The sequence below is a fragment of the Cricetulus griseus genome, chromosome 3 (assembly GCF_003668045.3).
Source record: "Cricetulus griseus strain 17A/GY chromosome 3, alternate assembly CriGri-PICRH-1.0, whole genome shotgun sequence".
NCBI classification, from domain to species: domain Eukaryota; kingdom Metazoa; phylum Chordata; class Mammalia; order Rodentia; family Cricetidae; genus Cricetulus; species Cricetulus griseus.
Genome location: NC_048596.1, coordinates 168,945,800 through 169,006,747, shown reverse-complemented (window position 1 = coordinate 169,006,747; position 60,948 = coordinate 168,945,800). Strand labels below are relative to the sequence as shown.

Here is a 60,948-nt window from a genome sequence, read left to right as displayed (position 1 = left end):
AATGTTAGGGTACCAACACAGTACAGTAATGTTAGGAGCTCTAGCACAAGAATGCTGTGTGATTTCAATACCCTCCTCTTACCAACAGGGAAACCATGAAAATAAAAATGTCAACAAATAGTATAATTAAATTACCCAATACATAATATGGACTTCATCTAAAAATTTAGAGAGTATTCTATCTAACAGATGCAAATCCATGGTCATTTCATCATCTTATGGAATGTTTTCCAAACAGGTCACATTTTAGTGAAGTAAGTCTTTGCAAATACAAAGAATTTAGAAATATGAATATAAACATTACAATAATTTTCTTTCATTGTGTCAGATCATAAAAGGATGAAACCATCAAAACAAGTCAGAAAAAGTATGAATAATGGAGATTGACAATATAATTTGCAAAGAACAATGATTCATTAAAGAAATATGGGGAGGGGATTACAAAATTCCTTAAATGAGATGAAAATGGAAATACAACAACTAGGACTCAGAACAAAAGTAATTATATCATGACTATATACATCTTAAAAGACACAAATACGCATCAAGTGGACTTCAATTCACAGAATAGTGCCTTGCAAAACTGTAGAATGTTTATGATTTTATCAGTTCATGGAACTTTTTCCAAAATGAACCAGTTGAAATTTCCTAATTTTTAAGAACTTAAAGATTCTTAGAATCAAATGAAAATGGAAACACAAATAACCTAGTGATGCATCTTGAAGACTTAAAAATAAATGGCTAAGTAAAACGAACCAAATGCATGGATGAAAAGAGGTACCCAGACACAAAAGCATGAAGAGGCAAAAGAATGAAGAGGCTAGGGCCAGCAATTCTAGAGATGCACCACCTACTGCCACCTGCTGTTCTAAGTTCCCATGAGAAGAGGCCATACAGCTTGGTAAATGTTTAAGAATCCTGGCTTGCTTGGACGCTTAGAGACAAGGATTGTGATCTGTGGAGTTCATTTATTCTAAGAACATTGTGTTCAAAAGGCCTTGCTCTGAAAGGCATATTTCCTTGACCCTGAAGGAGGCACGTTGTGAGCCAGGTCACTTAGCAGCAATACAGCAAAGATAATTTTCAATCCATCTGAAGGTTGCTGGAGAGTGAGATTCGTTCCAAACTTGAGAGCATGGATTCTCAGAAATGGCAGTGCAGGGAGGCTGAGAAATGTGTCTTCACTTCCCAGCTGAGCAGTGTGAGGATGTAAGTAGTGTGAGGATGTGCAGTACTCTTAACAATTTCCCACTTCCTGTAAGGACCCCAGACCAAAACTTCCCTCTACCTGCAGGCACCCGTCTGCCGCTGCCTGCTCTTGAGAGTCCAAGGTGCATTGAGGTGACAGTGCTGCAGGGAGAGTGCTTACATAAGAAGCGGTTGGATGGGTTTCTGGCCATTTGTAATCTGAGTATTGGGTACTGACTGTTCAGACAAAAGTGGGTGAACTCTTGGTGGGCGTGGCTTGGAGGTTCCAACTGACACCCAGGGAGCTCTTTGGAAGAGGAGAGCTTTTTTTTTTGTCACATTAGATTATATAACTGAGCTGGTTGAGCAAGACTTAAGGAGGCTGGTCCCTGGGTCTACGGTAGAAGCATTGCTAAAGAGCAGCAGATACCCCACAGACCCACGGAGTCCTTGTCCACCCACAATGTGGCTCTACTCTCTGTTCTGGCTTTCTCTTGTTGCTTGCACAGCTTGGGGTAAGTTCTTTCAGATTGCAAATATCTGGGTATACGTTTTCAGTCTTTGTTCTGGGCACAAGTGGATGGTGACATTTTCAGGGCAAGGACAAAATAGTCCTGGTCTCTTGGTGCCTTTTGCTTTCTTGAAGCAGTGAAATGAAGTTCAAAGAACCTTAATCTCTCAGAGACACAAAGGAGGACAGATACCTAGATACCCACCTGTAGGCAGGTGGCACAGGATGGCTGGAGAAAGCTTAGTCTATTTCCCTGGGATTCTTAGTCAATCTGCAAGCAGGTCATAGAGAGAACTGAGAAAAATGATGAAAATGCAAACTCAGGAACCATATACAAGGCTTACTCCCAGTCAATAATTCCAAGTCTATATCCTTAACTTTGCAGTGCCTAGGTGATGCAGTGCCTAGGTGACCCCATCTCTACAGCAGAGATGACAGGAGCTCCTCTTTAACTGAGGAAAAAAATGAGTGGTTGTTTCTATAGCACTTAGGATGGCCCTAGGTCTAGAGAATAGGTTAGGTTAAGAGATAGGCAAAAGGTTTGGCTGAAAACTTAATCCATTAATAGAAATTTTGACATGGTTAAATCAGACCAGTGAAATGATGGTTTTGTACTCAAGCTCCCACTAGACAGGGACAGATCACAGGGATGGTGTAGAAGAGGAAAAAGTGGGGTCAGTCAGGAGTCCAGGGCAGTGGAGGGATAGGGACAAGGGCCATCACTGTAGTTTCATCTGGAAAGAAGAGGGGAGAAGTGGGGTAGCATGGGGATGGAGCTTCTCAGGGGGTCTAGGACTGTCTTCAGGTTTTTGGTGTTTAGATCTTGGAGATCAGAACAGGTGGGGTAGACCAGCAAGAAATTCAGATAAAGTAGGAAGCTAGGGGTGGGGTGGGTTGGGGCCTATATTGGTTAGGCCCTGGGGATCACAGTTCCCTCAGGAAATGCAGAGTTTTATGCACCAGAGCGACAGATAACAGAAAGCAAAACTCACTGTCCGCACTGAGGTGAAATGAGGGGTCTTGGTATATGGTATATGTCTGTGCCACTACATGGAGGAAAAACTGAGGCAACCTGGGAATGCTGTCCTCCAATGTCAATGATGCCCAGGTTGTCTCTGACTCTGGTGTCTAGCCCAGTGTTCAGCCAATAGAACACTGAAAGATCTGTCTGGATTTTTATCTTCTTTATGTAACACTTCTCTATGCAAGCTTGGAACAAACTATAAGGCAGAGTACAGACAGAAATTCAGAGCGAATGTTCCTCCATTGATGGCTACCCTGCAATGCCATCCTATTTTCACCTTTAGGTAGTGGATACATGGTGCCTTGAAATCGTGCCTGCTCACCTGTTGAGTAAGCACCTGGTAAGTTTTCTTTGAGGAGCTGTGTAAAAAGACTGAATGTACTTGGGCACACAGCAAGTGTTCAGTAATGCGTGTCATGTATTACATAATTTGAAATACATAATTGCATAATATCTGTGCCATTTTGTGTCCTGTTTGCCAAGAGATATTTAATCCTGGGTAAGCTGTTTCTACCCACTTCAGGGTAGAAGGTCATAGCTGAACTATTACAGGTCCCCAGGCTACTTCTGCTCAGACTTTACTTTCCTTCACCTGTTTGAACTACTGGATATATTTGTCTGCTTCTCACCCCATTCTCCATGTCCTTCCAAAATATCCTAAAGTAGAGACTATGTGTACCTATCTACTAGAAAGTTCCTCTAGGTATTTTTTGTATTAACTAGTAAACAACAACATGGATATTCACAATCTGCAACTGGCTGTTGGTAGCCTGAGACACAGTAACTGGATTCCCTCCCAAGAGGAGTCTCCAGTTCTATTGGCCATTTTTCATTAAATTTGGAATTTCCCTTTCTTTTCTGGCCACATTCTTTGAGGAAGACAGGTGACAATTTGCTTGGACTCAAAGGAAAACCAATGAAGAATGAGAGAATAGGCCCTGCCCAATGAGGGATGCTCTGACTGAGACCCCTGAGATCAGACAAGAGAAGACACCAGGGTTGCCATGACCAAGTGTCTGTAAGTCCACCAGCCATGTAAAGAGAGACCAACTTGGTTTGAGCACACTTCACAAAGAGTAGAAACAGGACAGGTGAGGAAACTGTGAAGACTATAGGGCAGATGGGTTTGATGGACAGTGTCTCCTCCCTGGAAGGCTGTGCTCATCCCCTAACCATAAAAGAGCATTCTATAACCTTCTTGTCTGTTCTACCATAGACATACTCCTGGTATTTATTTGTCCACTAAGTAAAACCTCTTTTCCAGTCACTCAGGACCTTTTCTGTGTACTTTCTCATCCAGGATTATCTTTCCTCTCATAGATGCCCCCCCAATAGTAATCAAAGGACACTCACTATTCCCAGTCAGGGGCTGTGATGTCCGTGAGCCACAGCACTTTATCCTTCCTGTTCTGTCAGCCCCAGCCCTATCACTTTCCCATTTTCCCTCATCCCCATGCTGCTCTAGGTCACAGCTCTTCTGTGACCATTCAGGAGGCCTGAATCCTTCTTCCAATGTGGCATCACCTTCCAGTCTCCACCTCGGGACACAACCTCATGCATCTCAACATTAAGTGGAGTGTATCTGTTGCCCTCCCTGCAAGGTAACCACCCATCGAAGACAGAGAGCACCTCTTGCCCTTTGTCTCACCCAGTTTGTAGTTTGGCACCAGGATCCTATGGATGAATATTTCCAGTGAAAACCAAAGCTCATACCATGCCCAGTACTTCAGCTGGATGCTTTTTTGCTGGGGGTATTGTGATAGTGTTTTTCTGTGTAACCCTGGAACTCTCTCTGTAGACGAATGTAGCCTTGAACTCAAGGAGATCCATCTGCCTCTGCCTCTGGAGTCCTGGGATTAAAAGCATGTTCCAGAAGGGTTCAGATGATTTTAACAATGCCATTAGTCCTAAAATGACAAACCCACCAAGAATGCAGGTCTGCCTTTTCCTTATGGATGTGTCCTCATTTTCTCTTGTCTAACAGGGCACCCATCTTCACCACCAGTGGTGAACACTGTTCATGGAAAAGTCATGGGGAAGTACACCAAGTTAGCAGGGTTTGCACAGCCTGTGGCCGTCTTCCTGGGAGTCCCCTTTGCCAGGCCTCCTCTTGGATCCCTGAGGTTTGCTCCACCACAGCCTCCAGAGCCCTGGCACTTTGTGAAGAATACCACCTCCTACCCTCCTATGTAAGCCACTGGGGTGGGCTTCTTTCAAAGTAAAGCACATGAAGTAAGATGCCTTGTTCTGCTGCCTTGAACCTTGGTGTTGCTTGAGAGTGTGTGGGTGGGGCTATGTTGAGTAAAGAGAACAATGGGAGTGACTGCAAGTTCTCACACCCCTGGTCACAGCTGAACAGTAGTTGGTGTCCCTCAGTCCACCTTAGAACCAGTGGAAAAGTCCAGATAGCTTCCTAAAAATGTCAGTGCTGACAGTATTTGTGCTCTCAGACTTTTGGGCATGTCTAAGATTCCCAGTCCTGGCTTTTTCTTCACCATCTCATTTATTTCTTCTAAAATATTATTTGCTATATTCTTCCGAGAATATTATCTCTTTTATAATATATATTATCTTCTTAAAATATTATTTTCCATTCTGATTGCAAATATAAGACACAAATCTTGAAAACTGAAGCCAGGGAAAACAAAAAGCAATGGTAAACAAAGTTAAAAACTATGTACAATTCAACTACACAAAATTACTGCTAGCATTTGAGGTTGTATTCCAGTCTTTTGTTTGTGTTTGTCCTCCTTTAATGCAGGTTTATGAATATAGAAAATTTGGATAACTCCTTGTGCATTTATAACATCAACATTATTTTACACTATAAATGTAGCAACCAGTGTTTAGCAGTTATATTAATTAGATATACAATAGGCTTTATGTATCCAATGTTTATTTGGGTTCTTTCAATGTCCTTGACAGTATAACAACAATGTGATGGACTTGCTGTAACCAAATCATTGCATGCAATCATGGCAATTTTGAGTAAGCTCAAGAAGTGACATTTCTGAGTCAAAGAGAAGGAATTTGATTGAGTTTGTCTCCAGAAATATCTAAACTGCATACACTTATCCCATGAAACATCAAAACCTTCATTCAGTGGAACTTTCCCCCAGATTTTTGCCTTGCTCACAAAAAATGTGTATATTGGATAAGCAACATGACATTGTAAGAATAAAAAAAATGCAATGTTGATCTTTATTTGAAAGTTCTAAACACTAAAGAAGTTGAACTCTCCTTCCCTCATTTGACACTCATTTTCCATTTCTGTGAATTGTGTTCCTTTCTCCCACTGAGTAGGAAAATTACCTAGGCTAGAGACTTGAAGCCACCATTGCTTTCCATTTCTGCCATGGGACAGATATGGAAGCGTGGCATCTGAGCACCCCCAGTTTTTCTTTGACATGCTGGAAGTCATCTGCCATCTGTGAAAGAGCATAATGGACACTTGGGGCTGATGCGAGTCTTAGATGACTTGCTTCTCAAGGAGAAGCTTATCAGTGCCTGGAACTCCAAAGAACTCAATTATTGTTACCAATTCCACTCTACACTGCACTTGTGGGACCCTTAATCAGGGCAGCCCACAAGGATTATTGGCAGGATAGGAAGATGAAAGATCCCTTAGCAGACCAGATGACAAGGCTCTTAGAGACATCACTCACCTCACCTGGCCATGGCAGGCTAAAGTCAGAGCAAGCAAGAAATTCAGCTAAGATTGCCCAGTATGTCAGAGGTGAGGCCAGTATCAGAAGGTTGTCTTCCTGTGGTGTCCCTCAAAGGCAACACCCCTGTCCTGTAACAGGGTGCCTGCCATTGTAGGTCACTTCCCTGTTTGATGGAAGACTCCCAAAGATGAGAGTTTATTTACCTTCAGAAGCATTGTCATCCCACAAACCACTGAGCCTACTTAGCAGGGTGCAGGGCCTTGTCCAGACAGTGCAGGGAACACCACTGTCTAAGGCAGTCAGCATCTGAATGCCTCTCTTTATGGTCCATGGTACCTCAAAAGCTCCAGAATGGGAGAGATGCCAAGTCCTTCCTCTGCAGTCTTGGGAGAATCTAGTATCTCAGAAGTCCCATGAGGAATCTAAAGACTCTTATCTTTGACCAGGGATTCCAGTCCCATGAGAATAACTTCAGTTCTGTTCTCAAAACTCCAAGTACAGGTTTTGGATGATAAGTCCAAATTTCAATAAAGTGGAACCTTAATCTCTTTCCCCTCCCAGGTGCTCCCAGGATGCAGTTGGAGGACAGGTGCTCTCAGAACTTATCACCAACAGAAAGGAGAACATCCCTCTACAGTTTTCTGAAGACTGTCTCTACCTGAATATATACACCCCTGCTGACTTGTCAAAGAACAGCCGGCTGCCGGTAAGCATGGGGACCACTGTTCCAGAGATCTAAGTTCCAGTTTCCATCTCTTCCAGGCAACCAGAAAGGGATGAAGGCAGCTAGTAGCAGTGGCTCACAGGCCAGGGCTGATTCCAGAACTAAAGCTTTGTTTCACAATGTGACCTCAGATTTTTCCAGTGACATCTGATTTCAGTGGAGATCATGGTACATTTGGAATGTACATCTTAAGTGTCTAACTTTTCTCACACAAACAGAATGAAAAGTATGGTTAATTTTCATTATTAGGTAGACTCTGATCCCCAGAAAGACTAAGAGATCATGCTTTAAAAGTTAGAATTGACAAGGACTCTCAGAAGAAATTAGTAACCTGTGTCTCTGTGCAGTTAGAGAAACCAATGCTGCAGTAGAGAAGGGAAAGGGTGTTCACAAGACTCAGGTCTTCTGGTCATCATATCTGTGCTTTCAGACAGTGTCTGGGAGGGAGGGTATGTGTTGCCTTTATTCTCCAGTCATGTGTGGCAAATGTGAAAACTTTCATTGCCACGTGAAGGCTTTCCCTGTCCCATGGGGGAACAATGAGTAAGAACACAGATAATTTCATCAGCACTTTCCCTGCCTTGCACAGCTCCCTGGAATTTTACTGTAGCTCATTTCCCTTCTAGCTGTCTTTGGCAGGGTCTGTTGGCCAAGTGAGTCATTTCACATGGAAACACGGTACCAGAAATGGGACAGGCTGTGGTGTACAGATCACAGGGTTGAAAAGAAGGTTGTCCCTGTGTTGTAAAAAGCCAACACCCAACAAATTTCCCAGAAGCCCTTTGGTGTGAGCCCTCGTGTGGGAGATATTTGTAGATTTGTGTGCTAAAATTAAGTGTACTACATGTGCTTAGCAGTCACAGAGAGGTGAGGATAAACCTTAGTCACACACATCATCATCTTCTATAGTGCCCCGAGTAACCCCAAACACATGGCCTTCAGACTTAGGTTAGAGAACAGTGAAACCTAAGCCCTGCTTTCAAGGACCTTGCCATCCGGTCTGCACAATTCCTTATATCCTGGCCAACACATCACTGTCCACCATCCTTGGGCTCAGCCTTCACTCTTAGATGACTTTGACTCAGTCTCTTCTAAAGGTTGCAGGGATGCCCAAGGGAGGAAACATGCTTGAGGACACCATGACAAGAGACATCCTAGGAGACCCTGCAGCTGTGGACATGGGTTTTAGAGCCATAGGGTCTGCTTTTGAGAAGATGAGAGAGCAGGGTCATTTCTTAAACTCTCTGCCTGTTACCTCACATGGAAATTATCATGTGAAAGTGTAATGACTAGCAAGGCATATCACAGCTCTGCCTGAGTGTGCACAGCAGTGCTGACACCCTAGGGAGAGCTTTAGGACAGTTCAAGTTCTGGCCTAACAGTGGGCTCACTGCACTGCAGCCACAAGCAGGGATTGGTCAGCTCAGGATCTGGATACCACTTGTTTTCTGTGGTATCTCAGCAAAGGGCTACATTTCTTATCTGTCACATAGGAACTTTCCCTACCTCGTGGGTTGGTTATTTCTATTGCTTAGAAAAGTTCTGTGTACTGATTTTAATTCTCATTAGTAAGATTATCTTGATATTATTTTCACACTCATTTTAATCCCTTGTTGATGTGCTCTTTAAATGAAAACTAAACACAAAGTATACCTCCTCTCAAGCTCAAGTCTATTAGAGCGCTGGTACATAGTAGGTTTGGAAATAATGCTAGCAAAAACCTGAAGACTTTCTGGAGAAAGCAAGTATGCGATGAGATTAGCAGGGTAGAGGGGTTGGAGTGTGCATAGGAGCCTCATTGGGAAGGTGTACCATCAGGAGAGTATTCGTCCCACCAGATAATCATCTACCTGGGGGAAAGTCTAGTTCACCACTGAGGAGTTACCTGGGATCACATGAAGCAGAAATACAAGAGCTGACCCTTTCATGTTCACCCAGGCATAGTGTGATAAGACTGGATGCAAAAGGGGTCAATATCTTTGACCTCTGAGCTGTACCCATGATTCTGTTCTCGATTTGAGAATCTTGGGAGCACATGAAAAATGAGAAACACAGGGAGTACTGATTTATGTTACATTCTGGGCAGGAGCTGGGAGAGTTTGAAAGACACAGATACATGTTACAGCCTTGCTGGCCATTGGTGTTAAGTTTGAGTGATGACCATAATGACCAGAGCTTTGAGATTGATGGCCAAACCAAACAACCTTTGCTGTGTTCCCAAGTTTGCTATCTATGACCTGACTCCCTGGCAGCACAGAAAGCTGGCTCCCCACACTAAATTTATGGGCTGCAAGGTTGGTTATGCTCTTGTCCAGGTGATGGTGTGGATCCATGGAGGAGGACTGGTAGTGGGTGGTGCATCCACCTATGATGGACTGGCCCTCTCTGCCCACGAAAATGTGGTAGTGGTGACCATCCAGTATCGCCTTGGCATTTGGGGATTCTTCAGGTAAGAAACTCTATTTGCCTCTCTCCACATTAGCCATTACGTTGGTCTGTTTTCTGTTAATAAGACAAAATACCTGAAGCTAGTTAATTACAAAGAAGTTTTAACACAAGGTTTGAGAGACTGAAAGTGCAAGATTGGCTAATTTCATTAATTAGGCTATTATTGAGGGCCCTTGGAGGGAAAAAAGAACATTATAGAAGAACAGAATGGACATGAAAAGACCACATGATGAGGTAGAAAGCTAGGGATAGGGGAGACCTTGCTATTTAAAATTTTCAAAAGAAATATATTTATTTTCATTTTATGTGTATGAGTGTTTTACCTACATATTTCTATGAATCAAGTAACAGATGCCTGCCAAGGCCAGAAGAGGGTTTGAGATCTCCTGGAACTGGAGTTATGTTGATAGCAAGATGCCACTGGGTGCTGGGATTCGAACGTGGATACTTGATAAGATTAGTAAGTGCTGTATGCACTGAGCCTTTCCTCCAGCCCAGATATTGGTATTTTTATTAAAACAGTTCCTTCTTATGAACTAAATCGCATGAGTTCTATATAGAGCCCTCTTAAAGCTGTGCACTCAGTCACACAATCACCTTTTCTTTGGCCTCACCAGCCATGTGTTCTTTCACAGATAATACCACACCACAATAAAGACCAGAATCCTAGCAATGAACTACTGGGGAACAGCCCTTATCCATGTCATAGCAGCCACTGTGACCCTCTGCTACCACTCTAATTATAGCTCTGAGTCTGTCAAAGGGATAATTATTAGAATAATTTATTATTACAACCCTGTCATTTAAAAACAATGGTTGGTTCACTCAGAGTGTTCTCTGAGAAAGGAAGTCCTGTAATATCTCTGCACAACGTCTCCATGTCATTTATAATGACACAGAAACACTTTTCAAGGTCCCAGCAGCTTTGTTCACACTATTGTCCCACATCCTGGAGTCTTGCTCCTGCTGCTTCTTCTAAGTGTAAATTCCACAAAACCTTTGTCCTCGTTGTATTCAGGTCTCCACCCAATCCAGTGTCTCAAAGAAACCTTTCCCAGTGAAAAGAAACAGAGAATCACCCACAGGCCCACACCTGCCATGGTGTTTGCCTGATTTTCTTTTTCTCCTATCTGGAATTGTTCTCTTTTCGGCTGCCAGTTCATGGTATGCAGTGTGAACTGAATGTAGTCAGAGATTTGAGATTTCTTCTCAGCTGTGCTCTAGCTCAGAGCAGTGCTAGATGTGTGCTGGCCCCTTGGTACATATCTCCTGCAACATGAGCATAGAGTCCCCCAAAGAAAAATGCTGTAAAAGGAGATTCAGTTAGACTTCTGTGTCAGGGATTCAGTTCACAGCCTGATTCTGGGGTGTTTGTTGAGGAACCCCAGCCCACTTGAGGTACTGTATCCTTGCAAGCTTTGCCAAGAAGTCTCTGCCTCAACTCTAACCTGTTCTCTTATAGCACAGGTGATGAACACAGCCGGGGGAATTGGGGTCATCTGGACCAGGTGGCTGCACTACGCTGGGTCCAGGACAACATTGCCAACTTTGGGGGCAACCCAGGCTCTGTGACGATCTTTGGAGAGTCAGCGGGAGGTTTCAGTGTCTCTGTTCTCGTAAGTGTTCCTGGGTTTATATGTCTGCACCTCCTAAAAACCATCCATTATCCAATCCATCCATGAGCATCTTTGCTTAAAGACCTTACTCACAACACTTCATCAGACAGCACAGAACTAAGGACCAAAGGCCCTTATGCCCTTGGGGAACTCAAACTTAGTTTTATATACAGGAACTCAATAACTTTCAGTTTCTACACACACACACACACACACACACACACACACACACACACACACACACACAATTTTCCTGAGATGTAGGAATGGCAAAAAAGTACAAATAGGAGTGTGAATTTCAGCATGAGTTAGATCAGGTGTTCTTGTTCGGGTTCAAGCCAGATTTACTCATGGAGAGAAGTTAAGGTCCAAAGACAGAATGGAGCTTCCTCTTAGGTCTGACAGCTTTGCATGCCCAAGAGGGAGGGTTGGCAACTGTAAAGAACCTGGATGTCTTGGGCCAGTAGGTGTGAGAGCAGAGGGATAGGTAGAATGGTGGAGGATGGAGCACAGACATGGGTCACAGATGCAGATGGAAAATGTGAAGTGTCTTGGTGTGAGACAGAGCCAGAATGATACTCAGAGAATATACAGAAGGTTTGTGAACTGTAAGAAACTGCCTTGGAGCTGAGAGGAAAACTAATATTAATGTATTTTCTGATATATATTATATATATATATATATATATATATATATATGTAATTTAAATTAGAAATAATCTTATTTTGCATGTCAATCCCAGTTCCCTCTCCCTCCTATCCTCCCAATACCCCACAACGACCCCCCCATCCATCCACCATCTACTCCCCAGGGAGGGTGAGGCCTTCCATGAAGGATCATTAAAATCTGTCAAGTCATTTGAGGTAGCAAGTGAACCACAGACCACTCTTGTAAGCATATACCCCCCTTCTTTCCTCTCGCCTGCCAGGTGTTGTCTCCTCTGGCCAAGAACCTCTTCCACAGGGCCATTTCTGAGAGTGGTGTGTCCCTCACTGCTGCTTTGTTTACAAAAGATGTCAAGCCCATTGCTGAAGTAAGTACCACTGTGAACATCATCTGTATCCTTTGCTTTCCTGTGATCCTTGGGGATTGTTCTTTCCATGGGGTTCTGCTTAAATGCTCAATGGATGTCTGAAGTGAGAATGGCTGAGTGGGAAGGACTGCTATGACTCCATCTAAACCACACTATGCAGATTGCAAAGTCCATTTGTGTGAATAGTATTGTGTAGATGTCCTGAGATCCTGCACATGTTTTAATGTGGAAAGCCACATCAGATGCACCAGTTTTCCTTAAGAATAGGCACAATCATCATGCTCACCTAACTGAGGCAAAAAGAGATTCTATGGCTTACCTTCAGTCAACTATCTGGGAAGAGAATGAAGTGATACCTGAAACCAGACAAACCTCCATAACAAATGACCTCCTTAGAAGCAGTGAAATCCAAGAGCATTGTGCACATGTTGAGGTGCTAGCAATAAGCATATTAATAGGGATAATTGACAATAATGGCATACTGATTGTGTATCCAACTCATTTAACTATTCCAGTTAGTAGCAGAAGCAACACTCTGTAGGATCAGCACCCAGACTTACTGGACTAGAGTACTGTCTTAGGTAGGATTTTTACTGCTATGAATAGACATCATGACCACAGCGATTCTTATAAAGGAAAGCATTTAACTGGAGCTGGTTTACAGTTCAGAGGTTTAGTGCATTATCTTCATGGTGGGAATCATGGTGGCATGCAGACAGATATGGATTTGGAAAGGTAGCTGAGGGTTCTACATCTTGATCCACAGGCAGCAGGAAGAGACTTTCACAGTGGGTATGGCTTGAGCATCTGGGACCTCAAAGTGACACACTTCCTCTGACAAGGACACACCTACTCCAATAAGACCACACCTCTTAATAGTGCCATTCCCTATTGGCCTATGGGAGCCACTTTCATTTAAACCACCACAACCACATTTTTCAAACTTATCTTTGTTAGTATTCAGGCATCTGTTCTGGCATGTCCTTGGGGTTCTGACAGGATATGCCCTCAGCTGAAGCCACTAAGAGCACCACCTGTGCATATTCACTATGTTCCCTTTTAAAAGGACTCTCCCACCTCCCATCCATCTCTCTCTTTCTCTCCCTCTCTCTATTCCTCTCTCTCTCTCCCTCTCTCTCTCTCTCTCTCCCCCTCTTTCCTCTCTCCTGTCTCCTGCTGCTCTTGTCTCTAGAGGCCAGTCTCCCCCCTCCCCTTACCCCTTTTTATGATCCCTTTCCCTCTGCTTGAACCCTGTTACATGGCATCTTTCTCTTTCGCACAACTTTTCTTAAATTACAACACTCTTGTCTTTAGACTTTGGTTGTGTGACCTGAGCATAGGACAGATGCCTATAATAATAGTACTTTGACAAGCAGAGGCAGAAGGATTTTTGTCAATTTCAGATAAGCCTGGTCTATATAGCAAGTTCAAGACCAGCCAGAACTGCATCAGAACCACATGATATGATAGATAGAAGATAGATAGATAGATAGATAGATAGATAGATAGATAGATAGATAGATAGAAAGATACGAAGACAGAGAGAGAACTGGATACAAGATAGAATCCATTGTGTATGTTAGTGGAAAGTGTAGTCATTGCTCTTGACGCCTGCTGTTGCCTTTGATCTCTGGCAGCTGGTTGCTACTCTTTCTGGGTGTAAAACTACCACATCGGCTGTTATGGTTCATTGCCTGCGCCAGAAGACAGAGGAAGAACTCATGGAAACTTCGCAAAAAATGGTAAGTATATGCATTATACATTCTCTTGGTCACCTCTCTATGTGCTTAACTCCAATCTTCATCTGCTCAGCTGTCCTCTGGTCCTGGACAGACTGCATGGGAAAGTTTCCCACCTTTCAAATCCATTGTTCTCAGATCCTAATTGTGAGTTTCATTTTCCTTTTCTTACTATGAAATAACTTATATGATAAAAGTATTCCAATAATAACACGATGAAAAATTTTATGATAGCCCTCCAAACTTATGAAGCTTATCTTTTGAACATTCTTGTTTTTGGCCCTAGGGGACTGGCAAATAAACGTCATGCTAAGTTTGTGGGGTTGATGGTATTCAGCATGTTTTTTTTTTTTTGGAAAAATGTCACAATATTATTTGATTTAGAAACTAAGTTGTAACATAATTTTCTTATGCTGCCTCAATAGGATATTCATTCATCTATTATCAATTATTTTATCCTTTTGCTCATTCTATATGTTAACATCCTTTCATCAAAAGTTAGCAATATATTCCTAACTTTCATTCACCTATTTATCAATGTGTTCATAATTCATGAACCATCCGGCCAAATTATATGTACATTTTTCCTAGTCTTTACCAATTCTACTTGTATTGACCAACCTCACCCATCCTTCTATTTGATTACCTATTATCTGCCAATCCATCATCTATCCATTCATCTAAAGTATGTGGAAGTAATACAGACAAAAATTGAACATTGTTTCACCTTACAAAGAACTGTTCATAGAGAGACAAAGACATGTACTGACCGAGGTAAAAGTGGCAGTACAGAGATAGAACACATTCTATATAGTTACAGGGAATAGTTCTTGGAGAAGTGACATTTGAAGAATGATGAACAGTCACGGGAATTTTCCATTATCAGAAAACATAGCATAACAAACATGCAGAGAGAAGAGAATGCATGGTCATAAGAACTACCACCTCTGTGGGCCCTGGGCGTTTATAAATAAGCTCAAGAATCACCCAAATTCTTGGCCTGTCTATCTGGACAATGTACACTCCAGTAAACTCCTAGGCACCCCTTGACAGGCTTCTTCCTGTTTGCCTATGAGTTGAATCAATATGGCCTTGGTGCTTTGGTCATTAAGTTCATAAAAGGATTAGGAGATGTTCAAATTTTTTTTAGATAGCTATATTCTAATACTAGAAGAAACAAATATTTCAAGCATTCTCTGTGTGACACAAGAGAACCAGACTATTCATAAATAGCTGGTGACTTATGAAAACCCAGGGGACCTAAGAGTCTAGGACACCTTGAGATTAGCTAAGATCTTAAGGAAGTGCTCCCATGATTATCCATTGCTAAAGCATGTATGCACACATGCTCACACACATACACAGACAGTGTACCCCTCACTGGTAGGAGCATGTCATACAATGGAGCAGTCTTACCAGTTACTTCTCCTTAGAGGTGATACATAATAGCTATAGTGTAGTATTATTACCAGTTGTTGGGATCTGTATGGGGGTATCCAAGGTATTATCCTCTTATTCAAAGAATTAAAATACAGGCCTTCACATATTTCATAGTAGCAAAGAAACTTTATTAAAACATGAAATGGAAACACAGATTAGAAAGGAATACATTGCCAAGAGTAAAAATGGACCACATTAGTGAGAGTGCTTAAGGGTTCCACAGGATGTTTGGGGCTTCCTTTCATAAGGACCAAAAGAAAGAGTTCAGTTGCTGAGTGATATTGTGGGTGCTTCCTTTTTTTGATTGGCAGGCTTGGATCATGTAAGCCATTTCTAACAGTGCATGCCCCACCCCATGATGCATTTAATTTTTATATGCATGCCAAAATATGTTTAAGCATACCATGACACAAAGTTTCTTCTAAAAGTTCAGTCAAGGGACACAGTTTGTCTTACTTCATATGCACCAAAAACTAGTTCAGGTCAGATCAACCCCTACTTTAAATACCTAGATATGTTCTGAAAGGTACTTGAATAGAAGTTGCTCACAAAATGTCAGATGTTATGGTAGTTAAGGATAGAAAAAGATGTATTTCCTAGTTTTGAGTGGTATATATCTAAAGTTCAATGCAGGTGGGGGTTCCTAGGTTGCCAATGAATTGTAGGTGAATTATTAGATAAGGGGTGTATGCACAAAGTAGCTGTAGGTAAGAGTCCTAGGTTACCAAGTGCATGTAGTTAGAAGAGACATGTAGCCATAGCCCAAGTCAAGCAGTGTCAAATGTTGTTAAACTATTGCCTATACTTGTCTGCCTTGGCATCATAGCCACAGCAATCTTGGTGAACACAGAAAAGAAAAGGGTGGGCTGGAGGAGTGCCATCAACTTGTGGGCATCAGGATTTTCGGATGCAAAGTAAAAGCATTCATTTCAAGAATTCTAGATCAGAAAAAAAAATGAATAGTTGTAACAGAATCTTCAGGTAACTGAGATGTTCTGGATTGAGAATTCAAGACATGACTGGATCCAGATGTTACAAAGGTATCATTGAAAATCTGCCTATCTCTATGTATCAGCTCTCCTTTCTTTGTTGTCATCTATCCAGATAATTATATCTCTTAAGGAAGGAAAAGATAATAGGGCTCTCATCTAATATTCTGTTTGCTTAGAAATAATGTCTTCCCCAAACATCAGCAATGGATTTTCAGGACTCTTGATGAACACCATCCTATATCTATTCTTGAATAGCTATCTACATTCAGTGACATGATCTTACACACAAATATCCAAACTCTTGAGTTGACAAATGAGGGAAAGGAAACATCCTGTCCTTCTGGTCCATCCCACATCCAACCACAGCTCCCCTTGATATTACCCAGTCTGGGCCACGACTTTCACATCATTCCACTGTTTTCTTGAGGAAACATAGCCTTGTTATCAGACAGAACAAATAGGGAGGGAGAATGAAGAGGAGCATAGACACTGTCAGCAGCATCCTCCCAAGGGCTCCACCAATCCTAACTCTGGGTCCGATGGCCTCTCCCCTTGCTTCTGATGCCCCTCCTTCACCATACTCCACACCATGCTCATTACCAAATAACACAGGCAGGGAAGAGCTTGGGGAGGGGGGTATCCTGGTACCTTGGAGACTCAGTTCAAATGGTCAACTTTTGTACAAGGAAGGCTTTTAACACATCTTCTGCCTTTATCTTCATAGAATCTTTTTAAACTGGATCTACTTGGAAACCCAAAAGAGGTAAGAACCTCCCCACCCCAATTACAAAAGTTAGTATTAAAAAGGTTTGGCTCCAATTAACTATGAACACAAAATATCCATGGTGATATTATAGCAATTTCCTGTGTTCCCTAAAAGGGGAAGTTTCCTGTTGTAATAACACAGGCAGGAAGACCAGAGATGTGGCTGTCCTGACTCCCAGTCCAGTGCTCCTGACAACCCCAACTTCCTCGTAGTACCCAGGAAACTCCAGAAGTGTGCTCCATCTCAGCATTGGTTGGCATTTGGTAACATAAGCTGTGCAATCTCTATGATCCTGTCCTAGGTTTTCTCCCTGGGGATCCCAGTTATTCCCTGAAAACCCTGTGAGGATGAAATGAGACTTAGCCACCTATATAACTTTTAGCATTTGGCAAGAGATGATTTACTAATTGGGACATAGCAGTAACACAGATATGTTGTGCCTTTTTTGGAGTCTTCCACTCAAAGATCTGGGAGAGTATAACAGAAGGTCAAATAAAATATGGGGTATTTCTGATTGTAGTCAGACAAACAGAGGATAAATTGGGAGATGGGGACAGAATTGGCTAGTAGTTTGATATACCCAGCCAACAGACAGGAGATGGCGTGATTAGGAAGAAAGCCACATGTTTGGAAATTTGGAGGCAGTATTACAGGCAGAGGGAGGATCAGTTACAAAAGCCTAATGCAGGAAGCCAGAGTGCTTGAAGGGGAGATGATGAGGAAAATATGGGCTTTGGGCTTAGGAAATGGGGAAAGCACAGTAGCATTTGAAAGGCCTGGATTTTGATTCAGCAAGAGATAAGTGTTCAGTGGGCTTCAAAAAGTAATCTTAGACATTTATAGTATTGTTTGAGTTAGGGTTTATATTGCTGTAAGAGATACTATGACCATGGCAACTCTTATAAAGGAAAACATTTAATTGGGGCTGGTTTACAGTCCAATTATTGTCATGACAAGAGGCATGGTGGTATGCAGGCAGACATGACACTGGAGAAGGACCTGAGAGTTTTACATCTTGATCTGCAGGCAGCAAGAAGAGACAATGAGACACTAGGCTTGCCTTGAGCTTCTGAGACTTCAAAGCAGCCCCCCCCCGTAACACTTCCCCCAACAAAGCCACACCTACTCCATCAAGGCCACAACTCCTAATAGTGGCACTCCCTATGAGCCTATAAGGGTCATTTTTATTCAAACCACCATAATTATCTTATTTTTATTTATTTGATTTGAGACATAGCCCTACTATAAAGTCTAGGCTGTCCTTGAACTTGTGATCCTCCTATCTCACTTCTCAAGTCCTGATTGCCAGTATAGGACATCATATCTAGCTTTGGAGTCCATTTGGGCAACAGTGTAGAAATTCACTGTATTAGCCGGGGGTAGAACAGGTTCAGGAAGACCAGGTAGGAAGACTTTAACTGCATTGGAGGGGTTAGATGTATTGTAGTTAAAATATTTTTGAAGGAATTTTTGAGTGGATTGCTGACCATAAGTAAGATAATGAAAACAGGGAAAGATGCCACTGCCCTCTAACTCAGGCAGGCAATACACATGGCCTCTGAGAGAAGGCTTTGGTATTTAGGAGTGGTTTAGCAATTACTAAGTATCTTGTGGTTGGTCTGGCTTTTGCAGTTTTACTATTTTCTACCTTCATGTTCTCTATTCACAATGATTCCTCATGGAGTTACCAGGCATGTCCATGGGAACACAAATTAGAATATGTCATTTTCCTTCTGATAAAATCTTGACTTTGCTTGGAGACCCAAAAGAGGTAAGGATCTCAGCTTTCTGGATTACAGATGTTGAGTAAAGACAAACTCCTTTCCTTCATGGAACTAGTACTTGAACACATCTCTGAGTGCCAGAGATGGGCCATATATTAGAGAGAAAAAGTTCTCTGCCCTCTAACTCTCTCTTAACCTGCCCCAGATCAGGCCTCCAAGCTCAGGCCTCTTTGAGCATCATGGCGTAGCTCTGCACACTTACTCTGCTCTCTTGGTGTCAGCCCTTTCCCCTGTTTGGAAATACCTGCCTGTATCCTTACTTGTATACAGTACAGTGTTCTTGTCCAGATCCTGCTTCAGATGGCAAAACAACGGGCTTTGTGGCCCCAGTGCATGTACCTTTTTTCAGATTAGCAGCTTTCCATGGAGCCCTTCTGTACCTCCCAGCTTTTCTTAAGGCAGCAGTAATTATGCCTGGGATGCATTCTATTTTGTCAGCCTATTTGATTATGACTTGATACAAATGATTATGACTTGATATAAATGAAGTCTCAGTTTAGACACCTTGAGAAAAGAGCTCATAAGAACTTTGTATCCCAAAGCACTCTGGTTTCTAGATACACACATACAATATGCCTTCATTAGTCCTAGATTCTCTACTTGTGAAATCACTTACTAAAATATATTGCAACCCCAATTCAACACTTACAATACAATTGGGGTCTTTTGCGACATATGCACTGGGCAGCAAGTAGCTCAAGTCAGGTCATACCCAGCCATGTTCCCATCTGAAGTCAAATCTTGATTCCTCTCCCACATTCAGAAGTAACTACTTCATGATCTGTGCAATGATACATCTTGACAATTATTTAGTGTTTCAATTAATTTCTCTGTTTAAGCTGCTCTACAGCATAGTGATGAAGAGCTGTCCAGTGTCCACAAGAACAGGTCAATGTGAGGAACATTTCAAAGAAAACACATATGATGGATGAATTTCCTTCAGCTTTAGTTGTGATGCTTTTGGTCTTCAATTCAGTATTGATGAAGCAACATCACAATGCATCCAAAAGAGAGAACAGAGACTTGTATCGGTCAGGAGATGAGGGAAAGGAGGGAGTCATTCTGGAGAGTGGCCATGTGTGTCATTAAGTTTGGAAGGGATGGAAAATGAAAAGAAGGGCATAGTAGAAAGTAGGATTGTGAGAAATAAATCAAATCTATACTTATGTGAACTGGGACCAGAAACATGTTTAGCCTTTCCCAAAAGGTGCTCTGTCAGAGAGCTGAATTCAATTTTAACTAATAACTTGTAGGAAAAGTATGTTACACAATGTGTGATTAAATAGAAACTTATAACCAAGCAGTTTTGATGCACTTCTTTAATCCTAGCACTTGGGAGGGGGAGGCAGAGGCAGGATGATTTCTGTGAGTTCTAGGCCAACCTGGTCTACAAAGCAAGTATTATGATAGGCTTCAAAGCTACAGAGAAACCTTGAAAAAGAAGAAAAGAAAGAAAGAAACTAACTCATAAAAGGACAATGATTAAAAAAAATTGTGACCAGTGACTTCCAGGAACTAACTTTCAAATTGCCCTTGGAGAAATGGCTCAACATTTGCTAGTTCAGTATTTTCAGCAAGTTTACAGACTTACCTAAATTAATTAACACAAGTTAACATATAAATTGATATTTTAAATTCAAAATATACTCTGAACTTTGAAACACATTTTTATATGGTGTATATAAAAATTGGATGAAAATTGGCCTCCTTACTTCCCTACCACCAACTTGTCATTGCTGACTCCTTAGAGAATCCTAGAATTAGTCACTCCTCAGGCACTGAGTTTCTGTGGCCATAACCACAAGGGCCTTTGTGCTGGCCAAGCCCTCAGACAGCTGAAGAAGGCATGGATGTAACAGGGAAGAATAGTTAATAAAGTCTACATTTCTGTCTTCCCTAGATCTATCCCTTCCTCCCTGCCATGATTGATGGAGTGTTTCTGTCAAAGACTCCAGAAGAGATCCTGGCTGAGAAGAGCTTCAACACTGTGCCCTACATGGTGGGCATCAACAAGCAAGAGTTTGGCTGGATCATTCCAACGGTGAGAATGTACAGATCTCTTAGATACACTTCACAGAGGCTCAACCAGCATCCTCCCTGCTCTGACCATGAGTTATGTACCCAGATAAACTACTTTTCAAAGAAGCATAAAACTTTCCAAGTAAATTTGCTCTGGGAGTCCCTGATGAAGCCAATCAGAGTGTCAATTTATAGCTCATGGGGCAGAGGAGTAAGTAATTGGAAGCTTTCTGAATTAACTACTAAACAGGGGCTCAGGGACATGTCTGCCCAGCACCAAGATTTCCATTGGCAATGCTGAGCTCCCCAAGCAGGCATCTTAGGGCCCTGGTATCAGCCTGGGATGTGGCTTTCAGTACCAGGAGACATGCTGATACCAGACCTCAAAGACATCCTGAAACCAAACCTCAAAGTCATGCTAAAACCAGGCCAGGGTTTGAATGCAAACTTGGACAGGTCAGCATATCCCAGAGTCCTACAGCTCTCACACAGAAGGACTTCAGGGGACATCACAGGGAGGCAGAAATACAGACATAATGCTTGGTTTTGTTTCCCCTGTCACCTGAACCTGACAGTGTGTGGCCTATGTCCGCTGTCCCTGACCCTTGGCTTCTAAATGACTGTGGCCTGAATGTTCTCTCGCTGCCTAAAGCTGCACCGTGTTCTTCATGTGATCAAATCTTTAAGTGTCTTCTCTGTGTTGCTTGTATTCATCCATATATGTCCATTGGTTTTGTTGATTTTCTTACTCGAAAACTTAAACTCCCACATCTGTCAAGGCCCCCCAAACTCTTCCTTATTCCATTTTGGTTTGCTTAGTTGTTGGCTGTTTTTTTCTTTTGTTACTTCTTCATGATTCACAGTGCTTAATCATCTGTTTAACAGCTTATGGGCTATCCACTCTCTGAAGGCAAACTGGACCAGAAGACAGCTAACTCCCTCTTGTGGCAGTCCTACCCAACACTTGTAAGGCTCTGGGGAATCATGGGAATTGGTTGAGGAATAAAGAAGGTTGGTGGTTTTATCTAATCCCAGACCAAGTTGATGATGGGAATCCCAAGTTTAAGCCCCTATGTTTTTGATTTTTCCACTTTGCCATCCCAGTGTGTTGAACCCATACTTGTGACTCCCCATCAAAATCCCATCACCTTCAAGATAAGTTTTAGAGGAAAAAACTTATTTTTTTAAAGCTAACAAAACCAAGACCATGGAGACTATCAGAAACAAAGACCAGAGTGTCTAGGGACTGGAGACACAAGACTTCCTTATGGAGTAATTTGGATGCAAATAAGATAGGTGAACACCAGGTTACAAATTTTTGGTTTGAGGGCAAGATGTGGTGCCTTTAATCCCAGCACTCAGGGGGCAGATCTCTATGGGTTTAAGAGCAGCCTGGTCTACAAAGCGAGTTCCAGGAAACCCAGGGCTGTTACATAGAGTAAACCTGTCTTAAAAAAAATAAAGCCAATTCTTTGGATTTTGTTTTATGTCACATGGGATGCTGTTATTTATAGGTTAACAGATATTGTAGGCTCTATTTATTTAAAGAAAAATTACTATCAAATCATATGACACATATCTTTTTTCATTCCATTTTTTTCAAGAAATGTTAATTCTGAACTTTGTTGTGAGGATATAAATGGTGTCTTTTCCCCCAGAGAACAGGGGAAAATACCGAGAAATTACTTTTTTCTAGAGGACCAGGGGTGAGATAAAGAGCCACTTTCTTCTGTAGGAACAGCTGAAGAGAAACATCTACTGGAGAACAATTTTTAATCTATGAGGTCTCTTTATGCATGTGGGTCTCTTCCACCAGAACCAGTGGGACAGTAATAATACATGCCTTGGATACCTGAACCCTGATAGTAATTAATTAAAATCAGTTAAAAGAAAGATAATAAAGATTTTAAAAGAGAAGTAGAATCTAGAGAGTTTATTCCAGACTTCCATGGGCAACATCAGGAGGGTTCAATGAGCACCAAAGTAGTTTTGAATCCATGATGCCTTCTTAACTGACTGCAGAAGCCTCTTTATTCACTCAGTCAAGTGGTCATTTTCTGATCCATTTCAGAAAATCCCTGAGAATCTGATTCCAATGGCCACAGATAAGTATTTAGGAGGGACAGATGACCCTACCAAAAAGAAAACCCTGTTCATGGACTTGATTGCAGATGTGGTATTTGGCGTCCCATCAGTGATGGTATCTCGTGGCCACAGAGGTGAGTCTCCAGTGTTGGATGGGAGATAGACACAAGTTCATCTGCTAGGTCTCTGGCCTGCCCACCTCTTGGTATGGATAGATTTGAAATCTGTTGAGATCAGGCCTCAAAAGTTGAGTCCATATGACCTACAGTGCTTTCTTGTTTTTCCTGTTAGTAAAGATCTATGAGAAAAAGGTCTGCATTCAGTCTAGTTTAGAAAACAATCCCAGAAAACACAATTGGAAGATAAGAAAGTGATATAGAGAAAAGACAGACTGCAAGACACATGCTTGGCACATTCCATCTTAGCTGAAACTGGAAGGCTCTAGGAAAAAGGAGTAGCATCTTTGGGGTTTGCTTTCTGAAAGGCAATGGGAGCTGCGCATTAACTCACCAGGAGCCACATCTCATCGACTGAATGCTTCTCTAAAAGGTTGTTCATTTTGTGGCACCTTTATCTAATGTGTGTTACAAATCTTCTAGGCATATCTTAGTCTAACACAGTTTTGACAGTTGAGATTAACCTTGAAAAGGCATGAAAAGAGTCTGTTGAAGATGCTGTCTTGCTGAAGCTATGGTGGTAAGTAGGACTAGAATGCCACTATTGGTAGAGGGGTAATTGGGGAATCTTTGAAGGTTGACAATATCAGAACAACTACTAAGGACCAACATGTAATGAGCTGGGACTTAGTAGTGTGGGTGTAGGTACATGGTTGCCATGATGTAGTGTGGTTGTAGGTACGCAGGTCCCATGAGGTGCTTATATAAGTCACAGAACAAAGAGTTGGTTCTCTCCTTCCACCTTTGTATGGGTTCTGGAGATTGAACTAAGGTCATCAAGTGTGTGCAGCAAGAGCCTCTACCTGCTGAGCTGTCATGACAGCCCCACTCTGATTTTTTTAATGTAGGCATATAGAGCTAAAGAACTTTTCTCTTAGGACTGTCTTCATTTTATCTGGTAGGCATTGGTTATTGTTGTCTCATTCTTTCCAGTTCTAGAAATTTTTAATTCTCCCTGGAGTTCTTCAACAATCCATCCATCATTAATTAGTGTTCTGTTTAATATTTATGAGTCTGTGCATTCTCTATAGTTTTTCTTCATGTTGACTCAGATTTATTCCATAGTTAGAAGAAATACAATGAGTTATTTCAGGTTTCTTACATTTATAGATATTGATTTGTATCCAAATCTATAAAGTATTTAATAAAAACATGGGCGTTGGTGGCACACGCCTTTAATCCCAGCACTCCGGAGACAGAGGCAGACAGATCTCTGTGAGTTCGAGGCCAGTCTGGTCTCCAGAGTGAGTGCCAGGATAGGCTCCAAAGCTACATAGAGAAACCCTGTCTCGAAAAAACAACAACAAAAATTCCACAAACTGCCAAGAATGTTATTTGCTGAAGTGTTTGGGTAGAATTCCTCTGGGTGTCTCATTGGTCTATTTCTGATTTCATTTGACTCTAATGTGTCTCTGTCTTATTTCCCTTTGTTCAAATGACCTGTGTCCATGGGTGAGAGTGGGATATGGAAGTTGTCTACTGTGTTGACATTAGTATGTTACTTGTATCTAATATAATTTATTTTAGATATTGGGTGCACTTGTTTTGTACAGAAATGTTTACCACGGAAATGTCTTCCTGGTACATCATTCCCTAATTAGAATGAAGTGTTTTTTTGTTTTGTTTTTTTTTTAAATCTCTTCTGACTCACTTTTGTTTGAAGTCTATTTTGTCTAATATCAGATTACCCTGAGGTGGTGTCTACCTTGATGAAAGGTATGTTTTCCTAGAGGCAGCAAAAAGATGGGTGCTGTTTTCTTATACCATCTGTTAGTGCATGTCCTTTTGTTTGAATAATAAGGAGCAATAATGTTATTATTAAAAGGTGTATATTAATGCCTCTCAATTCTGGATCTGCAGTGGTATTCTGTTCCACATTTGCTGACTGTACTACTCTTACTTTGTTCCAGTGGCCTCTTCAATGTGTTTATTCTTCCTTTCAGTCTTAAGTACTCCTTCAAGTATCCTTTGCAGAAGTAGTTCAATGCTCATCAATTCCTTTAGCCTGCTTTTGTAATAGACAGTTTCCCTTCAACTATAACTGATAGTTTGTTGAGTTTGTAGCTGTGGTCTTTCAGAACTGGGCAAGCATCTTTCTATGCCCTTTTGGGTTGAACAGGTTCTGTTAATCAGCTGTGAGATCCCCTAGTCTGCCTTTATGTGTGACCTGGGCCTTCTCTTTTTCATCTTTCAATAACCTTTCTTTGTTTTATTTTCAGTGCTTTAATTATAATGAAATGGAGAGTTCCTTTTTTCATCCCCTATATTTGTTTTTCTCTAGGACTCTTGTACATGGACAGGTGTCTCTTTCTCTAGATTTGGGATATTTTCTTCTACATTTTTATGGAAAGCATTTTTCTGTGCTTTGGTCTTGGAAATTGTCACCTTATATGTTCATAATTCACAGATCTTGTCTTCTCTTAAAACCCCCAAACTCGACAGGCGTTGGTGGTGCACGCCTTTAATCCCAGCACTTGGGAGGCAGAGGCAGGCTGATCTCTGTGAGTTCGAGACTAGCCTGGTCTACAAAAGCTAGTTCCAGGACAGCCTCCAAAGCCACAGAGAAACCCTGTCTCGAAAAACCAAAAATAAAATTAAAAAAAAGAACCCCAAACACTCAGGGTGTCCATCTATCCATGTCTCAGATATGTTCACGTGGTGTTTGAAAATTTATTATTGATCTTAGCAGAGTGCTCTGATTTCTCTAGCTTGTCTTCAGGCCCTGCTACTCTGTCTTTCTCAGGATCTGGTCTATTAATAAGGCTTCCCACTGAGCTTTAACTAGAAATTGTCATTTCCAGTATCACATCAGCCTAGCTATTGGAGATCCTGATACCTAATGCTTGTGTTCCCATTTGGATTCAGCTGCCATGGGCTAGGTACTGGTTGGAGAAACGTATGACTTACAAATTAGGTAAAGGATACCAATACTAACTAGTGAAATAAAGAAGGAATCTGAATGGGGAAAGGAAGTGAAATATAAGAAGGGGGTATACAAGATAGGAATATGGGAGGGATGGAGGAGACAATACTGGATGTGGAAGTGAAGAGTAGAAGGGTTTCGTGGGTATAAGAAACTGAGGGACAGGCATGAAAACATATTCTGGTGAGACAGAAGGCACAGCATAGTGCTTAACAATGACTGTAAAAATGGCAAGTAGTTATATGAAAGAACGACCAATTATGAAGAGAACCAATTATGAAGAGAAACTAACCCTTCTGAAATGGTATTAGAAAGATAAAATAAAACAAAGCAAACCCAAAAACAAAAACTCAGGTAATGGAATTATACCTAAAACAAGCAAACACACACACACACACACACACACACACACACACACACACACACACACACACACGCACGCACGCACGCACGCACACACACACACAGACACACACAGACACACAGACACACAGACACACAGACACACAGACACACAGACACACACACACACAGACACACACACACACACACACACACACACACACACACACACACACACACACACTCATGCACACACGTACTCACACACACATAATCTGACAACTGGTTCAACTTTCTCCTTCAGTTGGTTCCTCCCACTACTAGGAATGTTCCTTCTATCTGCTTTTTTTCAGGTAGGACAGAAACCTGGTAGACTCCATAGGTCAGTGTATTCAAGCTGCATGTCCTTTGTGTGCTGATAGAGCTCTGAGTTCTGCATCTCTGTGCTCCCTTGTATCTCAACCCTGGTGTAGGCTACCACCACCTCCTACAGACTCATCTCTGAGCTAGTCTATGGGACATTGTCACGTGCTCCCCGTGCCTTCTTCAGCCTGAGCCTGTGAGTCATATTTTGAGAAATGTCTGCTGGGACCTCTTGCCCCTTTCTCGTTTTTTTTTGTTGATTATCCATCCATCTATCTATCTATCTATCTATCTATCTATCTATCTATCTATCTATCTATCATCTATTTCTGTAGAGTTGTTTGAGATACTTATACACATTCTTAACTTTCTATATTTTGTGTAGGTTTGTGTAGGTGCACAAGTGCCATAACTTGCATGAGAAGGTCAGGGGACAACTTGTGGGAGTGGGTGCTAATCCTCTCACCATATGGCTTCTAGGGATTGAATACAGGTCACTAGGCATGACAGCTAAGAGCTTTACCTGCTGAACCATCCTGCCAACCCTTATGTATATATTTAAATAGACACTTATCACATGTACAGATTGTAAACATTTTCCCAGCCCGTAGATTGTCTCTATTCATTGCTCATGGTTTTCCCTGGTGTGAAAAACTCTTTGGTCTGCTGACATGCCATTTGTTGTCACTTGTGTTGCTTGCAGTATTGGAGTCTAGACCACACTGAGTACTTTTTCCTTTGTGATCTGATCTTGCATTTTCTTTCACTCCATTTTAGCTTTTTTAAAAAATTTGTTAGTTTTTGAAATTGCCTATATAAGCACTGTATTTGCATCATTTCCCCCTTCTTCATCTCTCCCTCCAACTCCAAGCCTGACTCCTCTGGACAGTCTGATTGCAGTTCTTGCATATGACTCTAAACTTAGGAGGTCAGGATTCCTTAGCCCTTGATCCTGGCTAGTGTTACAGGTTCTGCCCAAGGAGTTGAGAACCTTGTCACTAAAGACTTGACAGTGACCTAAATTGCTGTTTCTTGGTCCCTGCTCTCTTACATGTGGTCTCTGCTCTCTGACTATTGCTAATTCTGTAAATGGTCTTCCTGCCCTGACTGGTCTCAGGCTGTTGAGCTGTGCCCACTTTTGCAGCTCAGCTCTCTGCCACTGCTGCTCTCTCCCCCATCTGCCACTGCCCCCTCCTTGCCGCCATCTAGGCTGATTCCTTGTTGTGGGACCGGCTTAATGCACATTACTGAAGTAGGCACTTCAGACTGGAGAGCTCTTTTGTTGTACCTAATGTTTCAATACCAAGAAGCAGGCCTAGAAAGTGTCTCCCACGGGTTACAGTCTATTGTGTGCTATCTCTTCCTTCAGGACCTCTGCGTTTTGCATATGTAGAATCTCTAATGTATCTATGTTTACCATTGTTGTGTGCTGTGAATGACTTGACCCTGTCACAGATGCTATGAATCTCTCTTTTCATGCTTGCTTTTCCCTAGGTAAGTTCTCACTCTATAGCCCAGACTTTTCTAGAGCTTACTATGTCAAAAAAAAAAAAAAACTGGCCTCAAATTGACAGCAATTCTCCTGCCTCAGCCGACTAAGTACTGGGATTACAGATGTGAGCTACCAAGACTGGATTCTCACACTGTTCAAGCTCAGCTTTCTAGTCTGGTATGACTTCAACTACCATTTCTCTCTATTTTGTCTTTGTATATAATATCTATTTTAATTCATTTCTAACTTATATACATCTTCAAAGGTAGTGGGTATTGTGGGAACTTAAACTTGGGTTGTTTAAAAATGCATTCAGTCTGTCTCTTGTATTTCAGAAGATAACATTTCATAGGGAAAGGCTTATGGATGCTATTTTGGAGTTGCACTCTGGTTGTTTTGTGAATGCTTCCTTCCTCTCTTGGTGCCTCCCTTGTGGCACCGAGAGCTTTCTGCTGTTGTGTGAGGGTGTGCCTTGAATCATTTCTCTATTTATGTTGCATTTCTACTAAATGTTTTTGCTTCCTATCTACTCTCAGGCTTATATGTGACTCCCACCAACCTATATTAAGCTAGTAACTTTGATTCTGGGTAAGAACTCTACAACTCTGTCCTTAAAACACACACACACACACACACACACACACACCCACATAATATAGGCATGCACATACACACAGGCATGCACACACACAAACACACCTACATGCCCATATACACAGGCATGTGCACACATGTTTTGTATATGCTTGGTATCAGAATTTACATCCTCTAGGTGGCAGTTTATTATAACTCTAGTTGATGATCTATCCAGCTATAACCATTAGCAGGAATTTTCTGTTGGCCCCTCACACTGTGCAAGATTATGTCCATATCATCACTATAGTACTAAAGTGTCCTGCATGTGGCTCATTTGATTTCACTGAATTTCATACATCTCATGTTACTCATCACTATCTTTAAGTTTCAGTTTAATAAGCACTGTTCAGCCACTCCCATGAGGCAGGTCCAGAGGCAGCAAGTCCCACAGCTCTGTCTGGGAAAGCTGCTCTGTCTCCCTCATCCCTGAAAGACCCTTTCCTGAGCACAGAGCTCCAGGCTGGGTTACTTTCCTTCAACACACCACCTGGATCACCTGCTCTCCCAGGCCCTGGGATTTCCTCTAAGACATTGGAGGTAGGTTTGGCACTTCCTAGATTGTAGAGCTCTTAGCACTGATGCCCCTGGGGTTCTCCCTTCTCTTTTCACTGTTAATGCTGTGATTGTTTGTGCCTTGGCTAATATCACCTGGAGGCTGCTGTGCTTCCTGACCTAATGCTGTGAATCTATCCCAGAAGCTGAGCATTTTCAGCCACAATCTCTAGAAATAAATCCTCTGTCTTCTTTCTGTTTTCTTCCCTCTATAGGTCCTCTTCTTCAAATGTTTAGCCTGGTGACAGCACCCCATTGTCTTTGCTTTTCTTGAAGTTCCAGCTTGAACTATTCAAATATTGTTTGCAATTGTTTAGAAGAATTTTTATAAATATTAGGTGTTCAGGCAAAAAAAATCTTGAGCAGTGCACTGTATAAATGAGTTCTTTCAATTACAAAAGTTTTGTATAGCTGAGGTCTGAGTTCCTTGCTAAAGTGATTGAGCACTCCTACTTGAGCCTGAAGCAGCTGCTTCTTAGGTGGATTAGGGTCACAGGACTGCCTTTGTTGTTGCAGAGATAGACTCAGTGAGAAGAAATTGGACAGATTATTCTTCATCATATGGTGGATTGGCATAAATTAGTTAAAGCCTTTGTGGGGACTCAGTGGGACTCACTTGTTGCACAATCCCCACAAGCTGAGTTTGAATCCTAGAATGCCCATTAAGGTGAAAGGGGAGAACTGATTCCAAGAAGTCATCCACCGTCCTCTGTGTACACAGTAGCACACATACACCCACATACAACCAATCATATGTGCACACACAATAATATGAATCATGTTTTAACTTGTGAATGAGTAACTCATAATGTGAAGCAATGATAGTATATGAAATGTACATAAATTATCACAAAGATGTATATATACAAAGTATTATGCTGTGATATAGAAGAAACTTTCTTACAGCTAAGCATTTTTTCTTTATTTTCATGTTTTTTTCAAATTTCTACTATATATATAGGGGCAAGGCATAAGTGTAAGGATTCAGGCATTATGCTGGCCTGCCCCTGTCACCTAACAGAATGTACTCAGGCAGTACCCTGGTCAGCCCAGGGTTCCATGGCTGCTACTTCACTATGTAATCTGCACACAGGTGAAAAGCACTCCTTTACAAGAAAGAACCCTGCTCACTTATGCTCTCTGTCCAATCTCTTCTCTTTCCTACTCTCTTTCCTGCTGTTCCCTTGGGGCAGACAGGACTTTTCCTGTCTCCCTCTTCTCTTCTGTCCTCTCTCTGTGTCTCTTTATCTCTCTTCTCATTGTTCTCTCTTCCCTCCCCTTTCTTATAAAACTTCTCACTTAAAAGCTCTATCTGCCTGACATGTTTGTCCCTTGCCTCAGTCACCTGCCATGGAGTCAGTCAAGGTACCCCAGGCAAGATCCCCTCAAGTTTTATCATAACAATGGGACCTGGCATTTTTGCCTCTAAGTTACTCTGCTATAGGCACTAGCCTTGCCCCTCCCCCCACTCCCACGAGTGCTGCAAGGTGCTAAGTTTCCAAGGTTGGGGACATGGAATGGGATGGTCCATAACAAGCAATAGTTGGCTGTACTATCAGTGTTCTATCAGCAAGACAACTGGCCTAGTGGCACATGGACAGGACATCCAGTTGCAATAAAGAAAGCAGAGGCGAGAGGGTCAGGAGACAAGTTCTCTCTCCCTTGACTCGCCTGTCTTGGTGCTAACTCACTATCTTAAGAGTTTAACACCTCCCTGAGCAAGGAGGAAGCAGGGTGTGAAACACAAACTCTAGGCTTTGTGGTTCCCTGAAACAAAAGAGATCCTTGTTCCTACCTGTATTTGTGGTTTTTACTTAATTCTAAATCGGTGTGCAGCCCTGAGCAAGTCCTTTCCTGAAACTGTGTTTCTCCCCTGTGCTGGTAAACAGAGACCTCAGTGCAGTTTGAAACCTTGGCACCACACAGGTGTGTAGTGGACAGCATGAACTCTACATGCATCCATGTCTCCACAGATGCTGGGGCTCCCACCTACATGTATGAGTTTGAGTATCGGCCAAGCTTTGTATCGAGCATGAGACCCAAGGAGATCATAGGAGACCATGGCGATGAAATCTTCTCAGTATTTGGAGCTCCCTTTTTGAAAGGTACTGTCTCTTTTCTGACTGTGGCCTTGGCATTTGGAGGCCTGGATTTGGGCCCTGGCTTGATAGCCTTGTGCAAGTTTCTCCTTTTCTCCCCAGTATGCTTTCCTGCCACTATATCAGAATTTAGCTACATTGGGAGTCAGTCCTGAAGGAGGCGTGTGTTCTTGTGTCCCCTGTCATAGTCACTCTCAGAATCATGATCTGTAAAACCAGTAAGAAAAATGGTAGATCAGTCATGGGCTCCACTTTGGAGCAAGAGTGCCATGGATTGATATTCCTCCCATACAAGCATGCTGGGATGTGAGTAAGGGAATCATTCATTTCTAACCCTGAACAAAGTCTGCTGTTTTTTACACATCTGTCTATATATCTGGGTCATAGATTTGCTTATATTTTGTAATGCAATATTTAACAAGAGCTTTTACAGTGGTCTTTAATATGTTGCTTTTCAGAAGTTGCACATAACTAGCAATCTAACACATGTTATCAGTGCCTCTGGGCCTCTCTGTATTTTGTAAAATATTACGAACCTTGGAGAGAGAGAGAGAGGAGAGAGGAGAGAGAGAGAGAGAGAGAGAGAGAGAGAGAGAGAGAGAGAGAGAGATTAGGATGGATCTAGAAGAAACCATTCTGAGCGAGGTAACCCAATCACAAAAAGACAAACATGATATGTACTCACCCATATGAGGACCTGCTTTATGAAACATAGTAATGACCATGCTTTATCAGAGCTGTTTTTAATGATGTTGCTCAGAATGGTTTCCTCCCAGATGATGACTAAGAAACTAATTTAAAAAAAAATGGTGCCAAGTACCACAAGAGTAACAGAACTGTGCTGTTTTCTGGATTCTGTTTTTTACTTTTTTGTTGTTTGTTTCTGTTTGTTTTTGTTTTTTTTTTTTAAAATGGAGTGTGCTGGATGTCTCTACAATTTTGTTCAAAGGACTGCAGAACCTGGAAAAGCTGTTGCTGCTATTGATGCATAACATATTGCCATTATTCTCTCTCTCTCTCTCTCTCTCTCTCTCTCTCTCTCATATATATATATGCTAATTGAAACTCAAATATGTGATGAATCCAAGGTGTTTCAGTGAGTGCTCACCTGTGCATGCAAATTTGATTTCATCTTTAGTAAGAAGTAAAGTTATATGCTTGCAAAAAAAAATAAGTGACACACTGGAAGACAAATGTCACATAATTTCAATTTTATGTGTAACCTAGAAATGATGAACTTATGGGAACAGGAGCAGAATTGTGGCTATTAGTCTTCAATGTGGGACTTTTAACAATAGGGAAATAATTGGTTTAAGGATGTAAAACTGCAGTTGGACAAGAGGCATGGACTCTCTGAAGTCTTGAGGTCTACTGAGAGCATGATAAATATGGTTGATAACAATATGCTATATTTTAAAAGTTGTGAGATAGTATACTTTAAGTGTTCTCAAAACAAAAATGATAAATATGTGTTATGACATGTTAATTGGTTTAATTTAGCCATGCCATTGTGAACATACTGTATTCTGTATCATAATTGTGCATGACTTTATTTATGAACTAAATAAATGAATGGAAAAAAAAGAAAGGGCTCAAGAGCCACCAACCCTACTAGATTGAAGAAACTCACAGTTGTGGTATTTAGGTCAGGCATATGAACATGGTTGACAAAGGAAGCCAGTAGATGGCAAGCTATTCTTAATTGAAGTGTAGATTAGTAGCCAGCACATTCTTAAAAAGTAGATTTTTAATTTAATAATGTGTGGCAAGGGTGAAGACTCTGAATTTCTAACAAGCTCCCAAGATGGTAATGATGAGCATCACTCCTTCCCGTTGTGCAGCTGCTGAACTGAAAGCCTCTGGGTGAGTAGCTGAAGTTTATTCTTGCTTCCACACAGATGGTGCCACAGAAGAGGAGATCAACCTCAGCAAGACGATGATGAAATTCTGGGCCAACTTTGCTCGCAATGGGTGAGGCTGGTGGCAAAGACGAGACAGATCTGGGTGTGGTGTAGTCATATTTGTTGGGAAGGAGTGTTTTCTAATGTTTGGGTGCTCAACCTCCTGTCCCTGTGACCATAGCATTCTAACAATTACAGCTGGAGCAATCCATTTTAGCTGTGAGGGGCCTTCAGAGATGATTCAGCTTAAAGGAGGGGGCATGCATTTTGGCTCATGGATTCAGAGGGTTCAGTTCTTAGCCATTTGACCTACTTGCTCTGGTTGTTAGTATGAAACATGGTGGGATAATGTGATGGCTAAATCCCTTCATCTCTGCATCTTACTGGCAGTCAGGCAGCAGAAATAGAGGAAAAGACTAAGGTCCCAATATTCATCAGGGGCCTGTCCTCTAGGACAGCTTCTTCCAGCTAATCCTACTTTTTAGAGTTTGTACCATGAACCAGGAGTACTTTTAGCCCCAATAGGGCTTAATCCCTGAGGCTCTGTGGTAAGCATCCAGAAATCTGGTGGTTGGTGTGGGTTTTGAAGGGCCTAGAAAGTCTTTCCCCCAAGGCATTGCTGCCTTCAGCCCCAAGGGCTTGTCTTAAGCTGCTTGTGCTCATGTCCTGAACAGATCCTAGGCAGAAGGCACTTGTAACTTATTAGACTCTCCATGGCAACATCAGCTTCACTCTCACGGCTTTAAGCATCATGCTTTTATTGTCAGCAGGGACTTCAAACCTTCTACATACTTGCTGGCCTCCAGCTCTTTTGCTTACAATCTATGTAGAAGCCATAATGATCTCATTGCCCTTACATTCTGCATGCCTGCAAAACCACACCCATATGGATAACACTAAGGTTTACCTGTGGCTTCAGATGTCAGCAGGCTCTACAAGCCATCAGCTGCAATAGCATCTGAGTGAACATTAAGTAACAAATACCAGAGAATTTATTCTTCAGGCTATCCTCTGGGCAGGGACATATAGCATTAATTTCTCAAAGCAGGATCTTTGGAACAAGTTTATACCTTTACACCCTATGCCTATGATGGCTGTGTTTTGGAATCCAAGAAAGAGCTGCAAGTATAAATGACAAAAAGAAAGGCAAAGACAAAGATGGCTGAAGAGTAAGTACTAGGGCGAAACAAAAGACTTTTAGGATGTTTTGAACCTCTAAACTTTGTGCTCTTTTACAAACTCCTGAGATGCAAACCTCAGGGCAGCACTCATTTGATCTGGTGTGTGAAACTTGGCTTCTTTTAATAAAGTGCTCTTTAACAGTCAACTCTCCTTGCACACAAGCTTAACCACACTCCTTTGTTCTGGTGGTGATGGTGGTGAGGGTTTTTTGTGTTTTTATTTATTATTTTGGCAAAATTGAGGTTTTTCTAATCTTCATGCTATGTTTTTTACTTCTGAATCTCATTGTAAATATGATTAAAAATGAAACAAAACAAAACCCTCTATACTACCTGGATGCTATGCTACCTTTGAATCTTCTCAACCAATAAATATGTTATCCTCTTTAAACTTGACATTCCATAAAATACCAGAATGGACAAATATAGATAAATTCATTGCTGGAGCAGAGCATGAATGACCTCTAATCCAGGTTGTCATAGAGACTTCCTTCTCTTTTGAGCCATCCTGAGCTTCATGTCTCTCTTCCTATTAGAACCTACTAAAATCCCCATTATGCCTCACTCATTACAATCTGAATCTCCTACAGCTCCCTCTCCAAACATTCCCAAAATCCTTCACAAAGCAGTGAAAATTTCTTCAGAGCCACATCATCAGACTAATCACAGAAAGCTCCACTTCATAGTAATAAATTCAATAATAAATTTGTGTTGTCATCTTTCAGTTGATAAGACAAAATACCTAAGATTCATCAACTTAAAGGATGAAGGTTTTATTGGGGGCTCTGAGTTTTCTTTTGAAATTTTCACTTTGAATCTATGACTAAAAGGAATTGGTGGAGGGGGGCATTTGGTGGGAAGAAGCTCCTCATTTCTTGGCAGTCAGAAAGCAGTGGGATAAAGAAGTGTTCCAACATGGTACAAAGCAGGCTTTCAGGGACCCCCGTCTTCCAAGCAGGCACCACTTCCTGATTCCTCTGTTAGACTTCACAGAACCATTAGATGAGCATCAACCTTTATAACTTGGCAGAGTTAAGCCAATCCTGGCAATCTCCGGGCAACATGGGGACAAGCACAATAGCTTTGGTGAATTTCTTTTTCTTTTTAATTCTGTTCACAGGAACCCTAATGGAGGAGGGCTGCCCCATTGGCCAGAGTATGACCAGAAGGAAGGGTACATGAAGATTGGTGCCTCAGTCCAGGCAGCCCACAGACTGAAAGACAAAGAAGTGGTTTTTTGGACTGAACTCAGGGCCAAGGAGGCAGCAGAGAGGGCAACACACAGAGAACATGCTGAGCTCTGATCAGGAGTTTCAGCTATGTTTGAGAGCCTGGAGCCAAATAAGAGGTATGCCACAGATAATCTCACAGAGATATATGGTTTCTTATCTTTAAAGCCATACAATTGTATGGTATTTTGTAAAAATGCATTAAAGAGGATCCTTGTTGCTTCAACTTGTAAAAATAAAACATTGTTTTGGAAACCAAAATTGGGTCAGTGTCCGTCCTGGTTGGATTCTTGTTATGTTATCTGTTATTTATCTGTTTGGTGTGTGTGTGTGTGTGTGTGTGTGTGTGTGTGTGTGTGTGTGTGTGTGTATTTGTACTTGACACAAACTGGAGTTATCAGGAAAGACTGAGAAAATGCCACCATCACATTGGTTGTAGGTAAGCCTATAGAACCTTTTGTTGAATAATGATGGATGTAAGAGGGACCAGCCCACTCTAGGTGGTACTACCCATGGACTGATTTGGTCCCACTGATTAGTATAAGAAAACAAGCTGAGCAACTCAGAAGAAGCAAGACAGGAAGCTGCTACTTCAATTCCTACATCAGGGTTTCTACCATGAGTTCTTGCCTTCACTTTCCTCAATGAACTGTGAGTCAGGATATATAAGCCATTTAAAACTTTTCCTCTTCAAATTATTTTTGGTCATGGTCTTTATCACACCAATAGAAACCTAGCTAATACAATGTCTTTGGCTCAAGAGTAACCTATGTGCCTCAGAAAGCATAAATGAAGAGAGAAGAACCATCAAAATTTTTTTAAAGAATGTCTGTAAGGGAGCTGAGTGGAGAAAAGATTACCCTGAAAACGAAAGGAATACAAACATTAGGGACACATGGAATTTTGTGTTATATATTCTATTGGAGACATGAATAAGCATCTAAGTAGAGCAGGAACAAAAGAAAAGAGATGATTCCACCAAGCCCACCTTGACTACCAGTGAGTGTATCCTGCTCATGACTGGATCATAGGTGAGGGGTTACCAAATAGGTTACCTAGAAAGAAGTTGTGTCACCAAAATGCTCTCCCTGTTTGGTATGAAGGCTTCCCCATTGCTGCATAGATGTAATCCATCCTTTGCTTAACTGCCCACCCTGTGTGTAATCTATCACCTCTAAGGACAATTTGGGCAGGATTACACAGAGACTATACGAGGGTCGAGAGTGTGTGGCTGGAATCTCATGTGAGGGTCTAATGACCTTCCCCAACCCCTCCTCTACAAGAGAATGTTCTCTTAAAGGGTCTTATAGGAGTCATTAGCAGACATTCTTAGACTCTCTGATAAAGAGGGTAAGGGCTGTCGTGCTCAGGGACTATTTGTGACATCAGATGTAGCACGCCTCACCTTCCTCCCCCAGGAAGAAGTTTTCAAAAATATAAGGAGAAAGGCTTGGGAGTTTTCTAAGTGCTGGAGGTAATGTGTGGTGTATTCAGAATGCAAAATTTCTGGGAACCACAGACCCAGAGAGGAGCTTGACCCAGCACAGACGTCTCCACAGATGTCTTCAGCTGTTCATGAACACGTCTGGAGACTTGTAACAAAGACTGGGATAAAATGTGTCACTGGTATTCAGGCACACAGGGAGGCATTGTCCCATTTCCATAAAGGATCAGTATTCCATACACTTAAGGAATGCTTAGATACCACACGAAGGCTTATTATTGCTAAGCACAAAAATTATAGAGTTCTATAATGCATCATGTGGAAAGGAATCAGTACTGTACCAAGTCTTCAGAGAGTCTTTATAACTGATGAAAAACAGGGTCACTTAAAGACTGTCTGTAAGACTGAGCCACCCAGGGTCATAGGGGGCACGACTCTGTGGAGGTGGGAAAGCAAGGCAGACAGAATAGCACCAAAAGTGTGAGGCAAAATTAAAGTGTGCCATTTTTTTCTCAAGAAAGATCAGCAAGGCCTGCATTGCTAAGACTATTGCCCATGCTGACACCTCTGTGGTCATGTCAACTGGGACATCATGGACTTTTCCTTCAATGGTTAAGTGGACAAGATGACTATTTGGTAGGAAAAAGGAAGAATTATATCCCCAAATGATGGAGCTGTCCAAGGCCATCCTGGGAGGATCCAAGGTCCACAAGGAAAGAAGTATTAATCCTCCCAGAAGTTGACCCCATGACATGGACATGTGCATGGTAACCATGGAAACACCACCACATTTGAACACTACCAGCCACTAAAGGACAAGATGACTATATTTCTGATCACATGCAGGCTAGCCTCAGAATTTGGTACACTCCCTAAACAGGAGGTCAATGATTTTTTTCAGTGCAAAGTGTTCAATAAACAGTGAATCTGAGCTACAAAAGGGCATGTCCAGTAAATGTTCAACCCCCATTTCCAAGCCTGAAAGTCTAGGAAGAGTACACACCTTGGCTCCTGTCCATTCCTTCTCATTCTGTGACTCCTTTGAAACTATAATCAAGGCACAATTGCCATCTTGATGTTCATACAACTGTAGATTATTTCATAGAAATTTGAGTTGACTATGATTATTTTAACCAGGGTAAAAATTCTTATATGCAAAAGAAAAATCACCTTGTGAAAGTGGCCTCCACTTATTCTGTATTGATGATTGTGATGATGAACAATAAAGTTATTACAAGTATATATGACCTCTGATAATTGTTTTCCAGAACAGGTGGGGGTGCTGTCTTTGAAGGGTTTTGAGAGTAGAATCAGTTACAGGCTAGACCCAGGCTAATCAGCAAAACCAAGTCAATGCATATGATCCTGTCCTGGAGACTGGAAATGCTTGGGGCTGTTGACCCAATGGATTAATCCAGCACACATGATGAAAGAGCATGAGCAGGCATACAACCATCTCCTCAAGAAGAGCCAGTCCTCATAGCAAGTGCAACTCTGTGGAAGCAGGATTTCAAGAGAAGGTTCAGAGAGACCCTTCTTCCAGAGGGAATCTCAACAAATAATATTCAGACTAAGAAGGATGTTTAGAGACAGCTCCAGTCAGGAAGCATCTGACTCTTCAGAAAGGACCTCCACACCCAACAAGGTTTCAAAGTACCAAGAACTGAGGAAAGACAAAGTCAGTGACTTCATATTGACCAACTAGGATCTCCTTCATCTGTTTCCAGTGTTCAACTCCAGCAAATTTGGGGTCTATTGTAATTTCTTCCAAAAGGAGATGCTATCATAAGTGACAATAACCAGGAAAGATCCTTAGGCTTGGGTACATGCCCTGGTTAATACATTATGTAGTGCCTGCTGGCAGTCCCAAGTGGGAGGAGCCCTGACTCTAGAGTTGTGTCAAAATAAGGCCCTTTAACCCCAGGACTCAGGAGGTTGAAGCACCTAGAATTTATGACTAGCTTGGTGTACATAGTAAGTGTCAAGCCAACCAGGGACACATAGTACAACCAGAAGGAGGAGGAGAAGAAGAAAAGGAAGAGGAAGATGAGAAGAGGGAAAGGAAAGAAAATGGAAGAAACAAAAGAAAGGAAGAATATGTGAAAATAAAATAAAAATAGATAATATGAAATAGAAGTACAATAGATTCTTAAAAGTATAGTAGGGCCGCAGCTGCAATCTTCCTTCATGAAATATCTTTTGCATTCCCTCTCTCCCTGTAATGTAACATATAGGAGGCTGTGCCTGTGCACAGCTGTGCACAGCAGCTCCAGTTCAAACCTGCCAAAGTTGATTTGGGAGACAACAGATTCCTAGTGCACTTTAGACAAAGTGTCCTTTATATTGAGTTTCGGCCACAGCTGTGCTGAGTTCTCTACTTTACCTGCCTGGTTCATGTCTCACTTGCCTAGGCTGTGATGGGACCCTCCCTAGGGCCCAGGAGTCAATTCAGGCTCATGTGTCCCTCCATTGCCTTTCCTTGTCCACTGCCTCTGCTGATACCATCTCTCTCTTTCCTGGTGTATCACTGGCCTGAGCAGTCAAGCACTTAGAATCTGTGCTCCAGGCTTGTTGGGGTCACAATTAAGCCTGTGGTTCACAGCCTGACCTGGTCTGCTGTTTCTCTTTTCACTCATAAATAGCGGCTGGTTGCCAGCCTCTCTACAGCCAGTCATCCTTGCAATGTCATTGTGCAGTGCTGTGTTGGAGGAAGCCATTGACCCCTTTGGAAAAATCTCCAGATGAGACTTATGGTCACACTTCAGCCTCCCCTTTACACCTGTGCCATCCTCCCACACTTTAACTTTATGATGCGTCAACATATAACTTGAAATAGTGAAGATTTCAATTAATTTACTTTTAGCTTTTATGGTAAATATACGAGTAGCATATATACACCAAATTCATGCTATTAGAACTGTTTGGTTGTAACCCCCTGCTCACTCATGCAGGCTCTGAGAAGCCCCCTCCCTTTCTTAATCCCCACCCAACAAAGAAAAAGTGTATAAAGCCCAGTTCCACATTCTTGGCTGCTGTAGCAGCTCCTTCCCTGATGTTGCCAGCAGCCCAAGTCCCCACTTAAAGCATTGTACTTGGGCACAAACCCAGCTTATCCAGACAAGTCATCACCCCTCTCCTACAGGATATGTAAGCTCCCTGCTTTAGTTAAGGCATGGGCCTTCTCCTGCCTTTTCTCCTTCTCCTGCCTTGACCTCTGGGCCTGGAGGACTAACCCAGGAGTTTTTTGCTCAAATAAACCTGTTCTTTTACTTTTTCAATTTGGCTTGATCTGGTTTACTGCATTGGCAGAGAAACGTATTATCATGTTACAGAAAAACAATGGAGAACATTTGTTTTTGTTTGTATGATAAATTTTGAGCCATCTATTTTATTTCTGGCCATGTATACATTTTCTTCTTAAACTTTAACATACCTTTATTTCACTTTGAAGTTTTCTTTTAGAAGTTTTAGATCATAAGCTTGGTGGACACACAGTCTCTCACCTCAGTTTGACCTGTCCCTGGTTCACACTAGGGTGGTCTCAGTCAATGCCTTCAGGGTTATAAAGTTTATGCCAATCCTCTTCCTAGGTGTTTTCATTCCCTAGCTTGAAAAAGCACATTTTTCAAGTTGAAGAGCTGGGTTTAGATATCTCTCCCTTACTGGGTAGAGGGTGCCTCTCTGGACTCTGGGATGCTTGGACTTGGTTGCATACCCCCTACCTGCCTTCTTCAGAGAGATTTTTCATACACTAAAAGCAAGCACTCTGCTGTGCTCCCTGGATTTCGTTAACTCTTGTGAGGACAGTTTTGTGCATGAACACCTGAACTGCTTGATGCTGTGGTGAGAGAGTAAAGGGAGATCTTGGCCACCATTTTCTTTCATCAACTTTCCTAAAGAGCCACAGCACTCAGACTCCCTGGTATGCAAATGCCCTCTCTTGCACTCACCTCTGCTTTGCGGTCACTGTAAAATATAAAATGTGTTGTCATGTTCCTCTTGTGAAATAAACAACTTGACTTTCTAAAGATTTTAACATGTAGTTGTGAGTTTCCAACATGGATGCTGGGAATAGAACTTTGGCCCTATGCAATAAGAGCAGGGCTCTTGCTATTAACCACTGAGCCAGTCACTCCATCCCATGCAATTTAATTCTTTTTCTTTTTTAATTATTACTTTTTTGCCATTCTTGTCCCCACTCCAGATACCACTGCTCTCACCCTTTCAATACCCCAAAAAGATGTTTTACTTAATACATAAAATCGTCAAGGCAAAGCTTTTTAATCACATCACTCTTCTCCACAAAATTTCCAAGCATCCAGCAGAGGATAGCATTGTAGCAGAGACACACACTTCTCTCCAAGTCTCCTGGCCTGGGGATGAGAAACAGAAACAAGACCCTAATATTAAATCAGAAATCAACCTGAAAAACAAACAAACTGTACATTTTCTTCTCTCTCTCTCTCCTCTCTCTCTCTCTCTCTCTCTCTCTCTCTCTCTCTCTCTCTCTCTCTCTCTCTCTCTCTCTCTCTCTCTCTCTCCCTGCCCCACTTGCATACCAAACATCTTGGAAATTTAAAGTAATTCATAGACAATGGCTGGAGAGTTGATTCAGCATTTAAGAGTAATTGCTGCTTTTCTAAAGGACTGTTACTCAATTTCCAGAATCCACATGTTGATTCTCAAGCTGGAACTCCATTGCCAGGAGTCCTCTTCTGGCCTCTGTGGGTATAACATGCAAATAGTACAGAGACATACATGTAGGAAAGTACTCTTGCACATAAAATAATAACAAATAATAGCTCAAAGAAAGAAAGATTACACAAATAAATGCATAGATGATTAGAGCAAAAGATTGTGGTCCATAGTGCTTATTTACTGTAAGAACATTTTAGTGGTTGGCATGAAAAAAGTTCCCCAAATTATCAGGCATATGAAAGCTACATACCCAGTTGGCAGTGCTATTTGGAGATATTTAGGAAATGTAGCCTTCATGGAGGAAATGCATCACTAGAGGGAGGCTTTGAGGGCTTAAAAACTCTCATCATTTCTCTGTTTGCAGCTTTCACTCCAGGATATGAGCGCACAGCTGTCCCAACAACCCTGCCTGCCACTTGTTGCAATGCTTCTCTACCATCAGGGACTCCTATTCCCTGCAAACTGGCAATTCCTTCAGAGTGAGATTAGAGACCTTCCACACACTTGGGAGCATAGTTTCTAGGAAATAGCAGTCCAATGTAGCCGGGAGTGTGCTAACTTCCCAGCTGAGCAACTCTGATGAGATGAACTGGCCTAAATTCTCAGGTTTGTAGCTTCCACAGCCTGCAGGCATGTGCTTGCTGGTGACTGCCCTGGGAAGTGCAAGGTGCACTGGAGTGGGAGTGTTCCATCTAGAAATGCTTACATAAGTTGTTAGTGAGTTTCTGGCTATCTGTAATGTGAGAGTCCAGGAGTGTCTATATATAAAGAGGAGTAAAATCTTAGTGGGAGTGGCTTGGAGATCCTAACACACACCCAGAATCTTCTTTGGAGGAAGAGGAGATTTATGTAACTGTGTTAGCTGGTCTAGAGGCGGTTTACAGCAAAGAGGCAGGGACAACTCTTTCTCTTTGAGCAGCAGGCACATCCCTGCCTCCAGAGCTCTTTTTTCTTCCACCATGTTACCACACTTTAACACAGTTCCTTATGTTGTGGTGACCACCAGCCATAACGTTATTCTCCTTGCTACCTCATAAGTATAATTTTGCTACTATTATGCATCCTAATGAAAACATGTGAGTGTCCTGATTGTCTTGGCTGACACCTATGAAAATGTTTCTCCTCCCAGGGGGCCATGGCCCACATGTTAACATCCCAGCTTGCTGGGAAAAGACACTTGACATTGAGCATAACAACCAGAATTGGGTCACCAGGACCCACAGGATTTAAGGGGAGTGTTAATTCCCACAATCCAGAGAGCCTCACACACATACTTGTGGTGATCTGCCTACATGGATGTATGTGCACCAACTACATACCTGTTTCCTGCAGAGGTCAGAAGGCATTAAGTCCCTATGGACTATCGGTGTCATAAGAAACCATGAGGGTCTAGAGATTGAACCTGAGCCAACTCTCCAGTACCACTCTAAACTTTTAAAAATTTAAAACAATAGGGGTGTGCAGAGATAGTTCAGCAGTCGAGACTGCTTGCTGCTCTTGCAGAACATCTGGAATATCTTTACAGCACCCATGTGAGAGCAATCTGTAATTCCACATTCAGGGGAATTTCTTTTGAGCTCTGAGGGCATCATGCACACATATAGACTGGAACACACACACAGACACACACACACACACACACACACACACACAGACACACACACACAAGACAATAATACAGAACTTAGCATCAGCTCTTTTCTCATGAGCAGTAGGAGTGTGCTGAGCTTTTCCTCTGGAAATACTAATGGAACTTTCAGTTAGTAGGCCATGTAGGGGAGGGGTTTAGAAATATGAAGTCTACAACAGTGTAGCATGTAACATGACCCTAGAACATGCTGTGATTTTTAGGTGGAGAGGCTGGGGGAGCTCCTGGATCCATATGTCTATATGAGGATGACTTGGAGTTTTTAGACAATGACAAGAAAATCCACATTAGAGCCAGTAATGCATGTGACTCATCTGCTCCAGACAGGTTCCTTTGAAATGGTTTGATCACCTACAGGTCTGTGTGGATGATATTTGCTTGATGTTGCATTGCACATTGATGCTAAATTCTAACAAGATGAAAAAGATTCTGACTCAAGCAGAGGACCTTCTGTGTGCTGACTGTGATCATGGACTCCGTTTTCAACTGTCAGCTAGGAACTGGTGTGCTGCACTCACACTTCCATCTTGATCAGTTGCTGGAAACTTCTCAAGCAAGAATTATATCAGTGTCTGAGTTGTGTGTGTGTGTGTGTGTGTGTGTGTGTGTGTGTGTGTGTAGTAGTGTAGTGTAAGTGTGTGGGTGCGTGTGATTGAGATAGAGAATCAGAGAGAGGGTTTTACCTATGTGTTAATTTCTATGTGTAGTTGTTCATAGATCCAATCGTCAACCTCAAGATTTCTTCTATTTGGCTTCCACCATGATTGTTGAAAATCTGTCACCAATTCTGGAGCTCACCAGTTCTCCTAGACACCATGCTGAGAATCTCAAGAGTAGGGATTCCCACCATGTTCTGATGCAGCCAACATTGGATGTGAGTGCTGGGGCAAAGATGCAGATCCTTATATTTTTATGACAAAGATTTTGCCATCTGAGGCATCTTCCCAACACAATCCCCTAGTACCCAACTTTCTTAAATCCAATGTTGACCATGAAGGTTCCTCTCTGTCACTCTCATGAGCTATGTGTTCCCCAGAATGTGGAAGCCCATATCCAATTCCCCAGGACAGAGGATAAGTGGTGCCTGTCTGTCTGTGTCAATGTGACTTTGGACCCTACACTAACCAAAAGATGATCCAAGATGAACAACACTAAGAAATTTTCTGTACGTTGGTCAGAACTGTCATCAAAATACTAGAGGTTTAGCCAGGTGAAGTCAGCATAGCTCCTGGTCTCCTCATTCTTACTAGGAAATGTCTCTTCTGAGGCACTGTGGGGGCTTTACTGATTAGGAATTGCAGGTGACCATGGGGTGCATTGATACTTCTCATCCTATGATCCTGTTACTTGGGTTTCTGACTTTGCCAGTGTGTGTGTCTGCTATGAGGGACATAAGCTACAAACCATGAGTTAAGAGAATCCACAGTGATCCCAAGTCCCCAGGAGATCCCTTTTTCCACATCTTGACACCAGATTGTGCTGTGGCCTAAACTTAGTTTATGCTGTGAATATGTATACCACTCACTGGTTGAAGACAAAGCTGAATTGACCTCTAATTTAGGAAGAAGCCTCAGGTATTGTACAATGTTTTTAACAAATAAAAACTTCTGAGTGCTTGTTTAATAGAATTAGCCATAATTCTAATGTTCTTGGGGATCCTCAAAGTTCAGCAGTGCTCACAAAGCATCACGAAGTAGTCTACAGAACTACCTCCAAATTCCCAAAATACTGTATATAAATGATTTCATTTAAGGGGAGTTGATTGTAATTGCTATTGATAGTAGTCAATCTCTTTCTAAAAGAAGAAACTGGAATATGTTAATGAAATGATGTGAAAAAGGGTAGATAGTTGAATCTACTTTTATCCAAAAACAACTGTTAATCTCCAAACCTTTTATATTGGTATGGATTTTAGTGTATCACTGTAAATGTTTGGTTAATTTTTTATACTGTATGTAGATTCCTACTCTAGTTTAAGATATTCTGTTTATGTAGCTCAATTAAAATGTAATTTATAACAGAAATACAGATTTGTAAAAATACATATAGTCATCTATAATACTCCAACTTAATCCTGTTAGGTTTTCTAGATATACAAGGACATGTTTCAGATAAATAGGTATTCTTCAAATATTTCAAAGACCTAGAGATTCTGGCATTTTCAAATATTTTAATAACAGATTTTTATGAGAGTGAGACATGTCTGATCCTGGAAACACCTATGGACTTCAACAATAATGGTCATCAAAGAAACTCTGTATGGAGTTTGTTTTCTTTATGACAAAAGCTAGCTGTGTGGGCAAAGGAACTGCACTTTCTTAACTGGACCAGCAGAACACAAGACAGGTGACTACTGAGCTTTACCAAGACAAGGTAGGTCACTCCTTCAAATTTTTCTGTTTCTCAAAAACATGTCAGAAATGCTAGGCTTGGAAGCCAAAAATTAAGAGGTGCCATTTTTACAAAATAACTTTGGATGACAATCCAGACACTCTGATGTCCCTGTCATTAGATAACATTTCATTCTTCTGGAAATCTAATGGAGTTGAAAACTAGATAATTATAGTTACACTTTTGAATAACTTTCCATATACTTTTCTATAGTTTTTATCAAATAGAAATAGACAAGGTATTGTGACTATAATTCTTACTTGATAACTGTTTTGTTGAATGTATTTTACACTGTTAAAATATAAAGATAAAATCTTTCTTTTGGACTAGACAAAATAGGGGGAAATGCAGTGGGCTAACTCATCTGTATGCAGTGAATATGTATTCCTCCAATGGATTGATAATAAAGCTACTTTGGTCTGCAGCAAGGCAGGATAAGGCTAGGTGGGAAACCCAAACAGAGATACATGGATAAAAGGGCAGAGTCATGAGATAACTGAGCCAGCCAACCAAGCAACAAGATGAGAGGAGGCCTGTGATGTGGAGACCATGAGCACAGCAGGCCTTCATAACTTCTTCCTCGTTTCTTCATGTCAATGCCATCAAAAAGCACTAAGCATCCTCGTGGCCATGCTGCAGACATGACATATGTGTGGCCTTAACCCTCAGCTACTAATAAGACATGGGTTCCCAAACCAAAGAGCTGCTACAAGTGTCCATGGCAAAACTTTAGTGTGGGACAACTGCAAGAAGTTCATGCTACTTGTGAAGAGCACACAGGATTAAAACATTGTGACTGAGACCTACCTTCTGTTGCAATATTTCAATACACTTGGGATAGGATACCCTTTTTTTTTCATTGTGTTCATTTTCTTTAGGATAAGACATGAGTGAAGATGAAATATCAATTGAACATTTAATAAATTAAAGGGATTTCCAAGGCAACCCTGGAAATTTTCTTCCTACTATTCAGAGTGTAACACCATACCAGGTTCATATGTATTCCTGAGGTGTCACCATCAAGCGGAAATGACCCATAGGGTCAACAGGACTGAGTCACTGTGGGAAGGTTCCCATGGAAAGCTAAGATTGTCATTCTGTGGCAGTCACACAGAGGCAGCTGAAACCATTACACGTTGCTGTTATTCAGGGATTCCAGCCATACAAGGACTTTTCAGCAGACAATTCTGAAGAGACAAAAAGTAAAATAAAACCAAAGTTATGCATGATCCTTTAGTTTTAATGCTGGTGAACACAATCAAAATTAAAGCAGGTTGACAAACACATCATACCTGAGAACAAACGTTTAAGAAAGATGACACCTTCATGCATGTTTTCTTCTATTCCTGATTCTTCATGCATCTCACATTTTGTTTGTGGGGGCGGTGGCTCATCTCTATGTTCTGAAGGATTTGCATGCATTCCCTCTTGTTGCTTGACATGTGTTAAGCTGGACAGCATGGATTCGCTCGCTGAAAAAGGCAGAGAAGTCACTGCCTGCATTCCTGAGCAATCATCACAGGGAAGATGAGGCTTGGTGCCATTGGAGCTTTGAAAGGAAGTGTCATGTCCCATTGGATGGTGTCCCTAATGAATTCTGTGACCTTGTCTGTCAGGGACAGACTTATCTCCCATTGGCCATGATTAGTCAGCCTTTGATTAGAGGGCAGATGGCCAGACATATGACTATTTTCATGGTGCTTAGCCTGAATTCTTTGTTCATGGCCCCCATTCAGCTTCACCATGACAGGACATAGATCATGATGTTACAGTCACACACAGTTTGCATTTTCCCCAATTCCAAGGCATCATGAGCAAAACTGTGAAAGTCATACCCTGCTCACATTCAAGTCTTTCACAAGCCATGAATTTGATTGAGCAGACACTCCCTGAATTCCAGAGTACCCTGGGCTGGCCCAGGACTGATGTTCACATTCACTACTGTATCTGAGATAGTTGGGGCTGGAAGTCACTGGATCTGTTCCACCTGTTTGAGAAATTTGTTACAGAGGCTGTGGCATGGGCTGGTAGATGGGCTCTTCCACTGTCAGTTATGGCAAAACACTGATGGTCTTGTGTGTTCTGTCTCCCAATGAGAATTGTGGAGTGTGCCTGTTGTTTCATCTTTTTCCCAACATAGTATCATGATCTAGCCCATTCTGACCATGGGAGGTTGTCAAGATCATCCAGTTGTGTAAGGAGAGACAAACTGTGCTCCTCTAGTTGAGGGGCTCCACAAAAGAAGCTTCTTTAGAAATAAAAATGGAGGGCATGAGTCTCTTAAATCTTCCAGAGATGTGCATGGAGGCTCAGGTCTGGAACAATGGAACACATGCATGGGAAGACAGACACTGGTGTTATCTACTCTCTGAAAATTCAAGAAGAGCAGAAAGTTTTGGGATATCAACTGTCAGATCCCAGGGCGATGCTACCCTAAGAATTTCCTTTCCCAAGTTCCTGGTTAATATTTGGTGTTAGTTTGAGTAACGATGGCCCCCATTGATGAAAATGTCTGGATACTTATCCACACTAGGTGAACCTCTTTGGGAAGGAAGAAGAAGTATGGTCTTGTTAGATTAGATGTCAGTAGAGGGTCCCAGAGCATTAAAGATTCACAAACCTAACCTATTGGAAGTCATCTCTGAGTCTGTGTCATGCTTGAGAGTCAGAGATTATCTAGTAGCTCCAGGACCAATGCCGTGCCAGCCTGCCAATTGCTGGATTCCAAGAAGATTGTCATGTACTGTCACCCTCTGCAACAGTGGACCACTAAGGATCCTGCTTTCTCTCCTAATTTTCCTTGGTCACAGTGCTTTGTCATGGCAGTAGATTAGAAACAGAGTGAATTCAGTAAGTGAATGCCAGAAAAAAATGTATTTTGTGTCCATTAGCAACAAGTTTCTATCTCAAACATGCTTGGTCATCTGGAAAATATTTCAAGAAACAGGGAGACAAGTGTCAATCCCTCCTTACCAAGACTTGTCTGCTCACAGCACCACCACTGACTTTAGGGCTGTGCAGTGTAGGCTGCCCCAGCTTGTATGCAAGCTGTCCTCTGCTGTGGCTGTGGAAGTAGATGGCAGTTTGCTAAACAAACAATGCCCATACATACAAAACGAATGCCAACATTCACAGCAGAGAAAATAAAGCCCAAAGTCATTGGTGAATCACATGAAGATCAGGCTTCAGAAACTCATCTTCTACTCAAAGGGACCCTAAGGGAATTCAAACTGCTTCATCTAAATCAGTTGTCGTCAACATGGGGGTCTCAACCTTTTTAGGGGCCAAAGGAGCCTGTCAAAGGGTCACCTAAGACCAGCAGGAAACACCAACATTTACATTATTATTTATACCAGTCCCAAAAGTACTCATGAAATAGCAACACCAATAATTGTATGGTTGAAGGACCCCTCAACATAAGGATATCTATTAAAGGGTCAACGCATTAGGAAGTTCGAGAACCACTGATCTAAATGATCCCCTCAGAAAAGACTCTAGTTCCCTCTCATCTTGGATGTCCTTGCTGATTCAGTGATGTGTTCACAGCCTGCATGGTGACCAAGTGGACCCACAGGCACCTCTTTTAGCAAGAATGCACAACACATCACAGGCTGACATCTTGTACCTCCCTGACTAGGAATGTTTGCTCCTAGTCTGCAGCCTGAATGCGGGTACTGGGCACAAATTAGTCCAAGGATGCTGGTCTTGTCTGGAGTGATGCTTCACAGCCCTCTAAAGCCCTCCTTACCTTTACAGAGTAGACATAAAAATCCTGCCCTTTAGTCAATTGAACGCAAAGAATCACTCACTGAGATAAAACTATTACACCAGTTTCTAATCTTCTGGTATAGGAAGAGAGCAGCATGGATGCCTGGTGGAAGGAGGCTGTGAAGAAAAGGACACAGATGTTAGTTACACGGTTAATCCAAGATTGGTTAGAGCAGAAAGAGAGAGGTCCTGGGAAGGGTTTGGCTTGACCTCCCTGGGATGGCATGCTCTGCTGCTCCAGGGACATCATGTCCTACACCCCCAACTCTCTTCCATAGAGAATTTGCTCCTAAACCTGCCCTACCAAATCCAGGCCTCTACCCTACAGGCTCCCCCTTAATCTCAGCTGCCTGACTGGAACTGGAACTTACAATGGGAAAACCCCCTCTTGCTTCACCCAGGTTCATGCCCTTGCTTCATCACTCTCTTACGTTCTCTCTTCACAGCTATCACAGGACCCCCTCCTCCTCTCTGCCCCTCTTCCTGGGCCTCCTCACCTCCTGGGCTTACAGGGTACATGGACTTCTTTACATCTGCTCTATGATAAAGATCAAGATGAGGGGAGGAGTGGTGAACAGCTCAAGTCATGTGGAACATCAAGTTGTATGCTGGGTTTGCAGAAGCTGGAATGCTGTCTCTTTAAAACAGGGAGTCCTTGTGCCTAGCTTCTATTTCCAGCCATCGTGCAAGGGCAGATATGAGTTCATGTTGTAGGAGTTAACAGTTCCCACTGCATGGAGAGGACGGACAGAGAGCTTGTACTCAGGCTGCTGGAGGTGTCTAATGGGGAACATCGTATTTGGGGAAAACAGTCTGTAGGGTTCTGGCCTGGCTCCCTCATGTGGCTGGTAGGCCACACCAGGCCGAACAGAGTTCCAAGGTTAGGAATCAAGGACCCAGGCCTGTTCTTCAGACCTTGAAAGAGACACAAGAAAAGGACTCTATTAGTGACAGTGACATCAGCAAGAATTAACACAGAGCCACCCTGTTGTCCCATAGCTCTCCACGAGATTCCTCTCCCCCTAGCTATTCCCAGCCTCCCACCCCAAGACCAATTCCCTTCTCCTCCCTTCCTCTGCCCCTGGTTGCATTGTTTGCTTGTCTGCTTCAGGCACAACTTCCCCAGGATCCACATAAAGGGTACAGTAGGAAAGCTTCTTCTAGGGTCATAGACATGTTAGTGTTCATGTCCTATCAATGGGTGCAGAATATCAATGACCAAAGGCCTTGAAATTCACAGAAGAAACGCACAAGATAAAGTCACTGGGCTTGCCTACTCGCTTTCCTTGGGACGCCATTTCCCATGCCTTGTTATCCCTTACCTGGGGACTGTGTCTTCTCTCTCTGGAGTGAGGAGGCAATAGCATAAACAGGAAACCAGATGACTAACAAGCCTCCTCACCCCTTTCCAGTCTCTTCTGTGCCTCCTCTGGGAGCCTGTGGCACCTCCTGGGTCAGGCCCTGGCTACAGATGGGTGGTGAGTCTTCAATTGTTATTTCTTGGAGATTTCCATATTCAGGGTTCTCATTCCGAGGAGCTTCCTGGATATCAATAGAGTCATTTGTTCTCTCGACACACTGTAGATCATTTTGTTTCAGGTCCCTAGTTGTGTTGATGCTAGTGATGACCTCATTATCATGCTGTGTTTCTGGCATCCCTGTGTTGCCAGTGTCTTCCAGGACCCACAGCCCATCGAGGGATGAGAGACTGTGGCTGATGTTGTTGCCTGTCTACTCATTCTCTCAGCCTCCTCGGCATCATGGGGAGATGAGTTATACGAAGTGCTTTCATCCAGCCAGGATAGGAGGTCCTCAGATGAGGTAGTAGACACTGTGTCCTCCGATTTTTTGTTGTTGTTATAAGCTAGCACAGGAGAAAACAGTGGGACACTACTCCAAGGCCAGCCGACATCTAGCAGCTTGTATAAATCTGGACAGCTAGACCTAGAGGACCTCTGGCTCTTTTTCATTTCGTTCAAATCTTGCCGTTTGTAGCCTTCAGATGCCATGATTGTGGGGAAGGCGGGTTCACTCCCTGCCCTCTTCAGGGTGGGAGGGAAGGTTGGAGGACCTACAGAATGGATCTTTGGAACCTGCCATACTTCAGCAGTGATGTTGCTATCATTTTTTTCTCTTGTTGAACTTAATTGTTTTTGCTAGGCCTATTTGTTCCTTGGGGTTCCATGGTGTTATCAAGCAGCTTGTATAAATCTAGACAGCTGGACCTAGAGGACTTCTTGCTTTTACTCACTTCATACCACACTTGCCTTTTGTTGTCTAAAGATGCTTAGGATGTAGGCAAGGCTGGTTCACTCCCCGCCCTCCTTAGGGTGGGAGTGAGAGTAGGAGGATCTTAAGAATGGTTCTTTGGAACCTGCCATATTTCCCCAAGGAAGTCAGGATCACTTTTTGTCCTCTTGAACATACTGGTTTTTGCTAGGGCTTTATTGAGCCTATTTGTTCCTTGGGGTTCCAGGGTTTTATCCTGCAGCTTGTATAAATCATGAGAGCTTGACCTAGAGGACCTCTGGCTCTTTTTCACTTCACTGTAGTAGTCTTCAAATGTCACAAATGTGGGTAAGGCAGGTTCACTCTTTGCCCTCTGTAGGTTGGAAGGGAGGTGGGAGGATCTTTAGAATGATTCATTAGAACCTGACATACCACACAAAGGATACCAGTGTCACTCTTTCTCCGGGTTAACTTAGTGGATTTTGCTATGGCCTCATTGAGCCTAGTTGTTCCTTTGACTTCCAGTGTTTCTTCAGCCATGGGGCCTAAGGAACCCATATTATCTACAGTGTTGGAAATGGACAGCCCTGAACCAGGTTCTCATGATGTTGCCAGTAAATCTCCATCACAAAGATTCATGTATGGAAATTCTTCCTCCATGTTCACCACCTTGACAGGTGGTGGAGGACCACCACAAGATGCTAGAAGTAAAAAGACAGAAGCAGGTCTAGGAGATGAGTTTATCACTCTCAATTTCTAATTCATGAAAATCATAGCTACCTCAACATTCTAATGATAATCTTGAGGTCAGAGGTTAAAAAAAATTAGTGCCAGCACAAACCTCAAAGCAATTATGAGAAAGCATAAGAAAGATCAGAGATGAAATAAGTTTTCACTTAGAGGCTGAAAGGAAAAGCAAAGAAACAAAAATCTGGTGACTTGAAAAGATGGATAAGTCTGACAAAACTATTACCCAGCGAGAAGAAACAAACCATGGATTTGTGTGACATGACATACAATATGAAAAAAGACAAGTAAGATGCATAACACCTTGTGATGTGTTGTGTGTGTGTGTGTGTGTGTGTGTGTGTGTGTGTGTGTGTGTGTGTGTGTGTGTGTGTTTGTGTGTGTGTGCTGGGAATTAACTCTAGAGAGGTAATAATCCTGAAAGAAGGAGATTTCTTGAATCATAAAAGAGACACCAACATGGATAGGATGTTAACAAACATACAAACCATTTGCTGCCTTCCAGCTACTACATCTGGCTTTGATGATCAACTCTGGATGTTACAAATCATGCAGAGGGATTGATTTAGGAACAAGATGGAAAAATGATACAATTGCTGCTAACAAGGACATACCAAGTCCTATTAATTGTACCATGGACTTACAAAATGTCCTTACAGTATCATGGAGTTCTGTTCTGAGAAGAATCACAAGACACAAGGATTGGTTGCTCCAAACTTAGCCTTCAAAGCCAAGACTCCCCCCCTGGCTGAACACCTAAAAACAAACACATGCTTACACACAGACACACACACACACACACACACACACACACACACACACACACACACACACATACTTCAGTATTCTACAGTGTCATTGATGAATTCATGCACACACACATGCAAACACACACACAAAAACAGACTTGAGTGAACTCTGGTGTCAGTGATGAACATAGACATACAAACACACACAGAGAGAGAGATAGAGAGATGATGGGGTATTCTCCAATGTCATCGATGACCATCCACTTGTGCATCTGTTATCAGATTCCTTTGTACTTCACACTCATTCCAAAACACATGAAAGAGTTGATGCTTGATGTTCAAGGTGAGTTTTAGAGGGAAGTCTCAGATAATCCGTGGGAAACTATTGGACAACAAACATGAAAGAAGGTTCAGTTTGATCGTGCTCAGTCAAAATAAATTATTTTTTTGCCATTTTCTGAAGTAGAAATAGACATGAGACTTGTGTCTATGACACAACAGCTCCAGAGAGATGGTGATCCTGTCTAGAGCCATGGAGTCTTAGGTGGACCTGAACTGAAATGGGAGCCTTTAGGATATATACAAGGGGCATGTGCAATGTAACAGAGCAGACAAAATGTTCCCAGGACACTATGCATCTCCAGATATGTTACAGGAGAAGGCCTTAAACAACACAGTTAAGGTTTAAAACAAGAAAAATGAAACCAAAATAAAACATGGCAAAACATTTCTAAAAGGAACAATTAAGAAAAAGAACACATAAGAAGAAATCCACACCTCAACAGAAAGCAATGGATGCATGTATGAAAAAGTAGAGTAGAACACAAAATCCAACCAAGAAGAAGAAATCTGCCAATGTCGAGTTCTAATAAATTCCTAGAGTACAGTTGGTCAGAACCAATGGAGAAATTGCCATGCTCTCCACCCCCCCCCAAGATTTTCTCTGCAGCATCCAGGCAAGCCCCAGGCCTCTGCAGGGCCTATGGGAACATATTTCCAGCACTTCTCAAGAAGGCTTTTTCTGGGGGCTGGAGAGATGGCTCAATGGGTAAAAGCACTGGATGTTCTTCCAGAGGTCCTGGGTTCAATTCCCAGCAGCCACATGGTAGCTCACAACCATCTCTAATGCACTGTGACATCCTCTTCTAGTCTGCAGGCACACATGCATACAAAAAAAGAAAAAAGAAAAAAAAAACGAAGGCTTGTTGTGGTGTCACCATAAGGAATGACCAGCAACAGCCAGAAATAACCCAGTGATGTTGCTCTATCCAGCTCCAGGAACTGTATAACTTATGTCAAGGTTGTGAGCAAATCTCCAACAAGATGCATCTTAAAGAGCAAAGAATAACCCAACTCTAAGGCACTCAGAGGTCAAGGAGGTACTGAAGATGAGGAGCTGGGCACTTGGGAAGATGGGTCTAAAGTACTTGGGTAAATGACTTTGGCAGACCCCTCCTGCATGCAGTCACCCAAATTCTCCCTCTGCTTTCCATGTTCCTGGCTTTTATGGCATTCCCAAACTACCTCCTGCTAGAGTCCAAGCTTTCAGACAAGTGAGAAGGTATGAAATCATAACAAACCTTAAGAGGACACTTTGACTTTAAGAACCTCTTTACTAGGTAACATAGTAACCAGGTAATATGTGCCATAGTAACAAGATGGACAGGCTGGAACTCTGTACTGACATTTGTTAGGGACACAGGTGTGGAGTAGTTAGAGTATAAACCTATCGTCTACCTCAATGGCCTTTGCACTCTAAGAATTCTGACTACTACAGACCTCATCTCTACACTTAAGATATTTAATCCCTTTATCTAAAACTCATATAGGTGGGCATCTAAAGGATGGTAGCCCTCCCTGACACTGGGATGCTCTATTGAAATGGGATGCTCATGATATCATGACATGGTTTGGGCCGCTTGTACAGGGTGTTGTGGTGGGACATAGCAAGTGTGGAAGATACCAGGAGAGAAGTGAATTTAAGGGCTTCAGAGACTATAGGAGATGAGAGCACAGGTAGATGAGATAAACATTCCCATGATGATAAAGTATCTTGTTTCTTACAGCTTGTCTACATTAACAAAACCTTTCAAATCCAAAAAGTTAAATTTATGAATGCCAAAGAATCATGATGAAGGATAGAAACAGAGGGGCAGTTAAAAAAAAGATGAATGGAAAGCACTAATTAAACCAAGAATCAATTAAGAGATGTAATTCAAACAAATCAGCAAGCAAAGTCTCTATTTGGCTGTCAAATTAGATGAACAGTGTCTGTTTTTCTGAGATGAATAGTATCAAAGTTAATGTGAACCAATATCTGAATCCAAGAAAGCTGCAGACAAGCTGTCCAAGCAGCAGCTTGGCTGCAGAGTGAGAAGTCCCAGCCACAGAGAGTGAATCATGAGGGCAGAGTTTGCAACTCTTCATAATGGCTCCCCTTGATTTCATGGAAGGAAATGAACCAGTCTCAGCTATTCACACCCAGAAATAACCCCCAAACTCTTCACTTTCTGTGTCCAAGAACTGCATTAGTGTTCTCAAGGCCATGATCAATTGCCTGAGATGCAGCAGCATGTGGGTGCTTTACAGGTTTGGCTTTGGTTCAGGATCCAGTGAGAACATGGAAACCCTTGTCTGGGGACTTTCGTAGATGGGTCTGAAGCACCTGCTTTCATAGCTTTGGCATGACCGGTTGTTCACCTCAGGTTTCCCTGTCATGGAGTTTACAAGCCCCTGCTGCAGACCAAGCACTCAGAGTGTTGAGAGGATGTGAAAACTCTATTCTAACCCTGTGGAGCACGTTCTGACTTCAACAGTAGCAGTAACAATAAGAAAGGTCTCAGTGAGCTTTGGGCAGCCTGGCTTGGAGACAAGGTTATAGACGATATAGACAGTATGTAGACTCAGGCTTCTTCAACGTCCTGGTGACTCAGACCCTCTACTTCTCTAATGAGTCCAACTACTGAGGACCTCTTTATCTCTACAGTCATGATACAATTCCTGTTCATAACACTCATATTTACGGGCAACAGAAGAATGACTCCCTGTCTGTGACACTGTAATGCCATGAGGAAACTATTGTTGCCTAAGATTCCCAAGAGCAGTTAAATTTCATAACTGGCATGGTGGTGGAGGATAAGACTCTTAAGTTGATAGAGGAATTAGTAACCACAGGGATATGCTTAGTGAGGTAATAAAGTAGGTGCTTATGCTCCAAAACCCATGGAGAATGAAATTCCTAACCTTTCCAGCTAAAACAGACTAACAAAAATCAAGGTAAGAAATAAACAAATGTAAAAACGTCAAAAATAAATACATAGGATATAACAGAAAATGGTTGATAACAAAATAAACTGAAGCACATGCATGCACAAACTAAATGTATAACAACCAGTAAGTCAACATTTAGGCCCAAACGTAACCCACCGTTCAGCACATTCACAATGTTCAGGTCAGTGGTGATCACAGATGTTCAGTATCAAAGACAGACAATAAAAAATTCTTAAAGACCAAAGTCTTGAGTCAGGTCCTCTGCAGCCAACCAACAGCTTCACTGCAAAAAAAGACAAGAACCAGGCCCAACTGGTGACTTATATGGGTGGGCCACTCTCATTCCTCACAATGGCTCCTTGTGAGGTCATGGAGCCATAGACCAATCACATTTCAGCAGAAGCCATCATAGGTTTTGGAGGTTTCTGCAAATGGCTCCTCCCAAATTGATGCCAAGACTCAACTTCAGAGAGGCAGAGGTTCTTTTGGCTCAGGCTTTCAGAGGATCAGACACACCATGCTGCTGGACTCAGCTGGAGGCACTGGCAGCAGGGCCTGAGCCAACTGCTTTCACTGCACTGACATGTCCTCATGCTCAAACCTATTGAAATGTCCTTGTTATCTAGGCTACTCCTACAATCCTTTGCAGTGTCAAAACCACAAATCTAGGTTTATGCTGAGTCAAGATCCCTAAAGCTTCAGAGTGCTCCTTAGACTTCCAAGGGTGACAGTGTGAAGTCACTTCTCTGACACCTTAATGGCTGACATTTCTGGGGGTTTGAGCCTAGATCTGTCTTGAAGTGTTGCTACTGAGTTGCCCTGACTGTTGTGTATGGATCTATAATGTGAGTGTAGCTTGCATGCTTCCTTGAAGTTTCCTTGGTTTGTCTTTTGGCCAGAGATGAACTTTTCCTTTGGTTAAGTACTACTGACACCAAACAGAAATCTTGTAGCCTGGCTTTTCAAAGCCAGAAATACCGTGGGACTCTTGGTAGGCTTGTCTTTGCCACAAGCTACATTTGCCACAAGTACTTGAGGGCTCTTATCCCTGATCATTTTAGGGTTCCCTCTTCAGAAGATGAAATGCTATAATAGCACTAAAGGACCTATAACAACGTAACAGCCCCTAATCACAAGGTTAGTATCTGGGTGCAGACCTAATATTGCAGGTGGACTGCGTCCAGCTGCCCAATGGGTCACCGCTGCAAGGCAAAGTTCTCTTAAGCCAAAAGCCAAACCATTTTCCCTTTAATAAATAAATACCATGCTTACCCTTGCAGTAACTTACAGAGGGCAACCACACTGGTTCCCAGGTCTGCCCACTTTCCGGATATACTCAGAAAGTGTAAATTTTCTTGCCCTTCTGTTTCTGATCTGCAAGCTTTCCCTCACAGTTTTAATCCTTTTCTAAGATCTCCTTCTGCCATGTGGCTCTTTGTCTGTCTTGTGTCTGTCTTCCATTGGTAAAAGGAATATGTGCCCACCTCCATTCCCTGCCATATGTGCTTTCCTTTTAAACTTAAATAATGTTTTCCTTGAGGGAAAAAAATAAAATAAGAATCCTGCATTCTCTAGATAGAGAAAATGTGGTACATTTATACAGTGGAGTACTACTCAGCAGAAAAAAAGCATTGGAATCTTGAAATTCGCAAACAAATGGATGGAATTAGAAGAAACCATCCTGAGTGAGGTAACCCAGTCAAAAAGACAAACATGGTATGTACTCACTCATATATGAATTTTAGACATAGAGTAAAGGATTACCAGCCTATAATCCTCTTCAACAAAGAATCTAGGAAACATGAAGGACTCTAAGGGAAAGATGAAGGGACACCAGGAATGGGAAGGGGCAGGAACTCCTGAGTTATTTGGGAGCATGAGGGTAGGGGAGAGGGAGCTGCCAGAATGAATGAGAGGAGAGAGGAGAGGAGAGGAGAGGAGAGGAGAGGAGAGGAGAGGAGAGGAGAGGAGAGGAGAGGAGGAAAGGGAGGAGGAGAAATACTGAGTTGGGGGAAGAATTGAGGAGAGCAGGATGAGAGATACCATATTAGAGGGAGCTATTATAGATCCGATGAGAGATCTGGCACTAGGGGGACTTCCTGAGACCTACAAAGATGACAAACTGATTTATCAGGCAATGGTGGAGAGGATAACCTAAATGACCTTCCCCTAAAATGAGATTGATGACTACTTTTTATGCCATCCTAAAGCCCTCCTCCAGTGGCTGATGGAAGCAGAGGCAGACATCCATAGATTTTTATGGAACTGAACTCTGGAACTTAGTTGCAAAGAGGGAGTAATGAAGATGAAAGGGCTTGCACCTGGCTGGTGAAACCCACAGAAACAGCTGGCCTGAACAAGGGGGAGTACATCGACCCCAGACTGCTGTCTGGGAGGCCAGCACAGGACTGATCCAGACCCTTGAACATGGATGTCAATGAGGAGGCCTCTGCAATCTTGGGGGGCCCTGGTAGTGGATTAGTATTTTTCCCTGGTGTAAGAAGGAGCCCATCCAACTGGAAGGGATGCACTCTTGGCCTAGACACATGGGGAAGGGCCTAGGCTCGGCCCAGGATGATTTTGTGGACTTTGGGGAGCACCATCAAGGGACCTACACTGCCTGGGGAGTGGAGGGTGGATGGGGTGGTAGGTAGGTTGGGTGTTGGGGAGGAGGCATGGGAGTGAGGGGAGGAAGAGGGAGAAGGGTTTGCCATGTGAAACAAACTTGTTCCTAATTTGAAATAATAATAATAAAAAAACCAAAATCAACAACAACAAAAAGAATTCTGCATTCTCATCATTGTTGCATTTCAGGATCAGACAAAAAGAAAAAAACATGAATTTTTCCAGGGTCATCATCATAATTACTGATCCATCAGATACATGATGCCTGACTCAGAATTCCATGCTTTTATTTGTTTTATCATTTTCTTACACAACAAGTACCCACTTAAAAATTTTTATTATTTTTGATCAATGAAGTGATTTTTATCACTTGTTATGTATTGGTATGCACTATTCAAATTCATGTGCATATATTTAAATGTGCTTTAATTTTACTTAAAAGGCCAGGGGCTGATGCAGAATTAGCTTGGTAGAATGGTTACTTACCTTGCTGATGTTGCAACACATTAATACAGACCATCAGCCATAAAGTTATTCTCATTGCCACCTCATAAGTATAATTTTGTTACTGTTATGCATCCTAATGAAAACATGTGAGTGTCCTGATTGTCTTGGCTGACACCTATGAAAGTGTTGTTTCTACCCCCAGGTGTCCATGGTCCACATGTTAAGATTCCAAATTTGCTGGGAAAAGACATGTGAAATTGAGCATAACCACAGAATTGTGTCACCAGGACCCACAGGATTTGATGGGAGTATTAACTCCAAAAAGCCCGACACCCACAATTAATCACTGAACTGAACTGGAACCCAGATGCAACGAGTGAAGATCAAAAGGGTCCAGATCAGGCTGGTAAAACCCACAGAAACAGCTGACTTGAACATTGGGGACTGATAGACTGATAGCTGGAATACCAGCATGGGAAGGATCCAGATACCAGGAAAATGGGTTTCTGTGAGGAAACCTCAGAAATCTAGGGGACCTCCAGTAGAAGTTCAGTACTTATCCCTAGCATAGGTGTGGACTTTGGGAAGCCATTCCATATAGAGGAATACACCCTGAGAAAAGACACCCGGGGGGTGGGCCTAGGCCCTATCCCAAAGGATACAACAGACACTGATGACACCCTATGGAAGGCCTCAACATCCAGGGGAAGCAGAAATGGTATGTGATATTTGAGGAGGGGTGGTAGAGGAGGACAGGAGGGAGAAGGGAAATGGGACTGTCATGTAAAACACTATTGTTTCTAATTCAAATTTTAAAAGTTGAAAAACAAAAAAAGCCATGGAGCCACACACAGTCACTCCCAGTATTTGCCTAGCTCCTGCAGAGGTCAGAAGGCATCAAGTCCCCATGGACTATTCGAGTCATAGCCACCATGTGTGTCTAGGGATTGAACCTGAGCCAAATCTCCAGTCCCCTTCTAAACTTTAAAAAAATCTAATA

General features: G+C 42.2%; 1 protein-coding gene across 2 annotated transcripts; it reads left to right on the top strand.

The window, feature by feature from the left end:
• The first annotated feature begins 1,651 nt into the window (after nt 1–1,651).
• Nucleotides 1,652–36,031, top strand: LOC100765753 (carboxylesterase 1D). Of its 2 annotated transcripts, XM_027405602.2 has the most exons (14): nt 1,652–1,703; nt 4,708–4,912; nt 6,953–7,097; nt 9,431–9,564; nt 11,026–11,179; nt 12,109–12,213; nt 13,851–13,955; nt 17,109–17,147; nt 20,835–20,975; nt 21,839–21,919; nt 23,025–23,172; nt 31,496–31,627; nt 33,520–33,592; nt 35,824–36,031. In XM_027405602.2, the coding sequence occupies exons 1-14, from the start codon at nt 1,652–1,654 to the stop codon at nt 36,005–36,007; spliced, it is 1,698 nt and encodes a 565-aa protein (XP_027261403.1). In that variant the 3' UTR covers nt 36,008–36,031. The 2 variants fall into 2 exon arrangements, with proteins under 2 accessions (XP_027261403.1, XP_035298481.1); XM_035442590.1 differs by lacking the exon at nt 17,109–17,147.
• Nucleotides 36,032–60,948: the final 24,917 nt, after the last annotated feature.

What these genes read in the sequence shown, in the direction of transcription:
- LOC100765753 (XM_027405602.2), top strand. Translation starts at nt 1,652, where the DNA reads ATGTGGCTCTACTCTCTGTTCTGGCTTTCTCTTGTTGCTTGCACAGCT. An exon ending in CAAAGAACAGCCGGCTGCCG is followed by an intron (nt 7,098 to 9,430) that starts GTAAGCATGGGG and finishes GCTCTTGTCCAG; the next exon opens with GTGATGGTGTGGATCCATGG. An exon ending in GCCAACTTTGCTCGCAATGG is followed by an intron (nt 33,593 to 35,823) that starts GTGAGGCTGGTG and finishes TTCTGTTCACAG; the next exon opens with GAACCCTAATGGAGGAGGGC.